The 72089-nt window shown below is 33.3% G+C and overlaps 4 protein-coding genes across 4 annotated transcripts; 3 read left to right on the top strand and 1 right to left on the bottom strand.

Annotated features, from left to right (window-relative positions):
- The first annotated feature begins 23800 nt into the window (after positions 1-23800).
- On the top strand, positions 23801-32112 carry LOC18426248 (uncharacterized). The gene is made up of 7 exons (XM_011622124.3): positions 23801-24082; positions 27005-27087; positions 27190-27495; positions 27668-27750; positions 27945-28026; positions 28878-28979; positions 31855-32112. Exons 2-7 carry the CDS (start codon positions 27027-27029, stop codon positions 31860-31862), a joined length of 642 nt encoding a protein of 213 aa, XP_011620426.1. The 5' UTR covers positions 23801-24082; positions 27005-27026; the 3' UTR covers positions 31863-32112.
- Positions 32113-35229: 3117 nt separating this feature from the next.
- On the bottom strand, positions 35230-39983 carry LOC18426247 (uncharacterized). Its single transcript, XM_006832905.4, has 5 exons — positions 39749-39983; positions 37864-38027; positions 36799-36885; positions 36480-36638; positions 35230-35447 (listed from the first exon to the last, which is right to left on the bottom strand). Exons 1-5 carry the CDS (start codon positions 39840-39842, stop codon positions 35349-35351), a joined length of 603 nt encoding a protein of 200 aa, XP_006832968.1. The 5' UTR covers positions 39843-39983; the 3' UTR covers positions 35230-35348.
- Positions 39984-46004: 6021 nt separating this feature from the next.
- Positions 46005-47750, top strand: LOC18426246 (aspartic proteinase CDR1). The gene has a single exon (XM_006832904.2). It carries the CDS (start codon positions 46005-46007, stop codon positions 47649-47651), a length of 1647 nt encoding a protein of 548 aa, XP_006832967.2. The 3' UTR covers positions 47652-47750.
- A 6298-nt stretch (positions 47751-54048) lies between these two features.
- On the top strand, positions 54049-55702 carry LOC18426245 (aspartic proteinase CDR1). The gene has a single exon (XM_006832903.3). It carries the CDS (start codon positions 54137-54139, stop codon positions 55547-55549), a length of 1413 nt encoding a protein of 470 aa, XP_006832966.3. The 5' UTR covers positions 54049-54136; the 3' UTR covers positions 55550-55702.
- The last annotated feature ends 16387 nt before the right edge of the window (positions 55703-72089 follow it).

Raw genomic sequence — 72089 nt, 5'->3', positions numbered from 1 at the left:
TCTCTCTCTCTCCTCTCTCGTAGCACACACCTTTTTCCCTTATCTAAAATATTTTATTATATTAGGATTGGTGAGAGAGAAATAGGAAGATGCGATAGGGAAAAGAAATAATAAGTAGAGATATTGTGGTATAGATTAGAGATTTTAAAATATTGGGATAGTTAGGAGAGAGTATTTAGATAAGAAAAAGGTGTGTGCTAAGTAAGAGAGAGAAAGAGAGCATATTTAGGGGGCGTTTGATAACAGGAAGTGTCTTCCTGGAAGTTTAGAACTTCTTATTACTATTCAAGTTTCGTGATTGATAAAAAAATTGAACTTCAAATAAAACTTTAAGAAACTGTTCAAGTTTCAATCTTGCTTTGAAAAAAAAGTTCCAACCTAAGGGTTGGAACTTAAACTTGGAACTTTTTTTTTTATGAACTCCCCCCTTCCCCCCCATATATAAAATGTATATATTTTATTGTATAATAAATAATATATTTTATTATATATTATATTTTATTTATATAATAGATATTTATAATAAATATATATACAATGTATAATATATTATATTATTTTATATAAATAAATATATATTATATAATAAAATAAATAAAAAGTACAATGTTATGTTATGTTATATATATATTAATATTATTTTATGTATATTATATACTAAAAATAAAGATGAATAAAACAATTCACTAAATAATATATCTTATATAACACAAATATATATTTATAAAATAAATATAAAATACACTATATTATATTTTACATTACATTATATATGATATATGTATATATTTTATTGTTTAATATATAATATACCTTTTTGTATAATATATAATATATTTTATTATACATCATATTTTATTTATATAATATATATTTATAATATTATATAATAAAAATACATATTAATAGAATAAATATAAAATACAATGTATAATATACTATATTCTTTTATATAAATATATATTTTATATAATATATGTAACATGGTATAATATATAATATAGTAATAGTAATAGTATATATATATATAGCGGATGGGAGTGTATGAGGGAGGAGCGGAGAGAGTGGGGCAGATGGAGAGATGAGTGAGAGAGAAGAGAGGGGAGGATGGGCATGTATGAGGGAGTAGGGCGGATGGAAAGTGAGAGAGGGGCAGATGAGGTAGAAAGGGAGAGAGGAGCAGATAGGGTAGAAAGGGAGAGAGGGGCAGATATGGTAGAGAAGGAGAGAGAGGCAGATAGGTTAGTAGAGATGAGAGAAGAGAGAGTAAGAGAGTGGGAGAGGGGTGGACCCGCTTATGGCACGGGTCCATGTCCCAAGCGAGAGGGCGAGAGAGAGCGAAAGGAGAGAAGGGAGGGAAGGGACGCCATGCCCGCTCTACGTGAGGGTTCGAGTCTAGATGAGAGAGAGGGGGAGGAGAGGGGGAAGGGGTTGGGTCCGAGCAAGAAAAGAGAGAGAGAGAGAGAAGAAAGAGAGAGAAGAGAGATAAGAGAGAAGAAAGAAGAGAGAAAGAAGAAGAGAAGAGAGAGAAGAGAGAAGAGGGAAGAGAGGAGAGACAATGGACCTAAGATTAATTTGAGCCTAGGTGCTCATCCATCGGTCTCCTTGCATACACATGTGAGAGAGAGAGAGAGAGAGAGGCTTAGGCTTGGTGGATCAAGACTAGAGTCTAAGGGTCTAAGTGTATGGTTTAGGTAGGTTGGTTTGAGGTGTGGTGTATGGGAACTAAGGAGTATAGGGTAGGCTAAGGTTCATGGGGGACTATGGGGTATGGTATAAGGTGTATGATGTAGGCTATGGTGTAGGCAAGCTAAGGTAGGGTGTAAGGTGGATGGAGCAGACTTGGGAGTTCTAAGGTGTATGAAAGCTAAGAGTTCTAGGGAGTATGTGGTTGAGAGTTAGAAATCCTAAGGTAGTTGGGATTTTGGGGTTCTAGGGAGTGTAGGGTTCTCTAGGAAATGTTTCTCTCTCCTTTCATCTTGGTCTTGAATTTGAAAGCAAAATGAAAGCTAGAAGCTAAGAACTCAATAATCTCACTCCAAAATGCTCAAATATTCAAGAATTTCTAAGAGCTTGATTACAAATTAATTTGAGTTCCTTATATAGAACAACCACAAAACAATGGTGGAATGCTAAAAAAAACACTCAAAATTGTCAAAAAATACACATTTTATGAATTAAAATATTAATCACATTTTTTGACCAAATAACCAAAATACCTTAAGAACTTTTCAAATAAATGACAAATGATCCCTCCATAAAGGGCCTCTTACCATTGCTAGGCCTCGGGAGCTTTTTTGGATACTTATAGTGGTAATCTGGGTGATCAATCGTCACATAATCAATGCTTGAACTTTTGCCGACGTTTTGATACCCTTTGATCATCTTGAAACTGATTTTTAAGGAAGAACCTAAAATCCGGCCAAGTCCCACAAACTTGTGTTTCTTCGACCACTACTCCGACATGATCTATGACATTCCAAGCCTTCATTTTGATCACAAATCGAAAGGGATACTATCACAATCATTTTTTAACAAATTTTGTCTATTTTGGTCTCAGTTTGAGCACATTCCAATTTTGGAAAGTTGGAAAATCATCAACCGGAAAAGTGGGTTATTTTCAACCTCAAAATTCATGTCATCCGTCCACTGATCATATATAAAAATTATACCAAATTGTAGCTCTTCGAAGTATGGTTGCAACGGACTTGCACTTGTGACGATCCAACTCCGGGATCTTGAGCTATGGTTTCTCAAAGAATTGGATATTCTTCTTTTATAAAATCTGAATTTTCATGTTTCGAGCCCATCTTCTCTCTAAAAATTCTCTCATTTCGAGCCAAGTCATGACGCGTACCATATGTCAAAATAATCGGGTCGTCGAAATCTAGCTAGTGTCCGAATTTGAGTTTAATTGGACTCAAAATGAGCGAGTTATGAGCATTTGAAATTTATCCCGAGATGACATTTTCTATAATTAGAAATTGGTTCACTGAGGCTGCACCGCAATAATGTAAATCCTACCATTTTATAGTAAGTTAGGCTCAGAATGGTCCCGAAGGGTCCAATTGATCCAAAATTTGCTACTTAGAGGTTTTTCGACGATTCAGATCTAATGAAAGTGGTTTGGTACTGTTTTGAGACTCAAAAAATAGGATTATAGTAATAGGGTCTCTATTTAGCATGATAGGAACTGGATTTGAGAACCAAGTTTTATCCTGATCGTATCGAAACTTGCCAGAATGAGATGAAACTTTGTCGGTATCCTTAGGGTATCCAAAACTACACTTTCATGAAATTTGAAGTCATTATGACACTTCTTTAGAGATCACCTAGTTTTAGGCTTATTGCTATAGTGTTCTTGTGGTCTAGCGGCGTCTTGGGCACCGGCGGGACTAGGTTACTACTGGCTCTCTCTTTATTCACCCTGGTGATACAAGTACATCAAAAATGGCGTATAACACCTATGCGATGTGGGTCATCATTGATCCTAGGCACCTATATTGGCTCTTGCCTAGGAAGTGTGACCTCATTTACAAAGAAGGTAGGTCAACCCACTTTTATTTGTATTTTTTCAAAATTACCTCTCAGTCACCCAAATTTTATTTTATTTTAATATTGTTGTTAGCTTTTTTTGTTAGTAGGGTAGAGCCCCAAGCTTTAAGGCACTGCCTTACTAACGAAAAACAAAAACTAAAAAAAAATCAAAATTCAAATTGACCAAAGGATAATTTTGAAAAAAATAAAAAACATTCGGTCAAAAACATGGATTGATCGACCTTCTTTGTACTTTTTGCGTATAAGTGGAGCACTTAGTATTAAATCTAAAATTTTAGTGTCCGTCCGTAAATCACTTTTTGTTGTTGTTGTTGTTTTACTACACCAAGTGGGGTCATGCACCCAGCCTAAACCAACATGCATGTATTAACTTAGGTCACGAATCTCTAAAATTTTAGATTAAAAAACCATTTGTAAGATGGTTTAAAAGAGGGTCCGCATGTACCTCGTGGAAAAGTAAGAGGCGTGCTGCAACAAAACGATCAGTTGAAAGCCCCACGGAAACCTCTTCGAAAAGCAAGAGGGTTCTTCTGGTTCAGTTTAAGAGCCATGGAGAAGTCCATTCTCTTCTCTACTGGGCTTAGCCCTTACTGTTGCCCTGGGTTTCGCAAGTTTGCAATACCTGGAAGCAGGAAAACAGCCTTTCGCATCTCAACCAGTCGTTTTGGACATCTTCCATGTTGTCCTTCTTAGTCTCTCACATTGCAGTGCTGCCTGCCTCCTGCTCGACCTCTCCCTCTCGGCATCCGAAGAACTCATTGTTTGGTTCATTTCTTTGGTGTTCACCCTCGTAATGTGGGTCATTATGTCACCCCACTTGAGGTGCGTCGCCTGGGTCGGTTTCACGTCGTTGGTGCTTTGGCGAATTGGTTGCCTTATTTAGCCACGATTGAGAAGCAGCTGTTTCTCTCCAACCCAACCTTTATCCTCTTTGGGTAAGCACTTTCTAACCAGTGGGTATGGTACCCTTCAAAAACTCCACACTATCCGAAACTCCGAATTAATGGTTTTAAAGTGAATCTTAAAATCAAAATAAACTTCCTAACATGTTTTTTTGCCTATGGGATTATGTACCTAGTGCTTCCATGGAGTAAACCATATATGCTCTGGTTTTAAACAACTCTGCCCTCCCTGGTGCAGTCTGTCTGCACAGAGGACTACTACTTTGAAACTTCAACGACAATCTCATAAGCAAATCACCATTTACTTTGGCCTTCTCTTTATAAGAAAATCAACCTTTAATATCCGTTGTCTTCCCGAATCCAGTGTTTCTATTTCATTTTATCCCAAGTGTTCTCACTGCTAGGCTGAATCGTCACAGGCTTCACTGAGTTACTCCGACTCTGCCGGGCTAAGTGATTAAGAACAAGTTGGCCATATTAAAAAAATAAAAAATACAGAGATATGTGTATCAATGTATAAAAATTACATATGTAATTTATATTCCTGTTTTTGAATTTTTATCTTTTTCTTAAAAAATATATAGATTTGTGGTATCAATGTATAAAAATTACATATGCAATTTATATTCCTGTTTTTGTATTTTCATCTTTTTCTTGATATTTTTTTTAGAAAAAGTATATAATGAGTCATGTGGAACAAGGTGGTCACAACCAATCTTGACCAATGCTATCAAATTCTCTATGCTTTGACCGAAGAGGCCGAAGCCTTCAGATTTTAAGCATAAACCGAAGTGAAGAGAAGCGTGGTGCTGCTGCTTCAATCAGACTCGGGCCACTTCGAGCTGCTTCGATCCACTTTTGGTCAGCTTTAGTCAGAAAAGAAATATCAATATAAAAGTATTTTTTTAAATTATTTTTAAATTTTTTTAATCTTTTCCATTATTTTTATATATTATATATATAAACATATAATTTATTTATATTAAATTTTTTTAAAAATATGAACTCTTATCCCAAATCGACTAAAACACCGAATTGCTTCATTTTTCTCACCAAACTGAAGACTCTGAATCGAATCTGACAACATTGATCTTGACCATTTGATGGTTGTGTTTATTCTATTTACTAAGCTCAAATTTCAAAAAGAATTTTCTCGAACTGCATGACAGACCCAAGCTATTAGATTACACATCGGATGGTTATAAGCAGCGTTTTAAAAAATGCCGAGTCGAACCGGACTCGCCCGGTTCGACTCGAAATTCGCGAAAAGGGACCGGATCGGTAAAAAAATCGGAAATCGTCCGGTTCTAGAGAGAACCGGACGATTCCGCACAGTGACTCACCTATTCACTGTGCGGAATCGGCGAGTCCGTGAAGAACACGGGTTGCACAGTGTTCTTCACGGGATTCTTTGAAATTTGTCATTTTTTGATCATTTTTCTTGTTTTTTTTTTCATGTGATCTGATTTGCAGGCTGTAAACAGCTTTATTCAGCTTTTTCAAGGATTAAATGGTGGAAAAATTTGTTGTTTTTGGATCACGAAAAATTTGGTGTTTAGGGTTTCCGCCTTTTCTGAAAGTTTCATGCCAAATAGGGCATGAATCTTTCAAAATTTGTAGGCATTTTGATCTTAAATCTGTGAATCAAAACCTTTTGTTACTAATTTGTGACAATCGTTGAGAAAAACAGAGTTTTTTGGAGATTGAAGGCTTCGGTTCACAAAATCAGGTAAGAACTTTGGGTTTTTTTTTTTTTTTCCGCCATTTGATTTATTTCACGGCATATTTTGAACATAATGAGTTCAATAATTAGGTTTTTAATCTTTATTGTGTCTAGTATGATTTAAAATTTTCAATTTTACGTAATCTGGTCAATTACAGCAAGAAATTTGATATGAACACTGAGATGTCTGCGGAACCAAATTCCGCTGTTTTTTTTTTTTTTTTTCCGCCTTTTGATTTTGTTTTCATGATATATTAGAAATAATGTGTTAAAAATTTAGGGTTTTGATTCCTTATATTGTTGTTTATCAGAAAATATACTCAATTGGATGTAATTTATTCACTTAGAGGTGAATTTTTGAGTTAAAATCGCTTATGTAAAACGACTCTGTGAAGAACAAAATTTTTTTTTTTTTTTTTTTTTTTTTTGTAACCCATGATAGAATTTTTTGTAATCCATGATCGAATGTTTTGTAATCCATGATCGAAATGTTTGTTTTTTTTTGTAATCCATGATCGAATTTTTTGTTTTTTGTTTTTTATGTAACCCATGATAGAGTTTTTTGTAATCCATGATTGAATTTTTTGTTATCCATGATGTAATTGTTTTTTTCTTTTTTTGTAATCCACGATCGAATTTTTTGTTTTTTTTTGTTTTTTTTTTTTGTAATCCATGATCGAATTTTATGTAATCCATGATCGAATTTTTTGTAATCCATGATAGAATTTTCTGTAATCCATGATCGACTTTTTTGTAATCCGTGAGCGAAATGTTTGTTTTTTTTACTTGTAATCCATGATCGAATTTTTTGTTTTTTTTTTTTTTTTGTAACCCATGATTGAATTTTTTGTAATCCATGATCGAATTGTTTTTTTCTGTTCTTGTAATCAACGATCGAATTTTTTGTTTTTTATGTTTTTTTTTTTTTGTAATCCATGATCGAATTTATGTAATCCATGATCGAATTTTTTGTAATCCATGATCGAATTTTTTGTAATCCATGATCGAATTTTTTGTAATCCATAATCGAATTTTTTGTAATCCATGATCGAATTATTTGTAATCCATGATTGAATTTTTTGAAAATTTGTAATTTTTTTTTTTAATCCATGATCGAATTTTTTTTTGTAATCCATGATCGAATTTTTAGAAAATTTGTGATTTTTTTTTTTAAATCCATGATCGAACTTTTTGAAAATTTGTTAATTTTTTTTTTTAATCCATGATCGAATTTTTTGAAAATTTGCTGTACTTTTTTTTTTATTATTTCTTTTTATCCATGATCGAATTTTTTGAAAAATGATGATTTTCCAAAAAGATGTGAAAATCGTGATAAATTGTATGTTGATGGATTATTTATGCAAAAAAATGCATGTTATTATATTTTTAATACAAAACTGTATTTTTTTTATCTGTTGTTTATGGATTTTTTAGTTGGAATGACTGATGTTAGCCGGCTCTTTGAAGAATTGTTTTTATTATTAATTTTTTAATGCAAAAATTGTATGTTCTTGATAATTGAGTTGTAGCCATGTTTGGAGCTTGCATTTTGTATTATTCTAAATGTTTGTAATTGATATGTACGAAAATATTATTGTCAAAAAAGGTATTTTGCAATAACAAATAACAACGAATATGACTACATGAACTACCGCAACATATTATCACTACATATGGTGATTATTATTTTTTTTGAACTGTCAGGTTAATTTAAACTTTTTACATCTTAAAACAGTTGAATCATGTCAAGATCTACAGAAGACCCTGCATGGCAACATGGGGTCAGACTTGATCCCAACAAGAAAGACAAAATTATTTGTAATTACTGTCAAAGAGTGATAAGTAATGGGGTACATAGGTTCAAGCAACACTTGGCAGGGGTTAAGGGAGAAGTTTCTGCATGCACTAGTGTCTCTAGTAATGTAAAAAAACAGATGGTGGCAATTCTTAATGCTAGCAAAGGTAAAAACATTGCCAAACATAGGATGAATGAGGAGATAGCTAGTTTATATACACCATCAAGCAGGAATGATACAGAAGAGCAATATAATTATGACCTAGAAGAGCAATATAATAATGAGCTGGACATGGCCACAAGATTGAGTTTACATGAACAATATCAGAGGGAACGTGGGTTTAGAATGCCTGGTGGGTCTAGCTCAGACATGCATGGTGGGCCTAGCTCTGATATGCATGGTGGGCCTAGTTCAGATATGCATGGCGGGTCCAGCTCGAGCATGTATGGCGGGCCCAGCTCAAATATGTATGGAGGGGTTGGTGGCAATATGTATCAAGGAGAATCAGTTGTTGAAGAAATTGTTTCTAAGTTACCTAGGAGTGCCAGTATTGCAGGTCATGGTCGTAAAAACCCATTTCTCTCAAAGCCTAAGTCACAACAGATGACCCTAAAAGGCATGGTTAAAGGTACAAGAAACATGTTAGGGAGATATGTTGGTAAATGGTTCTACGATAAAGGGATTCCCTTTGATGCAGCCAATAGCCCATATTTTCCACCTATGATTAGTGCAATCCAGAGAGTCGGGCTCGGGGTAAAACCCTCGACGGCATATGAGCTCAGTGGGCCAATATTAAATGAAGAGGTCGAGGAAGTTAAAAAGTGGATTGCAGAATATAAACAGAGTTGGCCAAGGACAGGAATTACTCTCATGAGTGATGGTTGGTTGAATAAAGTTAGCAAAAAGGAGTTTTTAAACTTCTTGGCCTATTCCCCAAAAGATACAGCTTTTTTGTCTAGCAAAGACGTATCAGGGACGAAGAAGGATACAAACTTCTACGTACGACTATATGATCAGATAGTGGAGGAGGTGGGAGATAAGCATGTAGTCCAGTTTATTACGGACAATGCGCGTGCATGTGTTTCTGCGGGCAGCAAGTTGATGGATAAGGGGAAGCATCTAGTATGGACCCCGTGTGCTGCACACAGCATCGATCTTATGTTAAAGGAAATCGGTGAGATCAAAATTATGAAGGAGACTTTAGATGAAGCAAGGTTGGTGTCGAGATTTATATACAACCACTCTAAAATATTATTTCTATTTAGAAAACACTCTAAGAAAAAAGAGATAATCAGGCCTGTCATAACCCGCTTTGCGACCGATTACTTAGCTGTGGACTTCATTCGACAATCTGAAGGTGCATTAAAGAGATTGTTTACTTGTGAAGAGTGGTTAAATCACAACCTCTCGAAGTCCAGTACCGGTATAAAAGTGGATAACATAATCTCAAATAGGCTGTTCTAGTCTCGATGTTCCAGTGTTGTAGAGGCCACTGCCCCTTTGGTCACGGTGTTAAGAATGGTGGATGCTGATAAGAAAGCTACCATGGGTATCTTTTATGAAGGTATTGAGACGGCGAAATCAGCTATTGGGGAGAAGTGTAATTTTGCTAGCAAAGTGATCGAGATTATAGAAAAGAGGTTGAACACCAAATTTGGACGTCCAATTCATTATGTTGGTAAATATATATTTATATCATTACAATGTTTCAGTTTAAATCCTTTTTTTATGAAATTGTAAATAATATTTTTCTACCTATATATTTTTGAGGTTACTACTTCAACCCAAAATTTTTCTATTTGACACCTGAACAACCCCACAAGATTATGGAAGGGGTCAGATACATTATTGCAAGGTTGGAGAGAAGCCATCGAAACCAAGTAGCAGCAATACAAGAGGTATTATTTAATGTTTGGGTAAGAACTTCATTGAGTTGTTATATTTGTAAGGAATAATGCACTAAAACGTAATATATTTGTTTTAGCTTGCTATGTATAAGGATGCTATAGGATCCTTCGGAACTAGACTTGCCAAAAATTCTCGAACTATGATGGATCCAGGTTATCCCCTCGCTAATATTTTGTTTATTCATATATTTAATCTTATGAATTGTTCTTGCCCTTACAATGCTTTTTACATTTTAATCCAGCTGAATGGTGGGAGATATATGGTAATGATGCACCTCACCTAAAGAGGATAGCAATCAAGGTGCTCTCCCAGACATGTTCTGCTACTGGCTGTGAGCGCAACTGGAGTACGTTCCAATGGTTGCACACTACTAGGAGGAATCGACTCGCTTCTGAGAAGCTTCATAAACTAGTCTACGTTCATTATAATTTAAAGCTCAGAGAGCGACAAATAAGAAGGAAGCTTGAAGACTATGGGCCGATAGACTTAGACACAATATTTGTCACAGACACAGCAGACCAATGGGTAGTAGAAGAGGAGGAGCCAGTGTTGCACAAGAGAGCGTTCCTTGAGGCTATCGGTGATGAAGATATTGAAGAAAGTGATGAGCAGCATGAAAGCGGAAGCAACCAGCCAATATATCCACAATATGTCGGTGATATTGCACCTAATGAGGGAGAGTGGGAAGGGGGTCTAAGAGAAAATGAGAGAGATGATGATTCTGAGGCCACCCTATCCCAGCCATATTATTCACATATTGAGTCCCAACAGCAACAGTGTAGGGATGAGCACGACAGTGCAGGTGAGCATGAAGGATGGACAAGCTTCGGGGATTTTGGATTGGGAACACAACAAAACACTAACACTCAGGGATTTAGGAATAGTCAAACGCCCGCTAATATCGATGATTCGTTTTTAGATCGAATCAATGAATTGTCAAACGAATTCAATCAATGGCACCAGCGTGACCAAGAAGAACAACAACGTCGTCTATCATTTTATTTTTAGATCGTATGTTACTAATTTTATGCTTTATTGTAGTCCATGTATGTTGATATACTTATTCCATGATAATTCTATGTTTATCTTTTTGTGTGATGTAAATTAAATGTTGAATGGCGGTTCATGCAGGGAAAGAACATATCAATATTCGCATATTCATTCAAAAACATGAAAATTCTTAATGGAGTACCCTCATTTCTTATTGAATTCCTAAAAAATAATATTTAAAATGAATTTTAATAATTTTTTTGGATTTTTTTGAAGCTTTATTCTGACCGATTCACCGGATTCCCGATCCGGATCGTCGATTCGCCGATTCGCCGATCCGAATCGGTTTTTTGAAAGCCCGATCCGGATCACCGATCCGTTTTTTAAACCATTAGTTATAAGTAATTGTGACTTATTTGTATCTTTAAAACCCATTCTCTCCCGAAACCGGTATAGAAATGTTAGGATCCACAATCATGTCCCCTTGCCGTTCTTCCCTGTTGCTGATTTGCATTTCGAACTCACTTGTTGTGCAAATGGCAGAGGAATGAATCATAGATATAAGCAGTTGTGTCGTTAATGTTTGATGTGGCTTTCAACTTTCTTGTGTAGTTAACAGAACGTGATATATAAGTGAATTCAGTGATAAAACTTAGTGAAATATTTTGTTCCATACCATATATCATGTTTATAAACTCGGCTCGGCCGAGTTTAAGTAGAACCCATTCTTTTTTTCTCTCTCTAAAAATGCAATCTCTCTTTTAATCTTTAAAACTCATTCTCTCTCTAAAAACTCATTTACTCTTTCTCTCTCTAAAAACCCAATATATCTTTCTCTTTCTAAAAACTCATTTTCCTTCTCTCTCTAGAAACTCAATCTCTCTTTATCTTGGTCTGATGTAAAATATATAATATTTAGTTATATAATATAAAAAATAATTATGTTGTTTTAATACTTTAATATCTAGATCCCGGTCTAGGTGTAAATGACTTGGACTCAACCCTAGACCAAGTGGAATTTGCATCTATACAAAACCTAGTTAGGTCAGGTCCAGGACCCATTGCCACCCCTTAATCTAACATTGCAATTCGCTTGGTGGCAAGAGGCGAGTATGCTACTATCCAAGCTGAGGTTTCAAAATTCGGTGATACGGATCATGAATGGCCAATATCGATCAAGAATAGACTAAGACAGATCTGGATCCCGTTATATATGAAGATCTAGCCAGTCCTCCCTCCTAAACCGGCCGGTTCTAACGATTCATTAACAGAACCAGTTGGTTCTGATAGAGAATTGGACCGGTTCTGAAAATAAATTTGAAATCTTTTCAATTAAAAAAAGAGGTGGTGGGGGCCACCCACCTTTGTCCTATCAAACTTATATTAACTCAAATTTCTTTATGGGTCTGGTTTCTATAAGGTTGCAACCATAAACAATCCAATTAAGGCGCACCTTCAAATTTTATCATAACGTGTAGTTTTGGTGTAAAAAATTCTTAGGATTATCTTAAAATCTATTTTTATATCTACTTATCAAATTTTAAACTACAAAAATGGTTAAAATCGAGAAGATCTATAAATATATGAAAATCTCGAAAATTGACGGTCTAGATAATGTGTTGCAAGATGAACTATTTATGGGACTCAAAATCTGTTTGTTTTTTTTTTTTTTTTTTCATATTCATACATCTCAATATCGAGATGATCAATTAAAACAACATTAAAACAACCTTTTTCACTAGATTTTTGATGCACATATGTAATTCTACATTTTAGGGTTGTAACCTTATATAAACTTTTTCCTTTATTTATAAGGTGCGGTTTCGATAAGGTTGCAACATTAAACAATCCAATTAAGGCACACTTCCAAATTTTATTATAACATGTAATTTTTTTGTACAAAAATTCTTAAAATTATCTAAAAATATATTTTCATATCTAATTTTAAAATTTTATTTTCCAAAAATGGTTAAATCATGTAGATCTATAAACATGTGAAAATCTTGAAAATAGACGATCTAGATAATATGTTGCAAGATATACTATTTTTACGACTCAAAATCTTTTTTTTTACACATTCATACATCTCAATATCGAGATCTCAATGTCGAGATGATTAATTAGATGGTCTTTCATCATTAAAACAACCTTTCCAATGGATTTTTGAGAGGCACATGTGCTTGCAACCTCATATAAACCTTTCCCTTATTTATAACTCATCTCCCCCCAAAACTTAAAAGTAGCATGGAGCCATTTTATAAGCCCGGGCCCCAGTTACCTCTTCTATCACTTCGTACAAAAAGGGCCTTAAAAGTTTCAAAACTAAGATCTCACTTTCCTTAATCTCTCTACCTTTAATCATGCGGTTCCTTATTTGCCACTTTTGTTTTAGGGTGCGGTTTGTATCGAGGCGAGGCTCTAAACAATCAAGTAAAGTGCACCTTCGGATAGTGTTGTGAAATGTGGCCTCAGCATTTTTTTGTGATAACTTTAATATGTATTTTCACTTTTAATTATAAAATTTAACGCTTTAAAAATAGTGTAATCGAGCAGATCTACGAAAATGTGAAAATCTTGAAAATTGACTGTCCCAAAATGCAATACAAGATGCATTATTTCCAAAATTTGAAATCTATTTTTTTTTTTATATCCATGCATCTTGATGATGAGATGATCAATTTGAAGATATTTGGGCATCAAAACAATCTCTTCTAGTGAAATTTTTTAGGTAAGCTCTAAGTTGATTATTTGGAGCCTCCTATATAAACTTTTTTCTTTCTTCCACCTCCCATGAAAAATAAAAAATAGATTTCAAGTTTTGGAAATAGTGTATTTTGTAACTCATTTTAGTTTCCAAGATTTTCAAGTTTTCATAGAGCTGTCGACCTATATTATTTTTGAAGCTTTAATCTTTATAAATAAAGATGACAATATATTTTAAGGCCATCACAAAGATTTCTAATATTGAATCCAAATTTCGCGACACTATTTGAAGGTAGGCTCTAATTTGATTGAATCTACACCCATTTTTGGCGAAGTTTATATAGAACCGAGGTTCTAAACAATCAAATTAGAGCCTGCCTCAAAAATTTCACTAGAAGAGGTTGTTTTGATACCCAAATATCCTCAAATTGATTATCTCGACATCAAGATGGATGGAAATGAGGAAAAATAAATGGATTTCAAGTTTTAGAAATAGTGCATCCTGTTATGCATTTTGGACCGTCAATTTTCATGTTTTCATTGATATGCTTGATCTACACCGGTGTTTAAAAAAGCGGATTGGTGACTCGAATCATCCTCACCCATACCCATGTCTGATTGGTGGATCGGATTGGAAATTGGCCGAATCAGCAATTTTTGTGCTAAATGTTTTTCAAAAAGCCAATACAAATCTCAAAAAATATTGTTCTTTTATTTTCTAAAAGAAATTAGGGGTGGTGTATTAGGCATTTCCATTTTTGTAAAAATAGATGAATATTGGGATGTTGTTTTTCTGGTTGGATGTCTATATAATTATTAATTATAATATAATATTATAATATTACATCAAAATAATTTAACAACAATAGAAAATACTTCTATATTATAAGATTAACTATAATAATTTCTCACATAAAGTGAAATTAATATCACATCGGCCGGATAGATGGTTTTGACATAAAATAATTTTAAAAAATCACTTTAATTTCTTAAAAAAGTAGTTTCTTAATTTTTTTTAAAAACAAATAGTGGTAATTATATTATGGTTTTTCATTATTGTATAAAAATATGAAAATATTGAGAACTTGTTTCATTATTATATATAATAGATTAATACAATTTTAAAATTATATTTAATTTTTATTGTTGTATAAAAGAAATTATTATAATAAAAAGTTAACAATAACTTATTTGTTAATATTTTTAAAATTTATAAATATATTAATTTACAATTACAATCTATACTAAATATGAAAGTAACATAATATGTATAACAATAACAATTTGTTAAATAATATAGCAATTTAATATATTAAATTATGTGATGTTTTAATGTAATTATAACAATAAAAATTTCAATATAACAATAAAAATTTTAATGTAATTTTAGTAAATAATTTAACAATTTTTTATATGATTATATTCATTCGATATAATAATATTAATATAATTTTGATGTGATTATATTTGTAAGCTATATGACATTTGAAATAATTTGGAGTAATTTTAAATTTATAATCATATTTATTAATAGTATTATGAATATTTATAAGGGAAAAGTTTATATAGAGCTGAGGCTGTAAATAATCAAATTTGAGCCTACCTCAAATATTTCACTACAAGAGGTTGTTTTGATGCTCAAATATTTTCAAATTGATCATCTTGACATCAAGATGCATAATGAGAAAAAAATGGATTTCAAATTATGGAAATAGTATATTTTGTAACGCATTTTTGGACCGTCAACTTTTAAGATTTTCAAGTTTTCATAGATATGTCGATCCACACTATTTTTTAAACTTTAAACTTTATAAATAAATATAAATATATATTTTAACGCTATCACAAAAACTTCTAATATTAAAACCACGTTTCTCGATATTATTTGAAAGTAGGCTCTAATTTGACAGCACCCTATACTTTTCTCTTTTATAAAAGCCATAGGCTTGCACTGTAGATTAGCAATTGCCTGTTTCGCACACGCCACATTTTTATTTTTGAAACTTTAAATTTTACTGGTAAGCCCGCACATGCGTTGCACGGAACCTTAAAAGTTATTATTGAAAATAAAAACATAATCTAACAAATTATATATACATATATATTTTTAGATATAACATAATCTAATAAATCATTTAGATATACTGATATAATATTATCAAGTGCAAATACAGTACGATAAATAATAAAATTACAATTTATACTTATATAGATCTGATATTATGAAGTGTCGATGAAACAATCTATATCATATTAATCTACTATATTAATAGAATTAGACGATAGGCATAAATGACTTGTAAAACATAAAAGTTAGTAATTAAAATAAATAATATAAAAAATCATAAAAGACAATATAAAGAAAATAGCAAGATATGCTTGAGGAAAGTAGAATTTAAAATATTAGTTATGAATCATTTTTAGTAAATTGAAATTTATAATTAAAATAACAATTATTTGAAGCCTAATAAAATATAGTTAATATTTAAACAAAATATAATATACAAATGGACAAAATAATATTCAAAATTATAAAGTTCTAACTCAAAACCTTATAAAGCTCTCACATTATTTAGAAAGAAAAACAATTATTATTAATTAGAAGTCCTAGAAAATTAAATTTAAAATTTGGATGATTCATATTAATAATAATTAATATAAAATTATTAAAGAAAATACTAACATGGCTCGTATCATCCAAAGAAAGTGGAATTAGTTTTAAGTTCAAATAGAATAAATAAGTAAAAAATGAATAACCTCAAAAACTAAATTATTTAAGAAAAACACAATTACAAATTTATAGCAAAGTATTAGATAAAATAGTAATATCTGAAATTACAAAGCTAGCTTGCCTCATGGTGCATTTATAAATACATCGACAGAAATTTAAAAAATAAAATCAATCTTTATCAATAATTTTTTTAACATTTGTCAAAAAAAAAAAAAAACAGTGCAATAATTTTTATGAACTTGAGCGCTTTGCATATTATCATAATCTTCGTAAATAAAATTATAATAAATATTTATATAATAATATATTTTTAAATAATAGCAAATATTATAAAGTTTCAATAACTTAACATTTATGCATATTAATATTTATGATCATGTTAAATTATTATGAATATTAGTTTTCATAATAGTATACTATCTATATCTAGACTACATTATTAAACAAGAGTTAAGGGGTCGACAAGTGTCATGAAAATAAGATGGGACTTTAATTTTAGAGAGGTTGTAAGATATATTCCCAATTTTAAGAGCATAGAGAGCGAGATAGAGGTTCGTGTTAAGATAGAGAACACACATCTATTTTAGGTAAGAGAGAATATATCCTTACTATCATAGTATTATAAAATATTTCAAGGGAAGAGAGATATAGAGATTCGTGCTAAGAGAGAGAGCACACATATTTTAGGGAAGAGAGATAAGAAAAGAGATATAAAAAAAAAAGAGTGCACGCATATACTTTAGGGAAGAGAGAATATCTCCTTACTATCTTAATATTTTAAGAGTAACGATTATATAAGACCTTGTTCCACTCATGTGTGTAGGACTTAAAAGATTACCATTAAAATTGGTATGAATCTTTAAAAAATCATCACATAGATGTAAAAATTGATCTTTCTAGATATTTGTGCCAACTTTAATAGTGATCCTTTGAGAGTCCTACACGCATGAATGGAAAAAAGTCCTATAGAATCATTTCACATATTTTAAAATCTTTCATCTATATCACAATATCTCTACATACCATTTCCTCATTTTTAAGGTCTTACATGATCATTTCTCGTATTTTAAAATCTATCATCTATGTCACAATATCTCTATATACCATTTCCTCATTTTTATATCCTAACAAGAGAGACATCAACAATATGGTAATTAGAGAGATAACTTCAATGGAAGAGAGTGAAAGAGAGATATTGGAAAGAGAGAGTGTATGTTGGGGTGGAATTATGAGAGAGAGATAGGGGAAGAAAGAGAATCAAATAGATAGATAGTTTTTCATCTTTTAAGGGGAGAGAGAAACTCATAGTAAATAATTAACTATGAAAATATATTTTAAAGTTATAGCAAAGATTTTTATTATTTTTGAAGCTTTAAATTTTATAACTAAATATAGAAATATATTTTAAGTCAATCACAAAGATTTCTCCTATTGAATCCACATTTCTAAACACTATGTGAAGGCGGGTTTTAATTTGATTATTTAAAGCCTCGGCCCTATACAAAACGCACCCCTAATTAAACTACATAACAAATTCATTAATTTTTTTCACAAATAAACTTAGTTTAATGTTTAGAACTTTTTCAATTTTAATATGATTCTGGATGTTGACAAAATCAAATATTAAGACCTCCAAAAATAAAGAAACCTTACTAGAACAAAGGACAAGACCTCCAAGAAAACTATGATATTTTTCTATTTTGTTACTCCGTCAGGACTTCTTACGTAGGCAAAATCCCGAGAACTTTGACAAGGGGGTTTGTATAAAGCAGAGGCTATGAACAATCAAATTAGAGCCCATCTTCAAATGATATCCCGAACTGTTGGTTTCAATAATGGAAATCTTTGTTTAACTTTAAAATATATTTTCAGTTTTAATTATAAAATTTAAAAATTTTAAAATAATGTAGATCAAGCGGTATCTATGAAAACTTGAATAACTTAAAAGTTGACAGTCCAAAAGTGCATTACAAGATGCACTACTTCCAAAACTTGAAATCCTTTTTTTTCTCAAGTCCATGCATCTTTATGTCGAGATGATCAATTTGAGGATATTTGGGTATGAAAACAACCTCGTCTAGTGAAATTTTTTAGTAGGCTCTAATTTTATTGTTTAGAGCCTAGGCACTATATAAACTTTTCCCCCCTTTGAAAATGATATCTCTTTCATATCCAAGTTGCTTTTGCAGCCGCATATTGTAGAAATATGAATAAATAAATAAATTTTGAAAACCAAAAATAATAATTATATTAAGAAAATGTTTAAATAATTAGTTACAATTGTTTTTAGATGGACCACCTATTTGTATCCATTTTTAAAATGGATGCTTTATACCTGTGGACCACATACCGTATAATCCACATACTATATAAATGCAATCCAGCCTGCCTGAAACCATTGTTCTTTTGTTTGTGTTGCAGTAAGCATCACTGACCTTATTAGGTTGCTCTACCATGACGGTCTGTCCAGCACAATGTCGCTCTAGGGCATCGGATGAGTCGTGAGTCGCGACATGAGTAGAGATATAATAGAATTTAGATTCAAAATTTTGAGGAATGTATGATCTCAAAACGCGTAGTAATTTGAAAAATGAAAAAATTTATATAAGGATGCTACTTTATAATATAGAACCACGGATGCCCCTCATAAATCCATAGAAAAAGGTAATTGTAATGTTGAAAAAACTTCGACATCGAAATGTATGACTATGAAAAATTAAAAGATTCTAAGTCTCATAAATAGTGCATTTTACAACATATTATGTACTCTGTCCATTTTCAAGATTTTCATAGGTTTATAGATCTACTTGATTTTAACCATTTTAAAATTTAAAATTTTATAATTAGATATAAAAATAGATTTTGAGATAATCCTAAGAACATTTTACATCAAAATTATATACCATGATAAAATTTAAAGGTGCACCTTACCTCCACACCTACGTGCATGCAAACTGCACCCTTTGAAAAAAATTGGATTTTAAATATGGGATTGTATATACCATTTACCTTTTATACAAGGTGGTCACAATTATGTACAACCATCCGATGTGAAATGTGATAGCTTGGATGTGTCACAAAGTTCGATAAAATTTCCTTTGAAGTTTGAGCTTGATCAATGAAATAAATGCAGCTATCTAATTTCGCATCCAATAGTTAAGATTAATTGCGACCATCTTGTACTAAAGATAAACAATATACTTTTCTTTTAAATATAAAAGGCCAAAATTTCTTTACAAAATTTTATGCTTTGAATACTATCAATTTTAAATTTTAATTTTTTTTTGGGGCTGCCATTTTGTAACATTCATCTTCACATGTCACAAGATGCTATTCTAGAGATGATGTGGTAGAAGTGCGTTCCTTGAGGCATAAACTACTTTTTATCTTCCCTAAAATTCTAAACCTCAAGATGGTAAATGGCATGCCAAACAAGGTTTCTCAACTTCTAGTCACAAGTTTTCCGCTTCTACTTTTTTTTTTCTCAGGATTTTAGAGTTAATGTGTATTACATAGTTTGAGAAATTACTTTAACACACCCTTGATAACCAAATTTCATTCTTAATGATTGATAATGAGTGTGGCTTCCTCATATCAAAAGTAAAATATCTTATTATATATCAGTATTTAAAACTCAAATCGGTAGGGCAGATCGTTCACCTACAAATCCATGTCGGATCACTGGGTTTTATCTATCCAAATCAGTGATTCAAAAAAATTTTAAAAATAAACAAAACAAAATACAAATACAAATAAGGTTTTATTGGGTGGCGACTTAAGGGGACCTAAGAAAATATTATACACGCATAAAAAAGGAAAAAAAAATATAAGAGAGGGAATTTTAGAGGGGAATTGCATGGGGACCCGTACCATCCGTGAACCGGTTCAGTCTCTAGTGATTACTATTCGGTTAGGCAATACGGATTAGAATATAGCCAGGTTTTTAAAACATTATTATATACATTTCTTTATTAATTATGGACTAAATTGCATATAAGATACACTCTTTTTTTAACAGATTTATCCAAATATCTATGAGAGATGAACTATTTAATGTTCTATTCATATCTTTCGATTAATAACAAATATTAGTCAAAAGTTGTATAATCATGAGTTGGAATAATTGCAAATGGATAAAAGGTTAAATAGTTCATCTCTTATTGGTATTTTGATAATTTTTCTTTTTATTTTAATGACAATATATCTAGAAAGGGGAAAAGTAATGGAGTGAATAAAAATTAAAAATTCAAGGGAGTGGATTTATGTTTAGGAAAATTTATGCCAATGTCCTTTTATTTTGTGGTATCCAAAGAAGTCTCTCATCTTTTATTAGCTTGTTCTATATTTTTTCCCAAACACCCTTGGTTTTGTCAATTTTAAGGGCGGTTTAGATCATGAAGCTCTACATTGGCAATTTGAAGGAAAAATAAAAAAGAAGAAAAAAAAAACCAATTTTGAAATTAGAGTTCTTAACAAGATATCTCGTTAAATAACTATGTTTAGATCATCAAGTTCTGAACTCATGACTAAAACTTGAAGTTCCAACTCATAACTTAAACGGTTTTTGCAGTGAGGTGGCTCTGGACCAGCTACCGATTCATACAAAAAGGCACAAAAAAGGGATAGCTATTTAAAATTTGGGAACCTTTTAGAGAAAGTTACCTATATATCCTATTTAAAAATTATAATTATGAAAATCCCTCCAAAAGTTTTTATATTATGCGTATATTCCTTTTGTTCATTATTTTCTTCTTATTTTTTATTTTATTTTATTTTTATTTTTCTAAATTTATCCGATTTGGAGATTGAAATCCAAAGTCACTACTTTTTTTCTTTTTTTTTTAAAAGTGAATTTTCATTTCGGATATTGAAAATTTGAAGTCACTCTTGACTTCGGATTTTGAATATCCAAAGTTGTATAAAAATCCCAATTACAATGCCACTTCAAATAATGAAAATATGAAGTCGAGAGTGAATTCAGGTTTTTAATATCCTAAAAGTTACTTAAAAAATAATATTGACTACTAATGTTGAAATTCAAAGCCATTTGCACCTTTAAATATTCTCTCTAGAGTAAAGGATAATATTGAAATAAAAATATGAACACGCATAATATTGTAGACACTCCATTTTCTGTTGAGAAAATTCTAGGGAATAAAAAATCGTGCTTAAACCCTCTAGCCAAATCTTAATTTTTGTCTTATAAAAAAAATCACTTTTCTAACCTAAACTACACTAAGGACCATACAACTATAACACACACTAGTGCACCCTATCCCATAATCCATACTTTATTCCCGGCTCCATGTTCCTCTCTCTCCATCTCTCTCTCTTCCCACTCCCATTCCATCTCTCTCACTCAAGTGACCCCACTAACGGGCAAAAGTTTATATAGAGCTGAGGTTCTAAACGATCAAATTAGATCCTACTTCAAAATTTTCACTAGAAGAGGTTGTTTTGATGCTCAAATATCCTCAAATTGATCATCTCTACGTCAAGATGCATGGACATGAGAAAAAAATGGATTTCAAGTTTTGAAAATAGTGTATTTTGTAATGCATTTTTTTACTATCAATTTTCAAGATTTTAAAGTTTTCATAGATCTCTCGATCTACACTATTTTTGATGTTTTAAAGTTTATAAATAAAGATGAAAATATATTTTAAGGCTCTAAAAAAGATTTCCAATATTGAAACCATATTTCTCAACATTATTTGAAGGTATGCTCTAATTTGATTGTTTAGGGCCTAGGCACTATACAAACCGACCTATGAAACCTCAATTAAACCTCACGATCTTCCTTTCAGACTCAAGGGAAATGTTTCTATGCTTCCCATACAGCATAGAAGTTCTAACATCCCCCTATTTTGATCAAGAGAGCCACTCACCGTATGATCTTAGATCTGACGTTTCAAAGTATTTTATTTTTAGTTTTTTTATACAAATTGTATGACTATGAAATTTGGTACTTATCATCTTCTCATTGGGGGGCACCTATAAAATATAATGATCAAAATACCCCTTAAAACTTTTAGGGGTATTTTGGTCATTTTATTTTATTGAAAATATTTGTTTTATATTTTTCGCTAGTGCAAGTTTAATAGACGAATGGATGTTCAATATTTGGTTTCAAAATAGTTTATAGAAAAAAATTAAAAATGAAATAGTGTAAAGACGTGACATTGTGATTGGGGCAATCTTAGCCCTCTATTTAGAATGGACGGTTGGATAAAGGGGAGGATAGAATTTCTATGCTGTAGGGAAAGCATAGAAAGCTTGCCCCATACTCAAATCCTTCTCTCCTGCCTAGAGGGGAAGAATGATTTTTTTGAGTCACACTATGCCCCGATCAATCTCTACAAATCGAGTGTGTATGGCTCATCTCCTTGACGACAACATGAATGGTCTCTTTGTACTGACGGACTCTGATCTGGGTTGCCAACTCAGGGTGCCGAACCTATGGGTCTGGCTTTGCCCTAGAGAAAGTATGTGATCTCTGCTTTTCTTTATTTATGATATTCATTTTATTCTATTTCTACGATATTTTACAAAATCTGCCATTTTCCCTCAACTTTATAATTATTTTTATTTTATTACAATTTTTAGGGGATTTTTTGCTAGCATGGCTGGCCAACTGACCACCAAAGAGGTGACCGTAGGGTCATTTTTTTTTCGTGGTCCGTAATTTGATGGAACCCATTTTCTACCTTCAAATCGACAAGTTTAAATGAGAAATCAGCCAGACATTATTTTTGTTGAAATTTCATATATATAAACAAATATACAAAAATTATTATTTTTATAATTATAAAATTTAAATCGGATATAAATACAAATTTTATTTAAGATAAAAGTGATAAAGAGAAAGGAAAATAGTTTGATAGGGCTGCAACCCTATCAAAATAAGTAAAGCTTCACCTCAAAATTCATAAAAAATTATAAATCAAGCATTGGAAAACCTTTACATCGATCATCTTAGTTTGAACATACTAGTTATGAAAAAAATTAGGAATTTAAGCTCTAAATATCATGTATATTGCAACAAATTATCTACATTGTCCATTTCATCGTAAAATTAAGTGTTCATATATTTGCAAGATCTGTACCATTTTTTGCCCTTCGAATTTTATTATCGGTGTTGGAAATTGATTTAGATTCATCATAGAGATGCCCGGTGCCCGAAACTGCTTTTTGGATAAAGATTTAAGGTGACTTTATTTTGTTTTTTATAGAACCCAAGCCCTATACAAATTTCATCCAAAAATAAAAGTGATATTAGTGTAAATTTCCCTACGTTTTTTTCATATACAGGTTATGGGAACCCGGATTCATTGAGCGGAAAATCGAAGGGGTAAGTGGCCCAAGCAGCTCCTGCGCAAAAAAGAAATGTTTTCAAGGGTATTTACGTAAATCTAGTCTTGCCAAAAATTCAAGATTTCCAACGGTTCAATCGCGACCGGTTATAGCCGGTCACCTACCGCTGACGTGTACCTATTTTCTCCTGCCAATAAGAAATTCCAAAAATCAAAATTATAAAACCCATGTCTTCTCAATCCTCTATTTTCCATGTATTTTTCAGCAATTTATTCCCCCAAATTTCTCAGCCTTTCTTTCACTGATCTCCCCCTTGAATTTAATCTTCTCTTTTCTTTCTTCATTAATTCATCCAATAAAATGGTGTATTCAATTTAATTTCATTTTCTTCAGCATATTTTAATCTTTCTGCGGCTTTTTGATCTTGAAGGTTTTCGGGTTCAATTCATAGGTTAAGGTAAGAAATTTATTAATTTTAAGGATATTGGTTCATCTGTTGCATTCTGATACTATCAGTTGGTTTGCTAGTATTTCACAATTAGGGTTATGGGTTGAAATATTGTTTCAGTTTGAGTTCTCTCTCTCTCTCTTGTTTGATCTGACTGTGTGTGGTGTGAAACTTTATCAGCAAAGAACCGCTATTCTGAAGTGATTGGTCTCTGTTGTTTTCATTTGTTGATTCTTGAACCTTTTAGGGTGGATTTGTTCTGTTTTATTTTATTCTTTTTAGATTCTTGCATCTTTTTATTTATTGTGCGCGTTTGCATTTGTTATTATATGGAAAATTGAGATGTTTATTTTAATTTTGGATCATAACATGCATTTGGGTCTGAGATTGAATGCCAGGTCTGGAATTTTTTGACTTTTTTGTGTTTGAGACATGGGAGCAATGCCTCTTGTAATGTAGTATGCATTTGATTCGGAACTTTGTTTATTTTGCATACAATTATATGTGAGAGTACGTTTTCAATTAAAAGAGAAAATGGGTTTCATGAAGCCCAATCATGGTTTATTGTATAAAGTTACATTCTGAGATAGTTTTTAAATTTTCATATTGGAATGTTGCTTTTATTTTGGGCCAAGACATCCATTTGGGTCATCAAAAACTGATAAATTGGCGGTAGGTTCTGAAATTGAATGCTGGTTGTGGAATTGTATGGCTTTTTTGTGTTTGTGCCATGGGAGGTAATGCCTCTTGTGTTGTAGATTACATTTGTTTCTAACTGAGATTATTGATTGCATACGCATATGTGTGACTACGTTTTCAACTGAAAGATAGAAATGGGTATTGTGACTTCAAATCACGGTTTCTTGTATCAAGTTACAGTCTGAGACTACCTAGTTACTTTGGATGCTTATATACTAGAATCTACATGAAGTGAATACAGTATAAGAATCTGTGTCTTAGTAGATATATCTGAAATTATGATGCATTGTATGAAATATCTAAAGTATTGTTTGATTATTCTAGAACATATAGTCTGGTATAATTAAAAATAGTATGAATACAACATAAAAATATGTTTAATGAAGTATGAACATACACACACATTTATAGGGAAATTCAGAGTTAATTCCTTGAACAATCATGAGTTTGTAAGCTATCAAAGAAAGAAAGGAAAAAAAAAAAGAATTTTGAGTTTGTACCTGGAGGCATTTCAATGTCTAGGCATGAGAATAGTTTCGTTTCTTGTTGGGTGTGTTAATTTGATGATTCGTTCGGGTTAAATCTTTCTGGTACCCCTAGGTAATCTCAGTTTACAGAGTCTGGTCTATAATTATTTGAACAAGGTAATTTTTCCCAAAAAAAAGAAAAAAAGGTTTTTTGAACAAGGAGTTCCCTACAGGGAAGAAAGAGTCCATTTGCAGGAATTTAATTCTGGGATTTGGATGACTGTTGATGCTTGAGTGAAGGAAAAATTAGGCTAGTAATTTTATGTTGATTTTGGGACAATTGAATGCTAAAGTGGCTGCAAAAGTTGTATGGAGCGCTTGAGGGTTGCTTGTTCCTTTCTTCTGGGCGTTTGCTTGTTTGGTTTAGAGAAGTATTAGTGAAACCTTATGTTTTCCTGAACCTAGTATCTTACATTTCATACAATTCAAATGGACAGGCATCTCTTTAGAAACCATCAGAAGCTGTACAATTATGAATTTTGTATGATCTAAACTCAAGATTTGGTTTCTCTGAAACGTATATTTTACTTATTAGTTGTTGAGTTTTCACTTAAGTTATTCTCTGTTCCAACAGTTTCAGTGATTAGAAATTTTATTCTTGGTTATGAATTATCATGAAATGAAATTGATATAAGGCGGAGCACATGCTCTAACCACATTCAATGTCAGTTTAATCCTACTAAAGTTGAAACATTTGAGATTAATTGTAATAAACATTTACTTATTTATTTATAATGTTTGATGGGTCATGAGAGTCATGAGAGCCTTCACATCTGTGCAATGAGTAGGTATAGTTTAGTAATACTTTAGAGCTGTGCCTCCTTGCTTAAGCATGGCAATTGCCTAGTCCTGCTTATAATGCTGAGCCCTTTTTGACTGGACATATACTTAGTGCAAGTAATTTTACCATTTACACTCCATGATTCCCAAAATTTGTACTTATTTATTATGTTTGATGGGTCATGAGAGTCATGAGAGCCTTTCACATCTGTGCAATGAGTAGGTATATTTTAGTAATGCTTTAGAGCTGTGCTTCCTTGCTTAAGCATGGCAATTTCCTAGTCCTACTTATAATGCTGAGCGCTTTTTGACTGGACATATAATTAGCACAAGTATACTTTTACTATTACATTCCATAATTCCTAGAATCTGTGTGCATCCAACAGAGTTGGTGGGTTCCGCAATCCTGGCTTACACTAGATATTGATCTTTATTATGTGATATTCGATTGAGGTGGTTTTCTATTTTATCTCTATAGCCTCATCTTTGCACTACCATGCTTCATAGAACAGAAACAAAAGTTGCAATTTTGATATTTGTTCTGACCATGCTGTATGTGCTTTAGGGATCTCCTCTGATTTTTGACACGTTTAGTCTGACCAGTGACCACATGACATGTTTACCGTGTGTTGGTTTATAGTAACTTTGTTTAATGTGGGTTCACTAACTCTATCCCTTAAATTGTCTTGCTTATGACATATGAGTGTTTATATCTTAAAGGCATTAGTAGGAGTCTTTTGTTGATTTACCCATGTTGTATAGTTGTTTAGATCTGCAATGAATATTAAGGAGCTTTTGACTAAGGTGGTTTGTGTGCATTCGTGCACATGTTATGTGCATGCACTGAGGTGGAGACTTGCAATTGATGATAATTACTGATTTGTCAAAAAAATGAAATTAATATTCTCTCAATCGATGATTTCAGGGGTTTTGTTCTAGAAATTAAGATGGCTTTTCAAACACCCATTGCAATTCGAATTCAGGATGAAAATATAGATGCACGTAGAGGTATTCTTTATTTTATATTGCATTTTTCATTATTATATGCTCTTGTTTTCTAAGGTTGATGGTACGTAATATTTTTACAAAATCCTGTGTAAATTTTACTAGGCAAAGGTATTGCTGGTGGAAAGGTTGATGGATCCAAACATACTCAGAAAGGGTTGAAGGAGAGGAAAGCATTAGCAGATGTTTCGAAGTCTGTAAAGCCTTCTCAACCTAATGTAATAAAGCAATCAATTACAAAGCAGAAATCTGTGGAATCAGATACTAGAAACAAGAAGAGTGAACCATCTAAGTTTGGTCTAACTGAACAACAAATCAAGCAATGCGAGGAATGGGCCAAGGAAGGAGTTGAGCATGCGTACTTTACTGGAAGTGATCAGCAAAAACTTAAAGAGAAAAATGCAAAAGATGGTATATCTCATGCTGCACTAACTTGGTGATCTCATTTTTTTTCTCTTTTTCTTGAATGTTAACTTGGGTATCCATGATCTCATTGTTTTTCCTTCAAGTCTTTGAACTTCTTGTCCTCTTGCCTTTTTCTACTTGCATCTCACCCTCCCTCTTGTGTGTTACTTTGCATCAGCTGTAAAGAAGGAAGTTGATGAAATAATGACTGCTTTGAGGAGTTGGACACACATGGCCTATTGTAACATAAGACCAACAATGGTATTGCCCATGGACATGCTTCGTCAATCTCTTTCATATATTCCTTTCATATTTTAACCTATGGAATACCAGTTAGTACATTATGTTAGCAAATTCTTTGTTGTTATGTCATGGTGGTATGAGACGTGAGGAGTTGCATATACTGTCAAACTTTTAATTATCTTCTATGAATTTATTTGTTTCCTTGAACTCAGGCTCTTGACAATGACTTTTTGGAGCTTAAACATGAACCTGAGGTTCTTCCTCCTGGAATCATTTCTTCCGGTCCCTATTCAGGTCCTCGCTCTCTCTCTTATATGTATATATATGTGTGTGTGTGAAGAGCTTTGCTGCTCCTGTTGGAGCATACTGTACATTTGCTCCCTTGGGGTAAACTTCATGTTAGAGATATTTTTTTGAACCTAAAATTTGGGGATGTAACCTCCAAGACAGTAAACAACTTCAATGAAAAAATGAAGAAGAAGAAATTAAATAGAATTCTCTATGTCCCTAAAAAAAAAATTAACGTCCAAAGATTGAATAAGAACTGTCCAATTTTTGGAGGGCAAGATATAGGTATTCAAGAACTCAGAATCCAAATCTTTTCCCATGAAAATAATTATCTGATGATATTTAGATGGATCCCAAACTTATGGATTAAAAAAATCCTCCCAAGTAGGTCTCTGCCCAAGCAAGGTGTATAGTGTTGCTTCCGCGGGAGCATAGTATATGCTCTCCATCTATCTACTACCTATCTATCCATCTATCTGTCTATCTATCTATCTATACACATATGTGTGTGTGTCACATGAACACATTACCATATAGCTAAATGCTGTGTGAATGCATTTAGTTGTATTCATCCACAGACAAACACCTGGACATGAATGTTCACATGTATATCGGCACTTCCTTGTGTGTCAATACCAACCTGGTTGCACAGATTGAATTCAGTCTTGGGCTTGATTGTTTTAGGAGTTGAAGATTGCCAGATTATGTCGAGTTTGTTTCCCACAGCTGAAATACTCAAAAAAAAAATCTTGCATGGAACTCTTCTACATAGCCAAATAAAAACATTTATTACCTCCTCTTGTGTTTGTCTCTCTCTCATTGCTTACCTGTCAATTATGTTACTGGAATTCTTTCAGGGATTGAAGCATATGATCCATTCGATGAGGATGAAGATGAGGACATACTCTCACGCTTCCCAGACATCTGTGAGCTCAAATTGAAAAATGAATATCTATCGGGTAAGATTCAGATGTATTTCCATTTCTTAGGCTTTGGCAATTTGTTTTCTGTTCAATAAAATCAAGTGTGTAGGCATCACCAAATACACATCTTTTCTTTTGATTATGATGTGGGTAATCTTGAGAAGACTAGAGGTGAAATTGACTGTTAGTAGTTGCATGTGGCTGTTGGTTGTGATAGTGGCATGGAATGTGGCAATTCTTGCCTCCTATGGGTTGAACCTCTGAAAGAGGATTGTATTTTACACTAGCATTTTGTGAAGACAGTGAGTAGCATGTCTTTATGTCTGCTTCAATATTCAACAGATACGAAAAAAAAAATACCAAACGCAAAAAAAAAAAAAAAAATTTATATATCTTGGCCGATCTGATGGTCATGACTGTATTTTGTATTTGAATTTTAATTTTCTCTTCAAATCCAAATTACATGAAATTTGGGGTACCACCCACTCTTCTCATCAAGGCGCACCTAATAAAAATATTTAAAAAGTAATTTGAAAAAAAAATAAACTGACTCAAATACCCCTGAAAGTTTTAGAGGTATTTTAGTCTATTTAATGCTTGTAAATTATGTTTTTGCTATTTTTATTAGATTTGTATATTTTTAAAGAGTAGACGTTCTAACTTTCAAGTGCTTTAGATTTATAGTTCAAATAAAAAATACAATTGTGACCATTAAATTGGCCCGTATTCAATCTAGCAGGCTGACCTCAGACCCTCTATCTCTCTCTCTCTCTCTCTCTCTATATATATATATATATATATATATATATATATATATGGGAATATGAGGTTAGGCTACTAGCTATCTGCTACATTGTAAGCCCAATGACCCAAATTGAATCCGGCCGATCCAATGGTCACGATTGCATTTTGTATTTTAATTTTAATTTTTTTTACAATTCTAAATCATTTGAAATTTTGAACGTCTGTTCTCTAAAAATAGGTGAAGCTAATAAAAAGATCAAAAAAATAATTCGTAAAAAATAAATTGACCAAAATACCCCCAAAAAATTTCAGGGATATTTTGGTCAATTTATTTTTTCTGAATTATTTTTTTTATGTTTTTATCAGGTGCACCTTGATGAGAAGAATGGACACCTAAATTTTCATATAATTTAGATTTGTATGAAAAATATTAAAGTTATATTTCGAAATGAGGTCGTGACCTTCAGATCGGCTCAGTTTCAATCTGGATCGTTGGTCTTATACTGACTAGAGGGGGCTAACTGCATGTTTTCCCTATATATACACACACACACATACGCTTTCTACACACACATACGCTCTCTACCCTAAACCCCTTTTTTCCCCACCATAAAGAAAAAAGACAAAAAAAGAAAATCCCACCCTGAACCCGTAGTTTATTTTATTTTTTAGTTTTAAATCTTTCCAGCTCGCCGATTTGGACCAATCTGGATTGCACGATCTCCTTATTGTAGTAGCATGTCATCTTTCCAATTGTTGAAATCCGCACATGGACCTGCAGAATAACTTATTCTGAGAACTTGATAACATGCTACATAATTTGTAGAGTATTATATTTAACATATTAGAAGTGTAGATGGGAGAGACATCATTTAAGGTGTTCATCTCCTACAATGGACGGTTATAGATAAGATCCGCCAAGTTGTTGAAATGTGACATGGTCTCACATACCTATTGCTGTTCACTTTTGAAAAGAACTGTTAAGATGCCAAGCGCCATACCTGTAGTATGGTATTAATCTCTCTCAACAATATAAAGCTGTCATAGGTATACAGTCAGTCTATTGAAGTATTGAGCTTACAATGCTTTTTGCTTAAAGACATGCTTGGATACAAATCCTTTTTTAAATGGGATGAGGATCATTGTGACATATATATTGCTATTTATGCCCATGGATCATATCAATGGTAGAAAATGGATTATTCTTTTCTTTTTGATAGCATGGATTATATCAAGGGTGTGGTTTGTATAGAGTCGAGGCTCTAAACAAAGTAAAGCGCACCTTCAAATATTGTCGAGAAATGTGGTTTCAATATTGGAAATTTTTGTGATAGTCTTAAAATATATTTTCATCTCTAATTATAAAATTTAAAGCTTAAAAATAGTGTAGATCGAGCATATCTATGAAAACTTGAAAATCTTGAAAATTACATTAAAAGATGCACTATTTCCAAAACTTGAAATCCATTTTTTTTTTCTCATGTCCATGCATCTTGAGGTCGAGATGATCAATTTGATGATATTTGGGCATCAAAACAACCTCTTCTAGTGAAATTTTTGAGGTGCACCCAAGTTTGATTCTTTAAAGCCTCACACTTATATAAACTTTATCCTTATATCAATGGTAGAAAATGGATGATTCTTTGCTTTTTGAGAGCAGTATTTATTACAAAAATATGGTGTTCCTTCATTAATTGAAGGAAAAAGTTTATATAAGGTTGCAATCTTAAAATGTAGAATTATAGATGCACCTCAAAAATCCATCAGAAAATGTTGTTTTAATGTTGAAAAACCCTCTAATCGATCATCTCGACATCGAGATGTATGAATATGAAAAAAAAAGGATTTTGAGTCCCATAAATGGTGCATATTGCAACAAATTATCTAGACCGTTCAATTTTCAAGATTTTCATATGTTTATATCTACTTGATTTTAAACATTTTTAGAGTTTCAAATTTTATAATTAGAGATGAAAATAGATTTTAAGATAATCCTAAGAATTTTTTACACCAAAATTACATATCATGATAAAATTTGGAGCTGCACCTTAATTGGATCGTTTAAGGTTGCAACCTTATAGAAACCACACCCTTAATTGAATGCTTTCCTAAAATTCAAAGCATTCTGTCTTTGTTTGACTTAATATGTATTTCCTTGTACTTTCAGATGGGTAAAAGCCACTAGAGGTGATGAATATAAGGCATTCTAAGAGATGCGACTGTATTGTGTATTCCTTGTTTTGGACAGGGCATTTAAAAGAAATACACATGCTTTTGGTTGAGTTTTAGTTTCTAGTTTCATGGATTATCTTTTTACCAGTTGCATGTAATCATGCTTTAATTTCTGTCTCCCAAAAATGTTGCTGTGACATGTACTCTTGTTTATGGTGGATGTAATCATGCTTTAGTTTCTGTCTCCCAAAAAGGTTGCTGTGACATGTACTCATGTTTATGGTGGCTTCCATTTCATATGGTTGGGTTCCTTTATTGATTATGGTCTATAACCAATTGACACAAAGCGGACCAGGAAATTTGTTTTAGTGGAACAGGAATGAGCAGCTGATTGAAATTGGGGGGCGGGGTCTGTGTCTGAAATTTTGATGAAGCTTCTAATTATAGGTTAGCCGCTTCAACTGTTGAATATTAGGGCAAGATTTGAGCTTAGAATTTGAGAAAATAGATGCCAACACCATGGTTTTGTGGGCTGGTGCTTGGCTGATGAATGTGAGTCTTGCTACCCCAGTTTGGAATTCCGGGAGTGTCTTTTTACCCCAGTCCTTTTTAGTTTGCATGTGATCGGGCTCTAAGTTCTAGGCAGAGTTTGAAATATCTGGCCCACGAAGGCTAACTGAAGCTCCCTTGTAAAATCTATATTTTAAAAACCTTTGCTTATGTTACATTTTTACATGAGGGAAAAGTTTATATAAGGTGTCAACCTTATACAAGCAAGGTGCACCCTAAAACTTTATCTGTGCTGAAGTTGAAATTCCGCATCTCAACCGTGAGATGTATGGAGATTCCCAAACATGATTTCAAGTCTTAAAGATGGCTTATGTTTTAGCTGGTAACTGCTTTGGTTAGATCGGAACCGACGATTGCCGGTTCCGGTTTTGAGTGGCTTTGGTGATTGGCCGGTATTTAAAATTTTTTTTTCAAGAAAATGTATAAATCTCAAAAATAAGGACTTTGGTCCGTAATACATTTTTTACTATTCTTTACATTACGGTAAATATTAGAAATTGTTTTGGTCATTAATACTCACTTTTATATTTTCTCATCTTTTTTGAATTTTTTTAGAAATACCTCTAGACACAAATTGATTCCTTAAAATCCATTTTCTCATTAATTTTTATGTGTTTTGTTTTAATCATTCTTTATATATTTTTCATATTTTAGTAGATTGTTTTGTATCTTTTTTATTTTTTATTTAATAATTTTTTAACCACCCGAGAGTTGCCCGATTAGAACGGTTGAATTGGCCGGTTTACCTGTTGGGCCGGTTAAACCGCTTTCGGCCCCATGTCTGGTTAATCGTTCCGATTCAATTTTACGAACACAGGTTTTAACACATTATCTCTACTATCTATTTTAAAAAATTTCAAGTGTTCGCAGTTCTTCTCAATTTGCACCTTTTTTAGTTTTAAATTTCATAATCAAGAGTCTTCTCAATTTTTACTATTTTTTTGAGCTTTAAATATCATAATTAAGAGTGTAATTTGATTTTTAAGCCATCGTTAAAATTTTCGATGCTGAAACTACGACTTTTAGCAAGATTTAGTGTGCGTCTTATATAAATTACACCTTTTACATGAAGGTCTCAATTGTTTGTCGTTTTCTGATCTGTTCCCCTACAGTTGAGACCGCTAATATATCTGCTCTAGAATTTAAAAACCCAGATTGACTGGATGAATGCTAGTCTAGATCGGCAAATCGAATTGATGCTCTAGTTTGAGAATTGGTCCAAATTTTTTTTTAAAATAAAGAATAAAATAAAAAATATAGAGAAAGATTTCTATGCTTCCCCTACAGCATAGAAGTTTTATCTTTGCCTTATCATCCAGCCGTTCCATTTTGATCAAGAGAATCATTCACCGTTTGATCTTAAATCCGACATCTCAAAGTATTTTATTTTTAATTTTTTTTATACAAATTGTATGAATATGAAATTTGTTACGTGTGAGATTCTCATTTGGGCGCACCTATAAAATATATTAAAAATAATTTTTAATAAAATATAATAACCAAAATACCCCTTGAAACTTTTAATGGTATTTTGATCATTTTATTTTATTGAAAATATTTTTTTTTATATTTTTTGCTAGTGTAAGGTTAATTGAGGAATGGACGTCCAAAATTTGGTGTCAAAGTAGTTTATAAAAAAAAAGTTACAAATAAAATAATGTAGAGACATGACATTGTGATTGGAGCAATCCTAACCTTCCATTTAAAATGAACGGTTGGATATAAAAAAAGATAGAATTTCTATGCTATAGGGGAAGTATAAAAAGCTTGTTAAAAAATATAATGTGTGGGAACCCAAAAAAAAACTCCACTGGTTTGGATCACCAAGTTTCCTAACAAAACCCGGGGAACCATGTGATTCTAAACGAATTAGAATGATTCCTAATCGGGATTGCAATTCCCATTGATAGTTGGTTTTTCAAACACCGATTTGAGGCCATAACGTACTTATCCGCTTACAAAAACAAAAAAAAAAGGAGGGCATTAAATATCCGATCCCAACTTCCACTTCTCCTAATTATCAAATTAAAAAAGATTGGATATAAGCATAAAATGTCCGAACCTTCTCCCACTTTCAAAAGATAAAACAATGAGTTTATTCAAACACCCAATATCTAAACATATCCACTACTTACAAACAAATAAAAATGAGTACATTCGATCACCCTACAAACAAATAAAAAGCAGTACATTCGATCACCCGGTGTCCAGATCCAACTCCCACTTACAGAAAAAATAGAACAAATCAGATACTAATAAGAACCAGGTTTTAAAAAACGACTTGAAACAATGGAAATAGAATACTAGGCGAGATGCGATCCAAACAACATATACCCATAACCCAAGAATAAAATTAACCCAAAATAGAAGCATGAGTTTTGAAACATGGATTTTCAAACAAACTTGAGTTCCATGTTACACCAGAGCCTAACAGGTCCTCAGCGTGTAATATAAAAGAGAGTCGCCATGTAGAGAGTTTTTGCCAAAAGGAATTTCTGTCACTAAATATGAAGAAGTGATTGAGTTGAATAATAAAATCATAGAAGTGTCAAATCTAGGCTTTTGAGAAAAATGATTAAAAGAACTTTTTTTATGCATTGGATAAATGAAAAATGTGAAAATATATTCAGAGATATTTTGGAAACTAAATAATTGAATTATCTGACTATTCAAAACGATAGAAAAAAAATGTGAAAGTTCATAAAATTAAGCCTCTAATGGTAGTAATAAAAAATAATATTAATAAAAAATGTTTTTTTTGTGTTTTTTAACAGATTGTCTCTGTGACCAACTCTACATATTCTCTCAACAAATAGTTTTCACTGACTTTGTGTAATGATTCATAAACTTAAACATCTGTACATTATATTCATTAACAAGAGCATAAGAAATAAAGCACTAAGAACTATATGACAAACATCACTTAAGCTGTTCGCTGGCTGCTAGACGCTGTTTCTCTTCGTCAACTTGCTCCAAAAGTACTTCTATCTCTGCTTCTGTGAGTCCTTCCAGTCGCTTCTGCATAGCCATAACCCAAAAGTTATTATCCAATTGTTAGTTTTCGAACTGTTTCAATGACAGCTGAGAAATGCATATTTTTTAGCAAACAAACATTTCGGATAGGTTTTTTTATACCTTCCTTTTTTATGCATATCTTCTCCCTCTTCTCTAAGAAATTTCTCCATTTATTTGCTTTCCTTTGAGCACAATTTGATGCATGCTTCGTAATATCAATCATGATTACTTCCCAGAAAAATAAAAAGGGAGAACCTTCTGCATCTTCATTCACTAAATTCCAATTATAAAAGGACCCACTAATGCAACTGAATGGAAGCAAGGGAGGTGAACTTGCCAATGAAGTTCGGGAAATAGTCCTACAGGAGATCCCCGAGAGTACAAACAATTTGGTGATCTCCCAACTTTAGTTAAAAGGAAATGTCTACTGATCATTCGTGGAGTGGAGGCTAGAGCATCCAAAGAGATTAGCACTACTTTTGCAAGCAGGGAGACTGCTAAGAACGAGGTTCCCAAAACTAAGCTTTGAACAAGGTTCCCAACAACTAAGCTTCTAACATGTAATCAGGAAGCAAATCAAAAGGCCATGTAAAGGCCCAGAATAAGATCTAGAGGAAAAGTTCATAAGTTTGTAGCAGCCTTTTGTTTTCTTTATGCAGCTTAAAAGTTTTTCTAAAAGCTAAAGAGATGGAAAACTAGTTCCGACATGACCAACGAATTGGTTCTCTCACCCAAGTTATGGCCAGCACCTAATTCTGGAGAGAATGGTTCCAAGGTTAGCGTGTTACAAGAATGCTCATGTGATGCTATGGAACACAGCCTACTTAAATAGAGCCAAAATTTTCTATTCCAAATGAAAGACTGCGGGACCGTGTACCATCAAAGCTTTAAGATGATATAGTTATGTGTCTTTTGTGTGTGTGTGTGTGTGTGTGTGTGTGTTCGTGCATGCGAGCTGGATATGCAGCCCATTAGTATATATATTGAAAACTTGAACTAATGCAGAGCGGAGTACGAGCAAGTAAATTTTTATACCTGCATGACTTTGTTCTCATAATCACGCAGTTGTTGCGCATAAGTCATATCTTTATTCGAAACTCTAAATATGTAAGTACCGATCCATCCCACCGTGAGGCCCAGAACCAAAACCAACTGAACCACATTTCCTGCTTTCAAAGAATCTACTCCAAAAAACTGTAAAAAGAGCGCAGCACATGAAAGGTCATAACATCTTATAATAGAACTAATAACAACCCACAAGAAAATCATCATAAAAGTAAGAGCACTATAATAAATCAGTAGAAAAGGATGTCAATACATGTAAAGTCATTCACTGAAGGATTAATGCTGGTACCTCTAACCCATTCTTCAACAGAACACCAACCACAGTAACACCAAGGCCTATAAGCAACACATCCTTCCGAGTGTATCCAAATGGTACCTGAATAAAGGAGTAAGCAACGATTTACATGTGCATTTTCCCTTAGTAGGTATCTGCAAATCATAATCTAACAAGCAATTACACACATAAACTATGTTGAACCTCTCCACAAAACTACAGCGCTATTTATGCCCCACGTCCCAAAAAGCAATATCCAAGTTAATACTACTAGAAAACAAATTGTTGTTTTGTTTAAGTTACAGAAAACAAATTGTTAGAGACAATAACAGAGCTTAATAAGCGTTACAGTTGAGAACTAATGCTTGTAAATCATCCAGAGAAATAAAAACCAGATTCTTGTAAGCATTAATGGCCAAAATACTGTAAGGACAATATAGTTCATAATAGACATGATCCAATAGTTGCCCGCGTAATTTACACTACTTGACAAATAGATCTTCAGTGCAAGATATATCCAGAACTTTTCCGATAAGCAACTTTTGCTTGAATAAGGTAGTGACAATTTCTAACAATTTGAATATTTTGCATCTTCCTGTGCTTGTGTTATCGAAATCAAGTTTAAAATGCCAAAGTTTTATGTTATTTAAGCATCCCATAATGCTTCTAATAACCAAGAAGAAAAATCCATTAAAGCTATTCAAGGCTTAGAGTTCACATTCTTTGGCAACTGATGCAAGAAGTACTTTTTGAGGCATCTTTAAAGCTATCCATCTATCCCTACTTTAGCAGCTATACATGGCCATGAGTAGCTCTCAGAAAATAAATGAGACTAATGACTCTTTTTTGTATTTAAAAGTGAGATACATGTATACTTGCTAGTGCCTTTTATGCCAAAAAACAGATGTGAAACTCTAAAATATAGGTGATAATGTTATGAGCATATCCACTTTGAAGTTTATAAAAACGAAAATGAACTTATGAAGATCATGATGCCTTGAAAGAATAAAGAACATAAAGCGAACAAGAAATGAGAACTGGCACACACTCAACCATTATTATGAGCTCCATACATCATACCTTGGTCTGCTCGGAGGCCCCTTCAGAGTCTTCCTTGACATCGTCAGGGGATGAAGTAGAGCACTTAGGAGTTAAGGACAATGATTTTCTTGGTACACAAGCAGTAGTAGATTTTCTTGGGGGAAAGGTAACTTCAAATAAATAACTTTGAGATCCAATACTGCCTGTCGAAAAGTATACATCTTACTGCGTATACAAGATTTATACCAGTATGCTCTATGTAAGAGGCTAGACATCCACAAAATGGCACCCATATGCAAAGTTTTAAAGGTCAAATTCAAATCATATATTGCATTTCCAGAATGGTGGCAATCTAGGACTTGGTTTCCACCAAGTGCTTAATAAACATCAGCTATAACCATTCAAATTCACAACCTAGCATCATCCGAAGTTCGAAAAATCACAGTGAAGGTTAAATTCAGTTAAGTATCATTGTTTAGTGGCACTCAATATTAGGATTTAAGAACCCTCTTAGATGCGGAAACAAGAATCCCAAAAGTTGGATCCTACCAAAATCGTATACTTATCCAGCTAGAAACAAAATAAAAGAGAGCATGAGCCATAATATGAGAAATTAAAGCATAAAACTCACGCACCACAAGAACACAAAGATTTACGTGGTTCACCCCAACAGGGCTTCATCCACGGGCATGGCAAACTGAAAGTTACCTCTCTAACCAATGAAAATTACATTATAGATTTTGGGACAGTGAGTTACCTATCTAACTCTCGACAAAAATTGGCGCCATCGTCAACCTCTCATCTCTATTTCACAGCTAAACCACTGTCCAGGAAGATAACATCTCCATTCCACAGCTAAACTACTGTCCAGGAGGAGAACCGTCTAGGAGGAGAACCTTGAGAGCAACAGAGATTTTATCTCATTAAAAGGGCAACCAACCAAAATCTTAATGGGAAGCACTTCCCTGAAAGAAACTAGCCTCTCAATCTACAGGACACACATCCGTGGTGTTTCTCTCTATAGGAAACTCTCTTCTCTCTGGTGTTTCTCTCCATATGAAGTTGTCTTCTCTCCGAGGGAAGAGAAACCAGCCTCTCAATCTATAGGAGGCACATATGTGGTATTTCTCTCCATAAAAAGCTCTCGTCTCTCTCTCCATAAGAAGCTCTCTTCACTCTAAGGGAAGCCTTGCCGATCCTCTCTCTTTAGAGGAAGCAACTTTTCCATATGGTGACCTAAATAGGACACACAAATTCTATACACTGTCATCCATATATATAAGGTTAGGAGTCCAAACTAAATAGGAAACTTTTTATAAGTATTACATATATCTCAATAACCAAGATATATAAAAGAGTCCTAATCTTTTTGGGTTCCTATTTCCTTTAGGAAACTTATCAATAGCAATCTCAATCCCACATAATATAATGTCTACACCACACACACATACACATAGATAGAGAGAGAGAGCAAATGCTTTGCGATAGAGAGAGAGAGAGCAAATGCAAGTATTTTACAAAGAAACAATCATGGTTCTCAGGAGTAATTGCCCCATAAAAGGCATGCTCATAAGAAGACACTCAGATGTATATCAATTTTTACTTTTTGTCAAAACGGTCAATTTTGTACCTCAAAGTTCAAACCATAACATGGGGAAACAGAAAAGGCAGAGACCAAATTAAGTAAATCGCAGCAAATTAATTGAAGAAACCCAACAAATTGCAATGGATTCCTTATCTAGAACCAAAAATGTTTTCAAGTCTGAAGAATCCTTATACCTATTTCTCCAAGAACCCATCAAAAGTATTGACTAGATGAAGCAAGTAAACAGAGGAAGTCACACAATGTCAAAGATCACATACGAAACAGTGTCATGCATGCGTTATTCTAGAGAGAGAGATGAATCATTATAGAAAATTGCACCTGAAAACAAGAGAAGGGAGGGCTTCACTCTACTGTCTAAGTAGGAACTGCCATGGAAGAAAGCAAGGGCTGGGGCAGCTTGAGAGAGCGCCATTGCCAATGAACACCACCTCTTGCACCACCCAACTGATTTTCTTCAATGGAACTCTCTCTCACTAACTCCTGCACCTCCCTGCTGATTTTTCAATGGAATTCTCTCTCTCCTCTCTCTCAGTCTCTCTCTTCTCTCTCTAGCTTGTGTGGATAAAATCAGCTCAAGGATTTTTAGTAGATATTTCACTCAACGTCTCTTTATTGGGTTCCTCTAATATCATCCGGATAGTCAATGATAGCTTCCGTGATCATGTTCTTATCGCTGTCGACCAATGGATCGGATGGTGAGAAGTGGCTCTCACCAAAATGTTTATCATCTCATTTATACCATACTCTCCTCCCATCACCGTCCAACCCATTGGTTGCGCGGGGATGAACCATCATGTTATTGTTGTGGATCACATTATTTGCTTCCATCTTGTAGTCCACTAAGCCTGATGGAAATGTAAAATGTTGCTAGCTTTGCAAATACCTAGAATAACCGTTTTGATCGACATTTTTTACACTAAACATGGAAAATTGCTTCATGCGGGCAGGATCGCATGACTAAACATGCAATCCAAAAGTTTAAAGCACCCATCTTTAATATGGACGCAAGTAGGTGTTCTATCTAAAAGCAATGGAAACTAACGATCCAAATGTTTTCTTATTAAAAGTATTATTTCTAGTTTTTGAAGTTTATTTGTTTCTTCATATTCATGATCTCTATATTAGTGATTACATATCTTTAAAAATTAAGTCAGAAAATCCATCTCAAAAATTGATTTATTAAGAAGCTTGTATTTTTAGGGCTTGGCCGAAACCGGGTCCACTTAACATTGCTAATACCGAGAATTGCCTTTTTATTACTCATGTCAAAATAAGAAATCGTAACCTAGATCGGGAATCACTCTATCTTGATCAGAAATTGTCCAAGAACATTCCAATTGTTGGGTTGAAGCAATGCTTTGTTTTGAATGCAATTTCTATAAAGCCTAAGCTTTATAAGAATAAAGTAAAACCTGACCTTGAATCCTCGTTCATTGAGCGCTTTTGAGTATTGAAAATCTTCAAAATGGATCTAAAATGGGGTGATATTTTGGAGGGGAGAATCAGGGGCCATTGGTAGTGTTCAATTTAGCGGAGGAGGTCACCATGGGGAAGCTCAAGGAGATTTTCGAGGCTTTTGGTAAGAGATAGAGGATTGATTTTGTGCTTGTTTAGAGACAGAGGATTGGTTTTGTGCTTGTTTAGAAAGAGAGATATGGGGGATTAGTTTTATGCATGTTGTTTAGAGAGAGAGAACCGCTTTAATTTTCTTGGTAAATTCTCTGGCTCAGTGGTTGCTTTGGCTTTTGTTGCTTTATGATGCCAATTGGTATTTCTAAGTGTTTTGCCTGCAAGTTGTGTTCGAGAGAGAGAGAAAAATGGAGAATCCATTGAGGTTGGGAGAAGGATTCATATTTCATATTCCTTGTGAATTTGATTACACGGTCTCCACAGATTGATTGGTTTCTTATTTCTTCTGTGTCGTCCTATATTGGGCTCGTGTTTTAGGCGATGTTTGGTTTAGAGAGAGAGAGAATTGACTGTGTAACTTGTGTCGTTTCTGTGAATGGGGTGGAGGAGAGAGAAGAAAGAGGGTGAAGTTGCCTATTATTCTAAGTTAGCTATGCTCGTGTTAGAGAGAAAGAGCGCCACCAAAATCGAAAAGCGTAAATTTTTGGTTTTTGAAGAGCTAAAATTGGTGTATTGAATTCGGTTGTTCAACAACGAAAAAGCTAAAATCGTCTTTTTTAAAAAAAATTTGTTTTGAAATGAAAAAAATAGACACGATGATAATAACGGAAACTATTCGATATATCCGTAATAACGCAAACTATAACGAATATGTATTTAATTTTCCCACAACATTTTCCTTTATTTATATTTATATAATATTGAAAATTTTTATTGAGGATGAGTGACAAAACAAAAAGGGATAGAATTCACAATGAATCTATTTGATAGAATTTAAGCGTTGCACCAATAGGTAATAAAATGAGAAATAGTAAACTGGCGATATGTGGCGTCGACCAAATACATCACCTGTTAGGAGATGCGAATTAGTTTAAGTGGAAGGATTGAAAATGACAAGGATAACCTAAAATGATTTGGTTGGAAGTACTCCGAAAAAATATGGGGATTTATGGCCTCATTGAGGATATAATATTTAATAGAGCAGAATGAAGAATCAGGATTTATATATCTGACCCCAATTAATTAGAAAAATGTTAAAATGATGATGATGGCAAATTTTTATTAAAAAACTTAAAAGAGTGCTATGTTAGCTCCTCGCAAACTTTTACACAAGATTTGAAGTGTGAATCACCTAGAAATGCATTTTAAATATGGGATAATATGCAACTCATAGCCTTTGAAAAATTAACCGAGGGTCGTTAACTCTATGCAAACCCATTTTTGTTATGAATTATGAATAATTAAATTCTGAATGAAGAATGACGCCAAGACAATATTAATTAACCTAATCAATTAACCACTGATTTTATTTAGTAATTATCTATCTTTAGATGAACCATCCAATAATAAAAAAAGGGAAAAGTTTATATAAAGTTGCAACCTTAAAATGTAGAATTACAGATGCATATAAAAAATCCACCGGATAATGTAGTTTTAATGCTATAAAATTCTCTAATTGATTATCTTGACATTGAGATTTATGAATATGAAGAAAAATAAGATTATAAGTCCCAAAGATAGTGCGCATCTTGCAACACATTATCTAGACGGTCCATTTTCAATATTTTCATATATTTATTGATCTACTTGATTTTAACTATTTTTTTAGTTAATTATAATTACATATGAAAAAAGAGTTTTAAAATAATTTTAATAATTTTTTACACCAAAATTATATGTTATGATAAAATTTGAAGGTACATTTTAATTGGATTGTTTCAGGTGGCAACCTTATACTGTAAGAGTAAGGTACACATCAAAAACCATTGAAAAAGGTTGTTTTATTACTAGAAAATTCTCCAATTGATCATCTTGACCTTGATATATATATATATATATATATATATATATATATATGAAAAATACTGAGATTAGCCCACTAGCTTATCTGAACGTATGTGTTCATATGAGTCCAACGATCTAGATTGAATTTGGCAGATCTGACCGTCACGACTTCATTTCGTATTTTAATTTTAATTTTTTTCTACAAATCCAAATAATTTAAATTTGGGTGCGGTTTGTATGGAGCCTAGGCTCTAAACAACCAAATTAGAGCCTATCTTCCAATAGTGTCAAAAAATATGGTTTCAAAACTGGAAATCTTTTTGATAGCCTTAAATTATATTTTCATCTTTATTTATAAAGTTTAAAGCTTAAAAAATAGTGTAGATCGATACATCTATGAAAACTTGAAAATCTTGAAAATTGACGGTCCAAAAGTGCGTTACAAAATACACTATTTCTAAACTTAAAATCCATTTTTTTTCTCATGTTTATGCATCTTGATGTTCGAGATGATGAATTTGAGGATATTTGGGCATCAAAACAATCTTTTCTAGTGAAATTTTTGCTATAGGCTCGAATCTGATTGTTTAGAGCCTCGGCTCTATATAAACTTTACCTTTTAAATTTTAGGCATGTATTCTTTAAAAATAGAATAATCTAATAAAAATATCAAAAAAAATAATTTGCAAGAAATAATTTGATCAAAATACCCTTGATCACGATCGAAACTTTATCGCATGGTCACATGTGTCTGGTAGTGTTTTAATTTCATATTTTTTCTACAAATCCAAATTACTTGAAATTTGGAGTATATGTATATCTTAGTGAGGCGCACCTAATAAAATATGCAAAAAATAATTCGTAAAATATAAATTGATCAAAATACCCCAAACAAATTATGGGGATATTTTGATCAATTTATATTTTACGAATTATTATTTTCATATTTTTATTAGGTGAGTTTCACCAAGATGAATGTACGCTCCAAATTTTAGATCATTTCGATTAGTAAAACAAAAATGAAAATTGAAACACGATCGGACAATTGTGACCGTGCGATGAATTTTGGATGGTGATGAGGGTACGTAAAATCACTATTTATTTTAACCTATAGGTATTTTGTAGTATCTTCCATATATATATATATATATATATATATATATATATATATATATATATATATATATATATATATATATATATGTACATATATATATACATATATATATGCGAAAATGTATAGTGATTTCACCTACCCTCATCACCGTCCAAAGTTCATCGCAAAGTCACGATTGTCTGTTAGTGTTTTAATTTTTATTTTTGTTTTACCATTCGGAATTATCTAAAATTTGGAGCTCGTGTTCATAAAAAATAGTCGAATCTACGAAAAATATCTAAAAAATATTTTACATGAAAATGACCAAAATACCCTTGAAACGTTTTGTGGGTATTTTCGTCAATTTTTTTCACAAATTATTTTATATATATATTTTTATTAGGTGCGTCTCACTAAGATGTATGAACGCTCCAAATTTTAGATCATTCTGATTTGTTAAAAAAACAAAATGAAAAATAAAATACTACCAACAATCGTGACTGTGCGATAAACTTTGGACGGTGAGAAGGGTAGGCGAAATCACTATTCATTTTTACCTATAGGCGTTGGGAAGACTTTATATATATATATATATATATATATATATATATATATATATATATATATATATGGGATTAGCCCACTAGCTCATATGAGTATATGAGCCCAACGGCCCAGATTGACTCTAGGCCTATCTAACGACCACAGATGTCCAATAGTGTTTAAATTTTATTTTATTTATAAATCCAAATCACGTTAAATTTTAGGCATGTGTTTATCAAAAATAGGTGACTCTTCGAAAAATATAAAATTTTTTTTTACATGAAATAAATTGACCAAAATACCCTTGAAAAGTTTTAGGGGTATTTTGATTATTCTATTTTTCACAAATAATTTTTTTATATTTTTATTAGTTGCGCCTTGATGAGAAGAATACACACATAAATTTTTAAGTGATTTGGATTTATAGAAATAAAATAAAAATCAAGCACTACAGGATATCCGTGATCATCAGATCGGTCTAGATTCAATTTGGGCCGTTGGGATCATATGTTCATATGAGCTAGTGGGATAATCCCAGCTATATATATATATATATATATATATATATATATATATATATATATATATATATATATATATTGTTGCAACTTTAAATGTACAATTACTTGTGCGCCTCAAAAATACATCTGAAAATATGGTTTTAATGCTGAAACCCTCTAATTGATAATCTCGACGTCGAGATTAATGAATATGAAAAAAAAAAAAAAAAAAAAATTTAAGTTCCATAAATAGTGCATCTTGTAACACATTATCTAGACCATCCCTTTTCAAAATTTTCATATGTTTATAAATTTACTTGATTTTAAAAAAAAAATTAGTTTAAAATTTTATAATTAGATATGAAAATATATTTTCAAATAATCCTAAGAATTTTTTGCACCAAAATTATATTGTTTTAACGCCATTCCTTGAAGTTTTCCCTGTCATAACATACACCCTATATATGCCTAGACAAAATTACAAGAATATTCAAGAGAATTCTAGACTTCACTCATTCCCAATTCAAATTTGCATGCATTGCATGCTTTGATTCCTCTCTCTCAAACTTGGAATTGTAATTTTGGAACTCTACACAATTTTTTTTATATTATTTCAAAATTATCCTTAATATAACTTTCTCAAAATATCCCTTACCTTTAAATCTAATGTCCAAAATACCTTTGAACATAATCAAGCTTACTTCTAATCATTCAGTGGGGAAGACCGGCCCCTACCTGTTTTTCAGATGGATCAGGGAGTTAGCTTTTTTGAAAATGTCAATGGGTGGTGTCAACAAGATTGAAAACCACATAACAAGATATAAGGGTGCTACCACCACGAATCAAACCATTTACTAACTCAAACAAACTTGCCACCAGAAATTTAAAATGGTGATATCACCTGTCAAATTACCTAGAACTGTGTTAATAAAAGTAATTATGCACATGCACGCTTTGAGTAAACGAAAGGGAATGCATACATGCACACACTAGAAAGAAAGTGAACTACATACGGACACACATGAGGGAAGACATACACATGAGGGAAGACATTGAAATTAGCAAACGATTAAAGCATAAAGCTGTCAGTTTACCTATTCTTAGCAACGGTACACCAGTAATAGCTGTATTATATAGTCAAGAGTCCCTCAAGAGAACCACACATCTCCTCTTCATGGAACTCATGGCAGCCCTAAGGGCCCTCAGTCTCTGTGTCCTTCTGTTCTCTCTCCCTGTGTGCTCTCTCTCAAGACCCCTCTCTCATTTCAGCCCTTCGTCATCATTTAAGGTAGCCCTCATACACCGTGACTCTCCCTACTCCCCCATACATGACCCCTCGGCCTCGCCCTCCGACATCTTTAAGCTCTCTGCACAACGCTCCCTCTCTCGCCTCCGACACCATCGATCGGTTCTCACCGGCAAATCCTCACCATCAAAATTGGACTCGGAGGTTATGGCGGGTCCCTCTGAGTACCTCATGAGAGTCGGGATGGGGACCCCTGCAGAGCCATACTGGCTTATTGTTGACACGGGGAGCGACCTAACTTGGACTCAATGCCTTCCTTGTTCCAATTGCTTTGAGCAAAAGGCACCGATTTTCGACCCCAAATCATCTTCGACATACCGCTCCCTTAAGTGCTCCTCAACCCTCTGCCAAGACCTTAAGAGTGACAACAAATGTGGTGGCTCATCATGCCCATATAACTATGCATATGTCGACACCTCGAGAACCAGTGGCATACTTTCGACTGAAACTTTCACCTTTGAAACCCCTAAATCCACCTTATCATCCCTTAAACTTACCATTAGTGCTAATCCCAGTTCCAGTCCCACGACAACTACTAGTGCTGATCCCACAAAAACTAGCACTAGTGTCACTTTTAGTACTGATCGTGGCAATGGTGCCAAAATCAACGGGCTTGGGTTCGGGTGTGGCTCCTCAAATAGCGGCTTTGGCGCAAATGGCGAGGCTGGTCTAGTCGGGCTCGGAGGTGGTCCCTTGTCTCTAATCTCTCAATTAGGGAGCTCAATTTCAAACAAATTCTCGTATTGCCTCTCCTCTAGGCTTGATAAGAACGCGACAGGCGTGTTGAACTTTGGCGAGAATGCCGATATCTCAGGCTTGAACGTCTCGAGCACACCAATAATTAATTTCGAGGAGTCTCCAACCTTCTATTTCTTGAATCTATCAGACATTAGTGTCGGTAATAAGAGGCTAGGCATTCCTCCAGGGACGTTTGATCCAACCCCATCAGGAAACAGTGGGTTCGTCATAGATTCAGGAACCAGTTTGACTTTCCTGCCCAATGATGCCTATCTAAAACTGCTCGGCGAATTCAAAGATGTTACCGATTCTCCGACTATCCCTAATCCTCCGAGTCCGTTTGAGATATGCTACAAAGTGCCGGATTCCAGTACGATCACCGGATTTCCAGATATTACATTCCACTTTTCCGGCGATGCCGACTGGAAGGTGGGAGCAAGTAATATTTTTTATCCATTGCATGAGGATGTGCTCTGCTTGAGCATTGTGTCACCAGGAGACGATGGTGATGGTGATGATATTCTTTACATTTTCGGAAATTGGCAGCAGCAAAATATGGTGGTAGAGTATGATCTTGGGGAGAAGAAATTGTCCTTTGCACCTGCTGATTGTAGCCAGTTATGATTTAGGGTTTTTTTGCTGATCTTTCATGGATATTTTCCCTTCATTGTAAAATGGTAGATCTTGAAAAGTTTATTATGGGAAGAAATAACATGCAGTACCTTTTTTAGGGAAGATTTCATATGATATGAACATTTTTTTGATGGATTATTATCACGGTTTTGTTCCATATATACTTTTTTATCACGCCAAGAGTGATCCATAAATCACGACTTTGGAATCACCCGAGTCGGACCGGATAACGGGTTGGCGATTTCAGGGCAACAAACCCTAAAATTACCGAATTATGCAAAAAACAAAAAAACCCTAAACTGACCTAATTGTCCCTTGATTTCAAGTTTTTAAAATTTTTTATTTTTTAATTTTTTTTTAAAATATAGTCCGATCCATCTCTGGAATTATAAGAGTGAATTCGAACCGGACTCTGGACCCTAACAAATTAGAGCACCATTCCCATTTTTGAAACACGAGGCATGAAGAATACACACTTAACTTAGTAAGGTTTTAGAAACACCAGTAGAAGCATGAAGAATACACACTTAACTTAGTAAGGTGTGGTCGTAATTTATGAGTCTTCATTTGCAATACATGCTTTTTTCTTTTTTTCTTTCTTCATTTGCAATAAATGCATGCGTGCATACAAATCGTATGACATTGGAAAGATATTAAAATTTAGACAGAGTGAGATCACCATTTGGAGCGTTCTCATGTTCTGGTGGGCTCACTCTCTTGCGTTACCGTCCAATCAACAAGTGGACGATGATGATCTTCAAGATCTTTGGGAATCCATGGTCCGGATGATTATAGATGCTTTTGTAATGTCATATACGTGTGAGTTTACGATGTTTACAACCACAGTTTTAAAAAGCATTTTGGGAACCCAGATTGCTCATCCAAAGTTTTTATTCACATCAGCAATTTGGATTACAAAACCGATCTTCAAAAAAAATAAAAAAATGTGGTACCGGTTCTGATAGATTCACTGACAGAACCGACTGATTCCAATTGTTTTATGGGGGAACTTGCCGACTCTGACCGATTCATTGACATAACCGGTTGATTCCTGTTGTTTTATGAGGGAACTTGCCGATTTCCAATATTTAGCGGGAACCGATTCACCCGAGATCGACGCTATTTTAAACCTTCTTTACAACGGTAAAGAGTAGGGTTTTACCATGATGAATATCACTACGTTAGCATTGTGATTACAAGTGTCATCATCGTCCAACCGATGGAGTGATGGTGGAGGAGGGAGAGGGGATGTATGACTGAATTAGTGACGTGCTGTGGGACTCACTGTCCATCACCGTCCCAATGATCATGTGGACCATATAAAAAATCTCTAAAAGAGTAAACTAACTAACACAGGTTTAATCGCAAAAGTGTCGCTCCATTTAAGGAGTTTTTTTAATGGGAAATTTACGTGCAAACCTACATAAAGTTTTGAAATTAAAGGATGGTCAATATTGAATTAAAGGATGTTCTATATTTTTGGACATTTTATGGTAAGGTCTAAAAAAAACTTAGCCTTGTTTTTCTTGCTAATTTACTCCTGGCTTGCAAGTCCCACATTTGTGCGGTCTAAAGACCTAAGAGTACGTTTGCTTCGTGCATAAATATTTTTCAAGAAATATTTACATATCTAACACTATTGTGTACCATATAAAAATATATAAAAAAAATATTTTCAATTATTTGAAATAACCAAGTTATCCCTGTCAGTTTTTAGGGGTATTTCGGTCATTTTATATTTTCAAAAATATTTTTAAATTATGCTCCCTGTTTTTTAGTACACAATCTAAAATTTTATTATGATCCAATTTCTTATAGAATATAGTATAAATATGTATAAATGTTGTATATATAATATATATAATATAATACATGTATTGTATTATAAATATAATATAAATTGGATTTTATAAAATAGTTTAGCTTCGGTATGCAAAAATTCCCCGGGGAATATTTCTCACCTCATGAGGGGTGGTTTCATTTGACCATTTTTGGCCCTTTCATGATAAAATATTTTACCATGGTAAAATATTTGCATATGCATTTGGAACGAACCAAATGTGTGAAACAAAATTTACATATATATATATTTTCTGAAAAATATTTACGCACGAACCAAACGTACCCTAAGGGGCCGTTTGGATACCTGGAAATCTATTGTATATTACTGACGAAATACATTACCTGCAAATTGATTGTTATTGTTTGGTAAGTATTTAGATGCAACCTGGGAATTACATTGCTACTGTTTGGCTATGTTTGAAAGAAATATGGGAAATACATTATCAATATTTTACCAACACTTACTTATAAACTATTATTTCTTTCATTTTTGTCACAAAATTCCACTGAAATGCAGAATTAAAGTTATCATAACACCATTCCAAAAATATTTTCTAATAATAACAACATCACCATTCTAAAAAGATTTTTTAATAATAACTTGTACCATTCTAAAGTCATCATCACACCATTTCCTACTTATTTTGCATGCCTCGGGCACTTACAAGGAATCACATGTCTTCTAACATGATTAGTCTTTGGTTTCAATATGATAAGTCATTGGAATAATATGATTGGAATAACATATTTTTATTGTGATAAGCCTTATTTTTATTAAATTTTTATAGATACCAAATTCAAAATCTTACAAGTTAAAAAATGGGAAGAAGTTTGATTAGTAAACTAAAAGATTTGGTAGTTGCAGTAGAAAATTTTGAGGCATTGGACGACACTAAAGAGGTAGGGCTTATCCACATCAAAATAACTGGTTAAAGAGAGGTAGAGGACCGTATGCAAACCAGTTATTAGTGCTCGAGAGAGAAGGCACAGGCTTAGAGAGGGAGGGAAAGACGGAGGACCGGGCTTAAAGAGGGAGAGAGCATCTTATGCTCTTATTAGGGCTCAAGAGCGCTGGCTTAGAGAGTGAGAGATCACCTATGCAAACCAGTTACTATGGCTCAAGGAGAGAAAGTAGTGCTTACCAGTGAAAAGAGAAGCGTGGCTTTGAAAAGTTCTTCAAACGAGTTTGAGAGAAGGATTGGGGGTTCAAGAGCTCTGGCTTAGAGAGGGAGGGACCACCTATGTTATTATGGCTTACAAGCTTTGGAAAGTTACTCAAACGAGTTTAAGAGAAGATAGCGGGTTGGCGTGTTTGGGTGGTCCAAACCTATCCTTTCGAATATCCCAAAACACAAGCTTGTTTTAGGGTAATAATCAAATTATGAAACAATTACAGATTTAATTTCAAACTACGTTAAAAAAACACAAGATCAAATTATGAAACAATTACAGATTTAATTTCAAACTACCGTTAAAAAAACACATTATGTTGAGTTGGAATCATAGTTAGTAAATTGCCATTTAATTGGCGATTTTTTCAAAAAATCGGCATTTTTATAAAAACAGCTTTAAACGGAGATTTTTGGAAGAGGTCTGAAAAATTAGCGTACTTTTCTTAAAAACGTTTAAAATGCACTTTTTTAATAATACGTTTTAAATCTGGCCAAAAAATTGCATCTTTTTTACCTATAATTTTTTTTTTTTAAATGTTTTTTTTTTCATGCTTTGTGTATTGCAGCCATTGCTACTTTCATGCCTTTGAAAAAAAATATTATTTTAAAAAAACCTAAAATAGGAATTTTTATCCCCACTATGTTCTTCGAAGCCACAGTTGCATATTGAAGGTATGATTTTTTTTTCCCTTTTTTTAAAAAAATTAAACAAATAGATGCAGATATCAGTGTTATTATGGAAAATTATTGTGTGAATAAAATATTGTTTATAGCAAATCATTTTGTAAAGTAATATATTGTGCAAAGAAAATCATATACATGCATATTTATGTGATTATTTGTGATAATTGTTTTTATTAAAATACTGTTTATGGCACAAATTAGAGCTCAAAACATAGTCTTTTACTAATGAATAAGAAATAGAGACTGCAACTACATGACAAAGTAATCAATAGTTTGCTTTTGATTATTTGATAACAAAGATAAACAATATAGTGTAAATTGTAAACTTAAAGGAGCAAGAAATTGTACATATAGGATTACTCCCCAAACCTAATCCTTTTGCTCTGCTTGTTGTTTCCTCGAGAAAATGGAAAACCCTCTACCTTTTCTCCCTCTGAAAATCAGTTAAGACATCTTGACAAATCAATATAGTTAAAGCGTTCTCTCAAACAACATCCAAATCAGAGAAAAAAGCCATCTTCAAACTATCTCAAATCGGCATCCCATCTTTCTTTTCTCTTTCTAAAAATCAGTTATAGCCTTTTCCATTAGGGTTTGTGAAGCCTATGGCCTTTTCTTTTTTTTTCTTCTTCCTTCTTCTATCTCTATAAACCCTGGTTATGAGCCCAACCCATTTTGTATCTTCCTTCTTCCTCCTCTCTCTAAACAGTAACCTTCTTCTTATCTTCCTTCTTCCTCCTCTCTCTAATCCGTAAACAGGGAGCTGTGAAACCCAAATTTCTACAGGCCTCTTTTCAAGTAAAGAAAAACATAAAACGCTAACCATAGCTATGGTATGACCATAGTGACCATCATACTATAGTTAAATGCTTGTAATGAGAAAACAAAAATCATATATTTTATTTGTACCTGCTAAGTAGGTGTGATGTTAAAGTATTTAATGAATAAATTTATATAGTATATTTGTTTTTGGTATGTAATGGGTATATTTATATGGTACAATTTTTTTTGGTATATACTAGTTAATTATGTATTCAATATTGGAGGATTGCATTAAAATCACGAGGCATCTAAATTAATTGACTTAATTATATTAGTCTAGTAAAGTTTTATAGATGAATTAGTTATTGATGGCTTTGACATAATTTTTATTTTTTAGAATTTTAAAATTTTTAATATTATAAATTTATCCAATTTTTTTACTCTGATTTTTTTAGCCTAATCCGATATATTAACAATATCTTTATATGAAGTATTTTTGTTGATCCGCATTTTTTACCCGATTTTTTCATCCACCTTTTTAAAATAAAAACGATTTGTGTTCGATTTTATGGTGAGTCGATTTATTGATAGTCCCCGACTTGCTAACTATGGTTGGAATTGTTGCAAATAAGTAGAATATTAAGTAATTCATCTGTTATGGATATTTTGATCAATGTAATTATTTTTTTTTCTTTTTGTTTTTAAGTGGTTCGAAAATAAATCGTTTGAACCCGCCAAAAACCAAATCATTTTGCCGTTGGTCAATTGGAAGCAACTTTTGAAATACCGAAGCACAGTTTTTTAAGTTTAGGGCATTCAAAAGAGTAATTTCTAACCAAGGTCAAATGACATTAGAGGAGCTCAAAAACTTTGAACCTCACTGTAAGACATCCTAAAATATGGACCATTCTTATGTATCCAAACTTATTTTGCGTCTTTACTTTTTCCTTTATGAGTAAAATTACCTAATTTACGTTTGGATCCACAAGTTCAGTAATTTGACTGCAGGGTCATACTCTCTCTATTTTTGCCCATGATTCTATATTTCAAACATTGAAGCGATTAGGAGTACTTTCTAACCAAGGGTAAATGACATTAGAGGAGCTAAAAAACTTTGAACCTCACAATAAGATATCCTAATATATGGATCGTTATTTTGTATCCAAACTTATTTTGCGTCTTTACTTTTTTTTTTAGGGGTAAAATTATCAAAATCACATTTGGATCCATACCTTCTGGAATTTAACTGCGAGGTCCTACTCTCTCTATATTTCCCATGGGTTTGAACGGCTTATATTCTAAGTCAAGATTGAAAAATAAAATAAAAATCAATGAATATTGACCTCACAGTAAAAGTACCGAAATTATAGACCGAAACGTAAATTGGTAATTTTACCAAGTACACACAGTAAAACACGTTATCTAAAAGTACATTCCAAAGATGTCCTCAAATTTTGCAAATTAACCCAGGCACAGATACTTGTACTTGGTCATGGCAAATTAACGCATGGATTAACAGATCATGCCGATTGAGATTTCAAAGGAAAATCAAGGATAAATATCACAGTTTCCCCATAAGACACTATGCAAAGATAACAATTGTAGAAAATGGCAGAATTTCCTTTTCAAGGAAAGATATGGAGGTATAAAAGCTTTTTCAAAATAAAGAGTCTACTAAATGCAAATATTACTAAATGAGAGAGAGAATTATCTATGTAAAAAGTTCCCTAAATAGGTACTAAAAAATGTTTCATAAATGGAGAGAATCATGGAGAGAGATCTCTTAAATTTAGTGAAACTGCCATAGCTACTAAAACAATTTCATAAATGGAGAGAATCATGAGAGTGAAATCTCTCAATTATAGTGAAAATTCCAGTTTAATGGAGAGGAAGAAGATTACTCAATTATTAGAGGCCTCACAAAATCAATGTGTTGAAAACTTACCAATTTTTCAGGCAAGGCACACTACTATATCTTCTCTCTCTCTAAACCCTCAAGGCCTACATCTCTCAGTCATGGAGCCAATGATGATTCTAAGAACCCTCTATCTCTCTCTTCTCGTTCTCTCTCTCCCCATGTCCTCTCTCTCTAGACACATCTCCACTTCCAACCCATCTTCATTCAAGGTGGCCCTCATCCATCGCGACTCTCCTTTCTCCCCCCTGTATGATCACTCTGCCTCTCCCTCCGACCTCCTTCAGCGTTCTGCACAACGTTCCATCTCCCGCCTACGCCACATGAGCTTGGTTCTCGCTGCCGAGTCTTCGCCATCAAAGCTTCAATCGACGGTGAAGGCAGGTCCTAATGAGTTCCTCATGAAGGTCGGGGTCGGGACTCCGGTGAACAGTTTCTGGCTTATTGCCGACACGGGGAGCGACTTAAGTTGGATTCAGTGCCTCCCTTGTGAACGCTGTTTTAACCAATCAGTCCCAATTTTCGACCCCAAATCGTCTTCCACATATCAACAACTAGCTTGTTCTTCCCCCCAGTGCCAAGCCCTTGCGATGGATGCGGGGTGCTATGGTGAATATTGCCAGTACTCCATGTCATATGGCGATGGATCGAGCACCAGTGGCCCACTTTTATCTGAAACCTTCATCTTCGAAACCCCGGAATCCACCATTTCCGACATTATTTCCTCGACCACCAGTGCTAAACAGACTACCGTTCATGGAACCAGTGCCAAAATCAAGCGACTTGCGTTCGGGTGTGGCACTTCAAACGCCGGGTCCTTTGGCAATGATAATGAGCAAGGCCTGGTTGGGCTTGGAGGCGGACCCTTATCCCTAATCTCACAATTAGGGCGGTCGATTTCAAACAAATTCTCGTACTGCCTACCATCAAGGCTCGACGAGAATGTGACCAGTGTGTTGAATTTCGGCGAGAATGCCGATATCCAGGCGTCTGATGTTTCAAGCACACAATTGATTCAGCTCGAAGGTAACCCTACCTTCTTTCTATTGAATCTAACAGGCATCAGCGTCGGGTCCAAGAGGCTAGACATACCTCCACTTTACTTTGATCCAACCCAAAATGGAGAACCGTTCCTGATAGATTCAGGCACCTCTCTGACTATCCTGGGGCCTGATGTTTACGATAAACTGGCCGACGAAGTCGAGAAAGCGATCGATCTTCCAAAGACTGATCCTCCCAGGCCATTTAGTCTTTGTTTCGAGGTCCCTGATTCCGGTAATATTACCGGACTACTGAATATTACGTTCCACTTTTCAGGTAACGCCGACTGGATAAATGGGCCAGAGAATTCATTTATTCCCCTAGATGATGGACATATGATTTGCTTGGGAATACTAGGTGCTTCTCAGGGTATGTCCATTTTAGGAAATTGGGCTCAGCAAAATAGGGTGGTGGAGTATGATGTTGGAAAGCGAATGCTTTCCTTTGCACCTGCTCGTTGTGGCGAGGTTTAGGGTTTAGGCCTTTTGTTCGGTTTCATCGTATATTTTTCCATTTACTGTAAAAAGGAGAGCTTGCATGTCCATGCAATCCCTTCTAAGGAAGAAATAAGATGCTAATCCATTTTGTGAAAAATAAATAAAATGAAATCCTCAACTTTATAAGATCTTATATGATTGGTTACATCTACTGTGGAAATTTGAGATTGATATTTTTGAGAATGATATTAGTCATTTTTTTCAAAAAAGGAAAAATATCTCCATACCCCCTATTTTTAGATTTCATTTCACAATTGACTCAATATTTTAAAAGATATATTGGGGCATAAAAATTGTAGATTTTATTTCTTCTGACCTTGAGTTAATTTAATTTAGGCCAAACAAATCTAAAATGACATGTCTTTTCTAAAAGTCATCCTCTCTTTCTAAATCTCTCTCCCTTCACGTTTTCTCTCTCCCCATCTGCCAAACCCACATTTTCTCTCTTCTCTCTCCCCATCTGGCAAACCCCTCTCTGTATTTCTTACATTTTCTCTCCTCGTGTCTCACTCTCTCTCTTTCCAAACCCACATTTTCTCTCTCTCCATCGGCTAAACCCCTTTCCGTATTTCCCCCATTTTCTCTGTCTCTCACTCTCTCTCTTCCCCGTGCTCCTCCAACTCTTTCTCTCTCCCTGTGATCGACAAATTTTTCCCCCATTTTCTCTACCCGTGAAAGGTGTGTTTTAGTAACCTTTGAAAGCTTAGAGAATGTCTTTTGAGAACCATATCTATAACTAAAAATATTTATTGATGTCCATTGAAGCTTTGTGCTCTCTTTGTGGAGAGAAAAAGAATGGGAAATATGGAAAGAGAGAAGACATAGGGTTTTAAGTTTGGCGGGATTGGGTTTAAAAAAAATATGTCTTTTTCACATTTGTTTAGGTTAAAAAATAGGTTTAAAATGCTTAGGAGGTCAGAAGATATCTTTTGAAACATTGGGTTTATCAATAAATGAAACCTAAAAATAAGAGATATGGAGATATTTTCCCTTCTAAAAATATTAATGAAAATAAATTTTTTTTGTTTTGTTATTATTTTATTTTAATTTTCACTTGAAAGCATTAAGGGAGGATACATGTCTAGTATGTAAGTATGATCATAGATAGTACGCTTGTGTTTTCACATGCAGCTATATGCAATGATGTATCATTATGTATATACAAAATATAATATTATACATCATTAGTATCATCATATTTGCACATGCATACATACAATAATTGGGATAAGGCTTGGATGATATTTGCACATGCATACATACAATTATGCTCCCAAAGGAGTATATTGTTAGGGATGGTGGCAACGGGTCGGGTTCGGCTGGACCCCAGCCCTTGACCCAAATAGTATTTGGGTCCAGGTTTTGGACCCGTACCTGAACCGTCAGGTCCAAGAATTAGACACATACCCGTACTTGTTGGGTCCGGCATCTATCCTATCGTGCCTCGGGTCTGGTTGGGTCTATTGCTAACCTCACTATGAGCTTCTTTTTGTTTTTTTTTTTCTCCATTTTTTTACCATCGTATATCCATAACAAGGTCACAATCACCTGTCATTAGATTTCAAGCCAAGCGAATAGGGCTTGAAGTATTTTATCTCCAATAATTTACAGGTGCCGATCGGATCCAACTGGACTCGGACCCAAATAGTGTTCGGGTCCAGTTTTGGACCCAGAACTTGTTGAAAAACTTGAGGGAACAGATGGACCCACTCCTAGGATTAGGGGCAATGTCTTGAGACTACTATCGATTGCAAAGATCAGGCTTTTACCAGAACTGTGAGAACTCTGTAGATTTCTGTGTCCCTCTCCATGGTCATGAAACCCTTCTTAAAGAGGGATGGAAGAGGTTGTTCTCCAACATTCGCTTCCTCCTGAAATCTCTGAGAAAACGTGACCCTGTAATCTTGGGAAGTGGGTGGTTACTTTCTAATCGTTAGATAATGACACTTTCTCTCTCTAAAAAGCCTCCTTTTTTTAGTGATAAGCATTAAATTATAAGAGAAAAAAATATTGCATGTTTAAAGGCCCCATGGCCACACACACGTACCAACATTTCCCAATTAGCCATGAAGACCAGATATATTGAAATATCATAAAGTCTTTAATACTATTGAATTTAACATTTATGTGCATATATTTGTCATGAGGCTTTCAAGCAAGTGCGGTTATACATCTTATAACAAAAATATCCAAAGTCATGTCATGGTTTTTCATGCTAATTCGGTTTTTCCTCTCATGACCAAGACATCAAAAAATATCACATTGGGGAGTTCCCGACTTAAATATTTCTAAGTCCTAGCAAAGCTACATGTTTTGATAATATTTCTGCTCCCAGTCCCTTTGTTAAAGGGTCTGCAATCATATATGAAGATGGCAAATAACTTACAGTTATTTCATTCTTTCCAATAATATCATAAATATAATGATAATCAATTTCAATGTGCTTACCCTTGGAACTATAAGCTTCATTTCTAATTGATAAAATAGCAGCCTGATTATCACAAAAATTTTTAACAAGTCCATCGGTTATATCCAGCTTCAAATCATTTATAAAGCATTTAATTCAAACAGCATAAGTTCTAGCAATGCTACAAGTAATATACTCGGCTTCCATAGTATATCGTGCTACATAACCATGTTTCTTACTAGACTAAGAAACACATCCACCTCCAAAGAAGAATACAATTCCTGAGGTTGATTTTGTATCATCTGGGTCTCTTGCAAAATCTGCATCAGAGCACCTAGTAACCTCTAAGTTGTCAGCTTGGAAGCACAACTTGTAATTTTTAGTTTTCTGAATATATCTTAGTATCTTTTTTACAGCTTGCCAATGAGCCGTCCCATGATTACTCTGAAATCTACTTACAAGACCATATGCATGACTCAAATCAGGTCTTGTACACAATATGGCATAATTTATGCATCCTACAGCTTGAGCATATAGAATTCTTTCCATTTCAGCTTTGTCACTATCATTTAATGGACACATTTTCTTTGATAATTTCAAGCCTTTACAAATAGGTGTACCTATGGACTTACAATTTTCCATATTAAATCTCTTTAAAACACTTTCTAAATAATTTTTTTGAGATAAACATAGAAGTCTTGAAGTTCTATATCTTGTTATCTTAATGCCCAATACATATGAGGCTTCTCCCATATCTTTCATTTCAAAATGGGAACTTAACCATGATTTGGTATGGTTAATCATGTCAATATCATTACTGGCTATCAAAATATCATCAACATATAGTAACAATATAACAAAATTGCTTTCATTATTCCAGACATATACACAATGGTCTAACCTATTGGCTATATAACCAATTTCAGTGATTGCATTATGAAAAGTAAAGTACCATTGCCCAGAAGACTCTTTTAGACCATATAAAGATTTCTTAAGTTTATATATTTTGTCTTCTTGGCCTTTAATTAAATATCTTTCTGGTTGTTTCATGTATATATCTTCTTTTAATTCTCTATTTAAAAAAGCTGTTTTGACATCCATCTGAAATAATTCTAGATCATAATATGCAACTAATGTAAGGATGATCCTAATAAATAAAAATTTTGCTACTGGAGAATAAGTTTCTACATAATCTATGCCCTCCCTTTGGGTAAATCCTTTAGCTACCAACCTAGCATTATATTTATCAATGGATTCATTTGCATTAAGTTTTTTTTTTAGGACCCATTTGCAACCGATGGCTTTTCTATCTTTAGGGAGGTCAACCAACTCCCAGACTTGATTTCTTTTAATTGAATTAAGTTCATCATCCATGGCTTGAGTCCACTCAGCTGAGTCATGTGAGCTAATAGCTTCACTGTAGCTACGAGGTTCATCTAATGTATCATCACTCATTGAAGAGTAATTATCTTCATTCATAAATACATAAAATTCTTCTAAAGTCGTAGGTAGGGCTCTAGTTCGTTTTGGCCTATCTGATATACTTGATTCAATTGAATCATTATCACCAAATGTAGAGGCAGTTTGAGAAACAGGGTCTTCTAGACCCTTATCTTTATTAATTTCATGTAAGTCAATAGGATTATTTAAAATATTTTCATCATCTATATTTTCTTCTGAAATGAGCATCACGACTCTCTACTAATGATCTAGTATCATGATTATAGAATTTATACCCCTTAGAATTTTTTGAATAGCTTATAAAAGAGCATTTTATAGTTTTACTTTGTAATTTATCTCTATTTTGTGGTGGTATAAGCACATGTGCCCAAGAACCTCAAACTTTCAATAAAGTAAGGTCAGGTTTCTTACCTGTCCATAATTCATATAGGGTCAAGTCTATAGATTTAGTTGGAATACGATTAATGATATATATTGCAGTGTTGAGAGCCTCACCCCAAAAATGAGGTGATAAATTTGAATGGCTCATCATGGACCTAGTTGTTTGGTGAATTATACCATACTCCTTACAAAATTTAGAAAATAAGGCGGAGTAATATTCACCTCCCTTATCTATTCGAAGAATTTTCATATGTTTACCTAACTGATTTTCTACCTCAGTTTTATATTCTTTAAATGTTTCTAATACATCTAATTTCTTACTAATTAGGTATACATATCCATAACGTGGATAATCATCTATAAATGTTAGGAAATATTCCATACTTCTATGTGTTTTCACATTTAATGAACCACATATATCAGAGTGAACAATACTAAGTAGTTCACTAGATATTTTCCCTTTAGGAAAAGGCTTTTTAGTTAATTTACCAGAAATACATGGCTCGCATGTTTGGAATACAATATCTCCTAAATTAGGGAGCAAGCCTCTTTTAACCATTTGATTCATTTTGTCTTTATTTATATATCCTAATATTAAGTGCCATAAATATGGATAATCCATACACATAAAAGCATAAAAAGAAGCATCCATATAACCAGAAAATGATGAACTTTCATTAATATTCAGTCGGTACAAATTGTCAACTTTAATATCGTACACCAAAGCTCTAAAATGCTTCACAATGGTAACCCGATTAAACCTGAACCTTATTTCATAACATTTGTCATCTAGCCTTGGGACAGAAGTCAAATTGCGCCTCATATTGGGCGCATACAATGTATCAGTCAATAAGAGATTTGTTCATCCTGGTAAACATAGCTTGAAAGTACCAACACCTAGTACATTACAGTAGGTGTCATTTCTCATATAAATCCACTGGTTACCGACTGTAATCTCTTTCAATTCTGTGAATCCATCCTTGGTCCTCGAGATATGTCGAGTAGAGGCTGAGTTGACCCACCAATTTCTCAGGTCATGATCGACAATTATCGATTATAAGACTACGCAGATCAAGTCATTTCTCTTATTTTGATTATTTCGAATAGGGTCGTTGTTTTGATTCCTATTTTTATTTTTCAGCTTAAGACAATTAAACTTGATGTGCTCAATTTCTTTACAATAAAAATAGGTCTTCTCAACCTTATTCTTTTGATTTTTAAAATTTCTCATCATTCCCTTATACCTATTATTTTTCTGATAATTGAAAGATTTCTTGAGGATCTGAGAAGTTGAACTTTGGGCAAAGTGGAGCTCATTTGACTTCTTCATCATTCTTCTCTCAGCTTCAATACTAAGAGGCATGGGAAGATTTAACATGGTTATCCCTTGTGCACAATGGTTCAATGCAATTACAACAGACTCCCAAGATGGAGGGATTGTTAAGGACAATAGACACTTGCATACGATCAGGGATTGGATTCTTTGCTGTAGCAAGGTCCTTTACAAGCACTGTCATTTTATTGATATGCTCGATCACTGAGTCCGTTCCTTTCATTTTGCAATTGTATTTTTTTTAATAACAATTGTACATGGATCTCAGAAGTGGTCCCATACTTTTCAGATAGGGCATCTATCATACTTTGAGTTGTGGTGTAATCCTCAAAGACTCTAATTAAATCATCTTTCATAAAGCTCAACGTAGTAGTTCTAGCTACTTTGTCATCTTTTAACCATTTTTCAAGTCGCCTTCTGGCTTGACCATTGGCATTAGGCTCTAAAACCGGTGGTTCTGTTTCTAGGATATAATCTACCCTATCTTGAAAAAGAATATATCCATTTTTACTTTTCCACATAGAAAAATTAGTCCCGTTGAGTTTTTCAAGTTTGGATAATTCTGACATGACTAGCTTAGATGCCATTTTAAATTTTTAGATAATACCTAAAAGTTCAAAAACAAATTTAATTGTGTTTAAGAAAAGGTTGTCTGCTAACTAAATCAATAAGTTTGCCAACTCTCAATGAGCTGCAACTTCAAAGAAAAATTTTCCCGAACAGTTTATGTTCGTACTACTGTGATGCAACAAAAAATTAATAAAGTAAGGCAACAACTATTTTTATGTCAAATCTTGCATAAGAATAATTTTCATTAAATATGTGAATATGTCTTAGCACAAGATAAAGAGTCTACAATAATATTTGATATTTTTCAAAAAACAATTATGACATTGCATAAACACAAAAAAAAAAAAATCACAAAATCAAGATCATGAAATTTTTTTAACTTAAAGAGATCAAAGCATAGGATAATTATGTAATGCAGTGACAATTATTATGCAAATAAAATATGTCGAAAATCCCTAAATTATAGGTCACAAAAAAAGATAAAATAAATAAATACATACAATTGATATGTAAGCCTTTACTCCAATAGAATTGGCGCGTGCATAATAAGATTAAAAAAAAATATGCACTAATTTTCGGCAACGAAAAGATGGAAGAAAGAAGATGCCAACAGCCTGCTTTTCAGCAGTCCACGGTCAGTAAAAAAGTATATAACAATATGTAAATTTAGATGCTCAGCTACCGTGCATAGAGTACAAGAAAATTTTTAGACAGTCTTTACAAATTACTATTATTATTATTATTAATTTTATTAGAAAATAGAGAGAAGAATTATTTGCCTTATTTTCTATTATTTGACCGTGGGCTCAAGTATGTATTGTATCAGCAACTTGATCTTATATAGAGAGAAAATAACTGCACAACTTGTTCCTACTCTAGAGAGAGCCTAATATTGAGGCGTAGGGAGAGAACCTAATATTGAGGAGTATGCTAAGTCCAGATAACTCTTCTGCAATAACCTTAAACTTATTTTCTCTCTCTTCCAATTCTTTTGATGATTCTTCTAGTGTCTCTATCTCTTTAATTTTCTCTACAAAAGATTAAATAGAGGATTTATCCGAGTACACTATGATCACGTAAGGCAAACGCAATCTACAGAGAGAAAATATGGCAAAATAATTTACGGAGAGAAAATATTCCAGAACTAACAATACCAGGAAAAACAAACACTGAATCGTAAATGAGGAGCAGTAAATTAATAGAGAAAAATTCATAAAAAATAAATAAATAAATAAATTCAGACTATTAAATTTAAGGTTAGAAAAAATTTACAACAAGATATACGTGAATGATAAAGCACAATATCAAAGTTACTGTAAACTAAACTCAGGAAAAAAATAAGATATAAACTACCAAAAAAAATTGAGACCTGTAGATTATGAGCCCACCACACTTCCACAACCTGCTCTGATACCAATGTTAAAAAACTTGAGGGAAGAGATGGACCCACTCTTAGGATTAGGGGCAGTGTCTTGAGACTATAGATCGTAAAGATCAGGCTTTTACCAGAACTGTGAGAACTCTGTAAATTTCTGTGTCCCTCTTCATGGCCATGAAACCCTTCTTAAAGAGGGATGGAGGAGGTTGTTCTCCAACGTTCGACTTCCTCCTGAAATCTCCAATAAAACATGGACCTGTAATCCTGGGAAGTAGGTGGTTACTTTCTAGCCGTTAAATAATGATACTTTCTCTCTCTAAGAAGGCTATCTTTTTTAGTGATAAGTATTAAATTATAAGAGAGAGAAATATTGCATGTTTAAGGCCCCATGGCCACACACACGTATTAACAGAACCGACCCACTAGGCATAAATGTTGGACCCATACCTAGACCCGTGTCGGGTATACCCGATGGATCCTAGGTCAGGTCTAGATCCATTTCCACCCCTATATATTGTACATCTACTCCGTCTGGTTGATGCAAATAAGCTTATTTTGCATATCATAAATCTTTTGATATGAGCATCATCACTACAGAGAGGGAGGGAGAGAGAGAGATAATATATAGGATTGATAGTATGCAACGGTTTTTTAGTAATATAAGAAAACAATATTAAAAAACTATATTAGGGTCATTTGTTTGATCCAAATGTTTAAATATGCATTATTTTCATTCTAATAAACAATTGTGAAAGAGAACATTTTAAAACACAATCTAGAAAGTATTTTCTCAATCTAATTAACATAAGGCTTCCATTTTGGTGAGACACTTAGATCTAGACCTTAGAATGTTCTTTTTCTTTTCAAAATTTTTATATAGCTCTATAATGATTAAATTAACAATGTTAAAAAAGAAAAATATTGATTTTGAATTCATAAAGGCTTAGATCTTAAAATTCACCAAATGGACGGTCTAGATTAATTGTTGGAAGGAACTCATTTTAACCATATATATGGTATAAATTGAGTCATACAAATACCACAATTATGGTTTTCTAGAAGTGTGGTTTCATTATATTCCAATGACATGGTGATAAGAGATTAATTATTAAGATGAAGAGTGTGTGTGTGTGCAACATTTTTTGTCATATATATATATATATAGGAAAAGTCTTCCCAACGCCCATAGGCGAAAATGAACAGTGATTTCACGTATGCTCATCAACGTCCAAAGTTCATCGCATGGTCACGATTGTCCGGTAGTGTTTCAATTACCATTTTGTTTAACTATCCAAAATTCATCCCTTAATTGAGATCATTCTGATTTTTAGAAAAAAAATGAAAAATGAAACGCTACCAAACAACTGTGACCGTGTGATGAACTTTAAACGTTGATGAGCATAGGCAAAATCACTATTCATTTTCGCCTATAGGCGTTGTGTGTATCTATATATATGGAAAATACTACACAGTGCCTATAGGCGAAAATGAATAGTGATTTCGCCTATGCTCATCACCGTCCAAAGTTCATCGCACGTTCACAGTTATCTTGTAGCGTTTTAATTTTCAATTTTTTCTATAAATTCAAATTACTTGAAATTTGGAGCGTGTGTACATCTTAATGAGGCGCACCTAATAACAGTATGAAAAAAAAAATTTACAAAATATAAATTGGCCAAAATACTATATATAGGAAAACACTTCCCATCGCATATAGGCGAAAATGAATAATGATTTTGCCTACCGTCATCACCATCCAAATTTCATCGTAAGGTCACAGTTATCCAGTAATGTTTTATTTTTTATTTATTTTTTTTATAAATCCAAATTACTTGAAATTTGGAGCGTGTGTACATATTAGTGAGGCACACATAATAAAAATATGAAAAAAATAATTCGCATAATATAAATTGACCAAAATACCTCCGTAAATTTTAGGGGGTTATCAGGATTTAAAGAGATAAGTTAGGGCCTTATCCTCCATTTCCTAGATCTATTCTCATCAAATCTTTAAATAAAGAAAATATATATTTTACTTTCTATTTTAGTATATATAATCCTTATTTCTTGGATCAAATAATCTTGATTCAAAGATTTACTAAATATTTCAAATACTCAACTTTGTAAGTTGGCTATACCCAAAAGATAACCCAGCAAACAAAGACGTAACTATCACCCAATCTTAGAGAACAAGTTAGTCCGGGTATGCCACCTTTTGGTGGCCACACATAGGCCGCACCCAATCCCACATGTTCTAAATTAGGCCCCTATATTTATGGAGGGTCCTATATAATTTTAGAAAATATTTTATTTTGTATTTAAAATTTTTAAATCTTATATTTAAAATATTAGAAAATTAATTTCTCTTAATTCATAAATCCAAATGATCAATTTATATTTTGTAAATTATTTTTTTCATATTTTTATTAATGGCGCCTGACTAAGATGTACACACACTTCAAACACTATCGAAAAACTGTGACCGCACAATGAAGTTTGGATGGTGATGAGGGTAGGCAAAATCACTGTTCATTTTCACCTATAGGTGTTTTATACTATATTCCACACATATATATATATATATATATATATATATATATATATATATATATATATATATAAGCCCAACGACCCATATTGAAACTGAGCCGATCTGACGGTCACAACCTCATTTAGTATTTTAAATTTAAATTTTTTCTATAAATCCAAATAATTTGATATTTTAGGCGTATATTTTTTGAAAATAGGAAAATCTAACAAAAATATAAAAAAAAAATTTCATGAAATAAATTAACCAAAATACCTCTGAAACATTTTGGGGATACTTTGGTCAATTTAATTTTTACGAATTATTTTTAAAATATTTTTATTAAGTGCGCCTTGATGATAAGAATACATGTCTAGAATTTCAAATTATTTGGATTCATAAAAAAAACATTGAAATTCAATTTGAGCATTGGGCTCATATATTCATATGAGCTAGTGGGCTAATCTCATATATATATGTTGTCAGCCCACGGGCCGATCTGATGATCACAACCTCATTTTGTGTTTGAATTTTAATTTTTTATACAAAAGCAAATAACTTGAAATTTTAAACATTCACTCTTCTCATTAAGTGCACCTAATAAAAATATTTAAAAAATAATTCGTAATAAATAATGACCAAAATACCCCCAAAATATTTCAAAGGTATTTTGGTCAATTTATGTTTTGTAAATTGGTTTTTTGATATTTTTACTAGATTAAACTATTTTTGAAGAACACACATCTAAAATTTCATGCTATTTGGATTTATAAAAAAAAAATTAAAATTCAAATACTAAATGAGATCGTAATCATCAGATCTCATATTCCATATGGGCCATTGGGCTCATATGAATTCATATGTTCATATGAGCTAGTGCGCTAATATCAGCATTTTCTATGGAAAAAGCTGGGATTAGCCCACTAGCTCATATGAACATATGAGCCCAACGACCCAGACTGAATCTGGTTTGATCTGACGATTAAGGATGTTTGGTAGTGTTTGAATCTTTTTTTTTTTTTCTACAAATCTAAATCACTTAAAATTTTAAGAGTACATGAAAGAAAGACCTACGTGATCTTTTACCGGGGAATACCTTTTTTTTTTTTTACCCCCTTTTTTTTGGCAAAAGTTAAATTACAAGTGGTCTTTATTACAATAAGATAAATTTCAAAATAAAATCAACATAACAATAAAACCAAGATCTTAACAACTTGATGTCATTGAAACAACTATGCATTATGCTTGAGAATAAATGATAATATTGCAAGAAACAAAAGGAAGAGTATCGAAGATTACATCAATCGGGCTTATTACAACCCACATCGAGTAACCACCATTCGATGGCGTGAGATTAATGATCAACCTTCAATCTCAACCGAGAAAGTAAGTTTAGGCCAAGCCACACCAATATAACATAAACACCTTTGATCACAAACTTAAACTCTATGTGAATTCTCTTAGCAACCTAGTTTGAAAGAGATGGATTATCTTTTTGATAAAACCCTAAAACCCCCAACGATAAATCCATAGTTGAGAGATAAGAGAGAGAAGAACTCCATAACCTAAACCCCTAGGTTCTTTCATAATGTGGGAGAGAGGGATCACTGATGAGAGAGCAGCGCGTGCCCCCTTTTACTTTCATTAGAGATAGAAGCTTTTCTTAAGAGAGAAAAAAATTCAAAGTGGGGCATGCTCCTTTGTGGGACATGAGAGAGAAAGATGGGAATTAGGTACAAGAGATAAAGTCTAGAGATTTTTGGGTAGAGACAATCCATTTTTATAGGCTTTGAATAAGATTAGGGTTTTTTAGGGTTTTCCTTAGCTTGCCTCTTCTTGTGAGATTGAATATGAACCATTGATTTTGGGTGATTTGTGGGGTGAGAGATTTGAGTCATCCATTCTATAGATGGGCCATCAATATTATGGAAGGTGCATAAACCATTATCCCCCTTTCCTAAATCATTTTCTCATCAATAGAAATTAAATAAATTAAATCTAATCAAAATATTGTGCGTACTATAAAATAGCACAAGTCTACTCAATCTTTCAACAAAATCTTTCAAAGATATATCAAGTCAATATTTAGTCAATATCTTCCAACCATATGGCCACATGCCATATCACCAAAAAGTAGGAAAGAGAATAAAGGTGGGGCATGCCACCCAAGGGAGGTACTCATGAGCCCCACCTTTTAGAAATATGGTGGGCCTCTGTGCACAATGAGCCACCATGATATTTTTATATATTTAAAATTAATAAAAGGATTTTAGAATATTATTTGAATATTTAAACCATTGTAAAATCAATATCTTTAATTTTACAAATTCAAAAATTATAAATAAAATATCCAGGGGTTCATAAAAATTCAAATAATAATCCTAAAATAATTTTCATCATAAAAAAAATACAATTAAATTAATTTGATGGGAAAATGATTCATATAGTTTAGGAATCAACAATCATGGAGCACTCCATCTTCAACTGCGAACTACAGATCACACCTGCTTTATTAGACCGACCCAGTGTTTTTCATAACCCACAGTCCAAGCAGGGGCTCATTAGCAGGTCACCAAAGTCCGATCGATGAGTCAAGGGGTCGCAATCCCAGTCTATGGATTTTCGTTCCTCCGCTAGAGACGAGTCAAGGTCACCTAGACTTGATGCGACCACAGCTCCTATGGTGGATAGGGGTATCTCTTGCATATGCATACGCTACACTCTAAAAGGTGGATTTCTTGCTTTTCCGAACGATCTATCGATATGCATGCCATGTGATGGCACATGGATGAGCCTTTGGCCCCCATCTCTGTAGGCCACCATCACACATAAAGGTCACACAGTCCCTCGGCTCACTCATCCAGGCATATTCTCTGACTTCATCAAGGGCTAACCCATTAGAACCCTTCTCGATTTGTTCTTTATGCCCAGGTAACATGGGTTTTTCTCAACCGACTGGCCTAGATCGTCAAGCACAGCCCCGTATCAGCAAACATCGTTTGCTTAGTATGATCCACGAGGGACCGCACTCCCACTGAGTTCATGTTCTACTAAATCATTTCATTTTACAAGCACTCATAAGGCATTTAAAGGCCATATAAATCCAACTTTACCCACTTGGCCTTTGAATGCATTATATTATCTCTTTCTCACTTTTTCTCATTCCCATCTCTCTCTCCCAATTACAATCTCTCTTAAGTATTCTTACTGATTCTATCAATACATTAATCATGGCTTTCGCTATCAATCCTTTCACAAAAGGATTTATAGAAACAACACCTTTTTCTCTTTGTTACTCGGAGCTCATCCCAAAAGTGGTCATAGCTCATATTTTACATCGCATCGCGAATCATGGAGCGGTTGTCGCAATTGAACATCACGTACCCTCATGGCATGGGATCATATGTTCATGGGCTCAAAAGATTTTTTTAGATAAGCTGCTCCATTTTGTAACCATACAACCAGCACCACATATTTGAGTTCTATGGGTGAATAACATTATAGTCTGTTGTTTTATCTGGCATATCAAATAGTAGCAGTTGCTCCCATTGGAATATTTAGTTTATCTATATCTCTATCTTTCTTAATCTCGCCTCATTCTTCAAGTGATAAAAATAATGGATTTATATGCTTGGAGTTCTTATGGAATCGTGACTCCTTTTACATGCATATCGTCGTCGTGCTGTCGTAAAAAATTCTTACTACCTCACAACACATGAGGTGAAAGTTAAGTCGATTAAGAAATTTCTTAATTCATATGGTATCCTCGATCACCAAACAGCACACCACGTACTCGGCCTCCATGGTAGACAATTTCGTCATATCTTGTTTCTTTGATTTCTAAGAAACTGCACCCCCTCCAAGTATGAACACATATCCAGATATAGACTCGCATCATCTGAATCCGTGAGATAACTTGCACCTGTATATATGAATATCCAAGCAGCTAAAAAGATGGGACTGTAGCAGCTCCTACTCAATTATTGCACATACAACATATATATTTTCAATATTCTTATGCATATATCATGAGGTACCATATCAAGTCTCATGCAATATGTAATTCAATACTCGTTGGTTTCACAATATGCAAAAACCTTCATGAACCACAAAGGTTTAGCCACACTAGACATCCTGGTAATAAATTCATACAAACCAAGTTTTCTAATCAACACAACATGTGTCAAGGAAGCTTAGCATGATGACATTCCTACAACATTCCCTATGGATCAAAGTTTTAGGTAATTGAGGATTTTAAATAACTAGAAACATAGGTCAAAGCATATAGGTATTTTTTAAAAAAGTGCATGATAGTTTTTCTCCCACTATTATAAATACCTTCCAGACACAATGTTTCTCCCACTATACATATATGCATCCACAAGCAATAGTTATATAATAGTATGACAATTTAAAATGATTTTCATATAGACCTAATGGAACTTGCAAGACTATATGGTTTTCTCAAAACCATATTCATAGACTAAGGCTTTTCTCAAATCTTGCAATTTAATTTTAAAATACATGCTTAGCCTTCATAAATCATTTTACCGCGTTCACCTTTAATTTCCTACCAAGTCAAGTACATGACTACAAAAACAAATCATATATACCATCTCATAATTTTATCCAAAATAAAGCATGACTAAATAATATTTATTAAAGTCTTAACAAAATACTTCCTTTTTGGCAATTATGAAAAATTTATTAAGAGATCATCATCACATGCAACACATCATATTATAGACATTATTGAGAGGATGGTCACCAAGATCGAGTTTCACCAGAACACCCTTGGTGCTTACATATTTGAATGAGTCACACTCATCTCTCGTGTTTCATCCTTAAGGGTCAAAGCCCTTGATCAAATCAGATCTCCATGTGTATCACTACCTTAAGTAGTATATACTGAAGTACAAGGAGGCACAAAAATATAAGGTAATCAAAATCGCCTCTTTCAAATTTGTTAGCACTTATCACTTAATGTTCATATATATTCATAAAACAATTAGCCAAAATATAACCAAAGCATATTAAAAAAAGTTATTGAATCATCTTTCCCTATATGACCTCACTCTGTAATATGTGATAGATTTCATACCTCAAAACCGTGTAGTGTAGTACTTAGGCTTTCTTGATTCATCGTTTTTACTTGTTTGACAAGCTTTTGTGATCTTAGACGTGCACGCAACTGATGGAGAATATATTGGTCATCAGTTTCACATGTCACAAAGTGTCCATCTCTTCAGCACTTGGATTCTCCTGTCTTACACCGTGAAGAAAATCTCTTCATCACATTATTTCAAATATCACAATTTCGATTCTCCCACTGATCTTTAGCATTTTTATGCTACCACCAAGTCTCTCTATATATCCCTTCATTATAAAAAAACCAATATACTTTTATAGGTATTGTGTTTCTTCTTTTTTCTACTATTTCCAGATCGAGTACTCTTCACATAGAGTGTCTTATCTTACCAACTCTGTATTACATCTCTCTGAAGTTGTACTACAATAAACTATACTCATGACACACTATAAAACCTTTTTAAATGAGCCTTAAAGGTCTCCATAATTAGGAATTCAAGGATATGCCTTAACATGCCACATCTTTTAACTTATTGTAACATAGAATATGAGCATCCCATGATAAAAATATTATATCTGTCAACTCATAAAAATTTTATCTCCGAATCCTTTTGAGTATTGAAATAGACTAAAAAATATAAAATAATGCTCAGTTTCATCTCTAAATCTTACCATATAGTGAGTCTTCATTTCAATGACATTTACGTCATAATGCAACTTTCTTAGCAGAAAATCAAATTGAGCACCTCTCAATAAAAAATTGTTTCTCTCAATTCTCAAAGAATTTCTTCCTGAAATCTTTAATGTTGAAAACTAGACTCAAAATTAAATCACAACATCATAGTTTGAATCCCAAATAATATTTTTCTTCAGAGAAATAAATAAGTGACATTCACATCACAAAATAAATCATACTGCAGAATTCTAAGATGAACACTATTAGTAAAATTGTCTTTTCTCTCTATTCTCATGGAGTTTTTATTTCAAACTAACTTTGTTTGAAATTAGACACATAATGATAACACATATATTTCCATAAGCCGCATATGACTTTGTTAAGTATGCTTGATAAATATAGATATTTATGTCTCAATGAAGAACATACCAAATTGTAGAAAATTCAGGATAACCTCTCTTCAATCCAAAATTTTTATTCCACACTTCCCGTAGATATTTCTCTTTCAAATAATATTTATTAGAAATAGACTTAGAATGAAAGTTTAAAAATTTAGCGTGGACCATAAAACATTCTGTTGAATATAGAAACAAAATCATGACTTCCAAGTCATGGAAATAGTTTTCATTGTACAAAATAGCACTTGCATACCCTTTAATAAATTAATCATATCTTTCAAACCACAAGGAATTTCT

The sequence above is a fragment of the Amborella trichopoda genome, chromosome 1, assembly GCF_054954075.1.
Source record: "Amborella trichopoda isolate Santa Cruz 75 chromosome 1, AtrichopodaSantaCruz75HAP2 v2.0, whole genome shotgun sequence".
NCBI classification, from domain to species: domain Eukaryota; kingdom Viridiplantae; phylum Streptophyta; class Magnoliopsida; order Amborellales; family Amborellaceae; genus Amborella; species Amborella trichopoda.
This window is presented reverse-complemented; position numbering and strand designations above follow the sequence as displayed.

What these genes read in the sequence shown, in the direction of transcription:
- LOC18426245 (XM_006832903.3), top strand. Translation starts at nt 54,137, where the DNA reads ATGGAGCCAATGATGATTCTAAGAACCCTCTATCTCTCTCTTCTCGTT.
- LOC18426246 (XM_006832904.2), top strand. Translation starts at nt 46,005, where the DNA reads ATGAGGGAAGACATACACATGAGGGAAGACATTGAAATTAGCAAACGA.
- LOC18426247 (XM_006832905.4), bottom strand. Translation starts at nt 39,842, where the DNA reads ATGGCGCTCTCTCAAGCTGCCCCAGCCCTTGCTTTCTTCCATGGCAGT. An exon ending in CTCCCTTCTCTTGTTTTCAG is followed by an intron (nt 38,028 to 39,748) that starts GTGCAATTTTCT and finishes ACTTTTCGACAG; the next exon opens with GCAGTATTGGATCTCAAAGT. An exon ending in ATGAGAACAAAGTCATGCAG is followed by an intron (nt 35,448 to 36,479) that starts GTATAAAAATTT and finishes ATGGCTATGCAG; the next exon opens with AAGCGACTGGAAGGACTCAC.
- LOC18426248 (XM_011622124.3), top strand. Translation starts at nt 27,027, where the DNA reads ATGGCTTTTCAAACACCCATTGCAATTCGAATTCAGGATGAAAATATA. An exon ending in GTAACATAAGACCAACAATG is followed by an intron (nt 27,751 to 27,944) that starts GTATTGCCCATG and finishes CCTTGAACTCAG; the next exon opens with GCTCTTGACAATGACTTTTT. An exon ending in TTCTTCCGGTCCCTATTCAG is followed by an intron (nt 28,027 to 28,877) that starts GTCCTCGCTCTC and finishes GAATTCTTTCAG; the next exon opens with GGATTGAAGCATATGATCCA.